General features: G+C 39.8%; 2 protein-coding genes across 3 annotated transcripts in view; both read left to right on the forward strand.

The window, feature by feature from the left end:
- Positions 1 to 4,900, forward strand: part of plxna3 (plexin A3) — a 122,365-nt gene extending 117,465 nt beyond the window's left edge. Inside the window, 1 exon segment of the mRNA XM_037772637.1 lies at positions 1 to 4,900. This exon segment is cut by the window's left edge and continues 551 nt beyond it. The gene's annotated coding sequence lies outside the window, so the exon portion shown is untranslated.
- Positions 4,901 to 27,283: 22,383 nt separating this feature from the next.
- bcap31 (B cell receptor associated protein 31) lies at positions 27,284 to 59,627 on the forward strand. Of its 2 annotated transcripts, none has more exons than XM_037772739.1 (8): positions 27,284 to 27,431; positions 30,396 to 30,495; positions 31,395 to 31,495; positions 32,583 to 32,727; positions 38,240 to 38,375; positions 45,485 to 45,611; positions 46,094 to 46,194; positions 56,872 to 59,627. In XM_037772739.1, exons 2-8 carry the CDS (start codon positions 30,404 to 30,406, stop codon positions 56,896 to 56,898), a joined length of 729 nt encoding a protein of 242 aa, XP_037628667.1. In that variant the 5' UTR covers positions 27,284 to 27,431; positions 30,396 to 30,403; the 3' UTR covers positions 56,899 to 59,627. The 2 variants fall into 2 exon arrangements, with proteins under 2 accessions (XP_037628667.1, XP_037628668.1); XM_037772740.1 differs by lacking the exon at positions 27,284 to 27,431 and adding an exon at positions 30,055 to 30,184.
- The last annotated feature ends 1,321 nt before the right edge of the window (positions 59,628 to 60,948 follow it).

Consider the following 60,948-nt stretch of genomic DNA (forward strand, 5'->3'; position numbering starts at 1 on the left):
GGAAACTAGACTACAGACTGAGTCAGGTGTCACCAAACAATGGATGTGACGTGAGGACTAATCGACCTGACTTCAGGATTCCCAGCCTGGTTGAGAACTTTCTAGACGCTAAGTTGAAGAGCAAAAGGTCAAGTCAAGTTTCCGTCAAAGCTACGGACTTCACCTGGGAAGGCTTGTTCTGGTCTAAAGGATAAGAAGAAACTAAGCTGATGGTCAAAGGGGTCATAGTAACATCGCAACAGGTTTGACCTTACCTTGAGAGTCTGGACGAATCCGGGCTAAATATCAAACGGTCAAGTCAAGGCTTACCACAGAAGTTCGAAGCCTCTTTACTGATGTCGTTATTACGGGCCTCACCTCAAATCCTTAGCCTCGTATGGAAAGATCCGGATTCACTGTAAGAAGTTCAGGTCAAGCTTTAAGGAAGGAAAACGTCAAAGTCAAACTTGTTGGCGAAGGATTTGGGAGGTTGTTTCAAGCTTTAACGAAGGAGAAGGAAGCAAACAAACTGATGACTTGACCTAACTTTGAAATCACTGCTGAGTCTCGAAAGATGTTGAAAATATCAGAAGTTTTAAAAAGGAAATAAGGACTCAATGAGCCGAGACAATTTGACTTGACCTTGGACTGTTCGGCCAAGCCTCGTCAGGATCTAGAAGTTTCTAAGTTGCTGTATAACCATTCAATGTTTTTCTCTGGACAATCACTCTGTACCACAGCACACTGAGCCCGATGCCTACCGACCGACCAGTACCTGTGTCCATGAACCCGTCCTCTCCTCCCGCTGTCTTCTTTTCCTTTCCTTCCATCCTCAACTCCTCTGAATTTCACCTCCTACTTTGCTTTCTTAATTTCGTCTCCTTCTCTATCTTTCTCTCTTCCTTCCATCCTTACTAGTTTCCTCTTTCACCCCACTTTTTATTCCTCTCCCCCTCAACCCCGCTCCCTCATTGGTCAGTCATGCTGGCCTCTGGCCATCCTATTGGCCAGGAAGACTCTTTAGTAATGTACTGCCCGACCAATCAAGACTGTGGAATTCGCCAGAATCATGAATAATTAAATTAATCCAGAATTACGTTATGAATACATTCCAGCACAGGCACACAGGCAAGGTCTGTAAATAAGCAGGTTGACTCGCTAATCTTTCGGAAGCGAAGAACTTCCGAGAGTGGACTGACCGGCATTTTTCAGGACCAGAACGACCTGGAAAATGGGGTTCTGGATTCAGCACCAGTCGGTAAACTTTGACGCTGGTTGGTGCAGATCGCTTTATTGTCGGACCCTTGCACATCCACCCACATACAGCCATGCTTTACAGCGCCATGCGTACCGTGCCCAGGGGGAAATACTGTGCAGAGCTACAAGCCCAGTGCCATGTAAAGAACCGGACCGGATCACGTCAGAACTGGACCGGACTCGGACCAAACCCGGATCAAAACAACCTGGAATGGAGTTTTAGCCGGACCGGACTCAAGAACTTTTAAGACTTGTGGCCATAATTGTAAAGAAACAAAAAAAGAAAGATAATAATAATAATGATGATAAAGTATAAAAGTTAAAAAAGAATACAAAAAGAAAGGAAAAAAAAAGAAATATTGAAATGTTAACATGTAATAAGAACTTTGTGGATTTGACAGTATGGATTTTAAGGAGCTGAACTTGTATAAAGCTGAACATTATGTTACATCAGAGTCTGGAGAAAGAGAGAGAGCTAGGAGACCGACGCCAAACCAAGTCCATCCTCACACCATCAGACCGGACTGACCGGAACAAACTGGATTTAACCGGACTGAACTGAATATCTGCTCTGTATGTCGACGGTGGAAAAACAATCTGGACTTTTTGGTATTTTCTTGCCAAACTGGATGTTTGAACAGAGTGTAGTGTATCGGATGGAGGGGTGGCCCGGAGGTTCTGGTGGCGTTTGAAGGGGTTAAATTCTTGCATGTGTAGCCTCGGATGGGCTCTTTGTTTTAATGAGCTCTTGTACATCCTAAAGAAGAATGAGGGCGCTTTCACACTGCCGGCTCAATTCTACAACCATAAACTTGAAAATATGATTCTTTTTTCTTGCACCTCGGTCCATCTGGATGGTCCACCACACCTGCGTCCAACCATGTTGACGCTGGTAAACAAATACTGTAACTCAAAGAACTGAAGTCCAGTGTTAAGCGCTCTTATTCTCCATGAGTGATTAGTTAAGTGTTGGATGAAGGACTTTCCAACATGGCAACGCTGCACCCCTCATCCCCCTTACACCTCTTTTTTCTGTGGTAGAACATTTTCACTTCGCACAATTGGATCATATTTATTTGTTCAGAGGTTCATTTTGTGTTTAAAAATTAATGTCCAACAATGATATTTGGCCATTAAAAACTAAAAAACAAACTAGTTTCTGCTCAGCAGGGCAGTTTTGAGCCCATTTACATTTCTTTAAATACATTTTATTCACCATGTTTTGAGCATTTAATTAAAATTTCAAGGCAGTAACAGTAATTTTTCTTCAAATTGAATTTATTTCACCAGAATAATCCGGAGTCGAAGTTTATGAATCCATCTCCATAGTTTACCACCAATCTGTCTGCATAGTTTACCAATCCTTCTGCATAGTTTACCACCAGTCCGTCTGCATAGTTTACCAATCTGTCTGCATAGTTTACCACCAGTCTGTCTGCATAGTTTACGAATCCGTCTGCATAGTTCACCATCAATCCGTCTGCATAGTTTACGAATCCGTCTGCATAGTTCACCACCAATCCGTCTGCATAGTTTACCACCAATCTGTCTGCATAGTTTACCACCAATCTGTCTGCGTAGTTTACCACCAATCTGTTTGCATAGTTTGCCAATCCTTGCATATTTCAACATGAATAGGTTTTTAATCTTTATGTTATGTTTATGAGCTCCTTCTCTAGAGAAGGTGTTATAAAACACCATCAGGTCTTTGTGTTGTGTGAAAATGTTCCACCACAGCTGAAGAAGCGTCTCTCTTTTGGCTCTCTGCGATGCCATAAAGCTACAAAGCACCTTTTTTTTATTTTCTTGCTGTTGTTTCACTGTCATTTGAATCTTTGGGGCCAAAAGGACCCGAGTGAGGAAGAAGAGGAGGATGAGGAGGGAGGAAGGGTCCTGATAAAAGACTGCCTTTTAGATGATTAATTATAGAACAGGGAGGGAAGCCACTACCATACCAATACCACTGTTCATCCAACCTGTGTGTGTGTGTGTGTTATCCTGCTGCTGCAGTGGAAACTCAACCGTTAAATCACTGATCGTATCTGCAGCTCAATTAAAAATCTTTTTCTTTACAGTCGCACCATTTAAATCGTCCGATCGGTATCTTCAACGCTTTTGAAATCTCAGATCAGATCTTTGCTCTCCTTTTTTTTATTATATTTTAATAAAAATCTCAGATCGCCCTTTAAACTCAAAGTCATCAGACGCTATTTAATTACGTCCTCGTCGCCATTTTGATCAGAATTTACCTCTTTTTTTTTTTGTCGGTGTGATGAAATGAGAGTTTAGAGGAGGAGAGGAGTCTCTGTCAGCATACTGAAGGATGAGGAAGAGGAGGAGAATCCCAAGAGGAAAATGTAAAGGAAGGGGAAAAAGGGGGGATGCATAGACAATATAGAGGAGGAGGAAACACCCGCTGCATGCTGAAAAGTGAGGAAGAGGAGTGGAAAAGGGGGAAGAAATGACTATTGGATAGCAGAGAGGAGAGTGTAGAGGAGGAGGAAGAAGAAAGAGTAGTGCCGAAAGGTTAAGAAGAGGAGGAAAAGCTGATCAAATGCAGAACGGAGAAATAAATGTTGGAGTAGAACACAGGAGGATCAGGATGAAAAGAGGAGGTCAGACTCTCTTTTTGCATGCTAAAGTGAGAAGAAGAAGGAGGAGGAGGAGGAGAGATGGAAGGAGACGCTGCTGGAATACTGAGAGCAGGAGAGAGGGAGAATACTGATCAGGGAGGAAAAAAGACGGAGGCAACGTCATCCATCAAACCGGTCGAGGAAGGAAAGGTCTCTGAGAGGAGGGAGGAGGAGAACAGACCTCCTCCTCTTCCTCGTTCTCCTCCTGGATGACCAACAGAAGGGAAACCATACTCAGGCATACATGACATTTATTACAGAATTACGTTTTTAATGACTTGCAGGTCAGAAAAAAAAAACATGATTCACTAAAACAAAGGTACCTGCACACTCCACATGAACATCACAACACATCCAGGTGAAGGTGAGGGTGTGAGCACACCTGTAAATATGTCTACATATAATATATATGTATCTGTATAATCAGGTCTGCTAATATGCTCACATTTATCTGATTTGTGTTCCACATAGAACAGAAGAACTGGGAACGTGATGGCAGTGTGGAGGCATTTCTTTATGTTGATGTGCAGGTTAGTTTTGGAGGATTGTCCGACTGTCGAGACAAATGTTTTCCAAAAGATATAGAAAGACAGCTGCTGTTGTGGATCAATCGTAGGACCGATTATGAAACCTCAAAACTGTGTCGCTACCAACCAAAATGTTAAGAAAACTGCCAAGTTCTAAAAAGCTAGCATTAAATGATGAGTCAGCAGTTTGTTGAAACTCCAAACACCTGTGTTTACATTTACCTGAAGAGGACTTGTCAGGTGGCAAAGTAGGAGTTAGGTAGATAGATGAAAGTTTTTGTAGTGCCATAACATTTCTGTAAACCTAAACGTCTACTAGGTGCTGCTACAACAAAACTCGGACCGTATTGAAGGCTGTTTTAGGTTGATTTATTTGTCACGTACAAGTTACATCACTTCCAAAGTTATTTAACCCAAACCGCCATCTTTTCCTAAACCTAACCAAGTAGTTTTGTGGCCTAAACTAAAATCGCTCGTGTTGCCGGACATTAGTAGGAAAACGCATGAAAAATAACTTTTCGTAAGATCATACGAACCGTTGTACGAGGATACGTTAGTTCTAGTTCTTTAGTTCTTTATTGGTGCATATAATAAAATAAAACAAAAGAGAAGAGATATACAATAACATGAATAAATGCACAGGTGGGTTGAAAAAGGAACCCACCTAACAATGAAATTAAAAACAGCTGTATTACAATTTACAAACAGACATAAATATTTTTAAAATATCTAAAAGAAAGAAAAGAATAAATGCCAGAGATTAAAGACAGGAAGGAAAAAGAAAGAATATATATGATAATGAATAAAAGACAGGACGACAATAACAAATGTTTGCACTGCTTTCATACACTGAACTCACCTCATTTACATAATACTGTACTTCGTCAGAGAAGTTGTTTAAGATCTCTTAAAAACCAGAAGATTCAAAATCTCGTTCCTGATTTAAATCTGTTTTATGTAGACAAAGTGTTCAAAGTGTTTCAACAATATTAAACATTTAGGATATTTGGTTTCTTTTGTTAAAAACGTTTCTCAAGTGAGGAATCGGTATTGTTTTGGTTTCTGTGCTGAAAACTCAGGTATCGTATCGGCACTAATACTCTTATTCGTAGTATTTCTACAGTATAACTTCACGCCATCAGTGGCAGCAGAAACTTCCTCTCTGTAACAGATGTTCTGATGCCTGAGTGACTTCTGGTTGCCTCTGATATCCAGACAATTGGAAACCTCAGTGATACAGTTTAAATCTGTCCGGGACAAATCGATGTTGGATGGTTTTCCACTGTGGTAGCAAGCAGAGTGTGTGTGTTTGTTGTCTCTACACACACACACACACACACACATTTTAAAATCATATCCATCCTCTGAACACACACACACACAGCTGGGAGGAGGTAACCGAGACTGAAGAGGCCGGTGGGAGGGCCGGGTCTAATTCCTGGAATAGCAAACAAAACAATTGGATTGATACCTCGTTTTAGATGCAGTGTCCATCCATCTGTTCACACACACAAACACACACATGGCTCAGAGTTTTTAACGTTCTCCGGCGGCGAGATATTTATTGATTATTTTTTTTCTTTTAAATTTATTTTTTACGATGAGTTCTATTTATTGTGGGAGGATGTACACGGTTTTTATGAGTTTGTACAGCGTTAAAGAGAGAAGAGCTCGATGTCATACTTTTACTGCACACATTTTAACACACAACATGAAATGATACATCCAAGTGCATGCTGGGAAACGTCCACCGACTCTGTAAAACTGTCACATCGTACCAAAGTGTCATTTTATATTAAAAAAAGGTTTAATTTTAACTGTAAATCAGTCAGTGATCAGTGGAGGGTTCTTTAATATTGATCAGATCTGGCTTTGAATATTGAAACCTTTCAATTGAGTCCACATTAAAGTCTGTAGACCAATCACAAGTGGAGCCATAATCTGAGGTTCTGGTTGGTCCGTTTCCCATCCTGCCCGTTTTCAAATCCATCCAATTGTCCGATAGCTGAGGAGACGGAACGATAGATTTGATCGATCCGAATCACCCATCGGACTCACGTCACTCCCACAGCGAACAGTCGGAGGAGTCGTTTCAGTCGGAATCTTCTGACTCTTAATCCAGACAACGTTTTCCAGGAGTTTCTAAGCAGACGGGGGAGCGAGAGGCTAATCTACTATCGCTGTAAAATTAGATTGTTCTAATCTCCCATTGGAAATAAATGGAAGTTAATTTCATCTGATTGTAGCAACCGAAATACTCTCAATGGATATTATTTTGTATTGTTGGGAATCTCCCATTTTAAACCAATGGTTCCACTGGTTTCAACCCCACAGTGGTGTGAGAGCTGATCTCCCATTTATAGGAATTATTTGGGATTGTTAGGAATCACCAGCCCAGTCGCACAGCAGTTCATGAAATAGTCACAAAATTTTATGTATTGATTCAGACACAAATTTCAAGTTTTTTTTCATGATAATCAGCACGAAAATCAAAGTATAAAGTAGTATAAAGAGCTGTTTCATGTGCACGTGTGAAACCAGAAGTCAACGTTGATTTATTTGTCACGTAACTTCCTTACTTAAGTTACGGCACTTCCAGTGTTAACTAAACCCAAACCGCGATCTTTTCCTAAACGTAACGAAGTAGTTTTGTTCCCTAAGCCTAACCAAGTCGATCTATTCCTAAACCTAACTAGGTAGTTTTATTTTGAAATGACTGTAGCGGAAATTGACACGTGTCACGTGTTGCTGAACAAAATGCATGAAAAATATGTTTTTGAAAGTCGTGCTCAGCGTCACGAGAAAAAAGAGAAATTTGTGTCTATGTACAAGAAACAATAGATTCAATTTCGTGACTATTTCACAAACTGCCTTGAGACTCGTGTTGGAATCTCCCATTTAAACCAAATGGTAGATAAGATAAATATAAACAAATTGTGCGGCTTCCATTTAAATAAGTAAGAGCTTCAGAAGCAGACTACTGGAAATCAATCAATCTCCCATTGATCTCCAACTAGCGATTAGAAAAAAACATATTATCCAAATCCATGTTACAGTAAATATATACATGGACGTATTGTTTTAATCTCCCATTGGAAATAAACGGAAGTTGAATTTATGTGATCCTCGCAATCAAAACTATTCTCTCATTGGTTGGTTATTTCATTGGGAGTTGCATAAATGAGTCAGCTTCAGACGGTCACAATGGAAATCAATCAATCACCTGTTGATTTCAGGGGAAATCAGAAGAATTCACGTTCTATCGATGGGAGGATAAACTCAAGTTAATAATCCGAGGGAGCCTCAGTAATCAGATTCAGAAGTAGCGACTCCCCCGTTTAAAAATCAATCAGTCGCACTGATCGCCCGTTGAAATCCATGGGAGTTGACTGACCCGCCCCCCTCGTTAAGCCCCTCCCACCCCTGCAGACTCCTGACAGACAAGTTAGCCGACAGCGATCCCAGCGGGCTTCATTGTACCATAGCACAGCGAAATCACTGGACTCCCCGCTGAGCTTGACGGGGAGTCGGATGTCTTTATTGTACCATAATATGATTATTATTACTATGATTAATTATATTATTATTATTATATCTGAGTCGGTGCTTCTCAGCTGCCGCGGATCCGTGATCACACCTCGTCAAATTAACTTGATCTGTTAAGCACTTTTCGACAACGTCCCGAGATTTTAAATAACGCCAAACCTCCCAAAATCTCCGCCAAGTAGTTTCCCGTTCGGGTCCTCGTTCGGGTCCCCGAGCCGCCGTTTGAGAAGCACCGCTCACACTGGATCTTGTGTCTTAGTTTCAGGATGGGATTGTTCATTCAGGGCGGCGCTTCAGGTGCTTCGGGTGTCGGATCGTGACGCGATTTTCCGTTCCGTTATTGACTCATCAAACTACTGACGTGTATATGACGACGTCATGGCGCTCAGATCCTCCCAATCTACCAATGAGGCGTCACGATCCGCCTCCCGCTGCACCTCGCGCCGCCGTTCATTCACTCTGCCTGGAAAAACCTGAAAACACACGTCGCCTTGATGCAGCGCTTTCCAGGATGTAGTCAGGGCCCATTTTTTTGATACCATTTGCCATTGCCTTGTTTTTTATTTTTTATTTTTGCTGAGTTAAAAATGTAATGATGATGATGATGACGAATCTTCTTCATGTAATAGCCTGTGTCAGTTTTTATACCATTGCCATTGCCTTCTGCTGAGTTTGTAATATTTGTGTGATTTCACTAAGTGTAATGGAAAGTTGGACTCATGTTTATTGTGTTTTTACTTTAGATTATACCTTTAAATATCACATGTAAGAGCATCAGAAACAGATTATTCTCAGCAGCAGTTTCAACAACGCTGACGCCTCATCAGCCGATTTTCTGCTTGTTTGTAAGGTGACTTTAAGTTCGGTGTCCCGCTGCGCCGCCGCCGCCAGCCATCAAGTGCTGGCAAGGGTACAGACTAATTAATGGAGAACAATGATCCAGGCTTTGCGGGGCTTATCAGCCGGCAGGCAACAAAGCGCCGTTATCACAGGTTTTCATTATCAGGAAATACACTTGATTAAAATACACCAGAGAGAAACAGACGGGTGGAGAGACCGAAAATGAGCTCATGAGAGAGAAAACAGTTTAAAGTCACTGTGATGAACTTTTAACTGGTTCTGATCCCGTCTCAGTTTAATCCTGATCCGTCTCTATAGTGACCTCCATCAGTAAACGAGACCATCAATGGAGAAGATTGGCTGTTTCTATGTTGTTATTCTTAATTTCTTACGTTACTTTGTTACGTTATTATTTCAGGCTGTTCTCATCCACCGTTCGTAGCTATACTTACGAAAAGTAACGCACTGCACCGAAATCTATTTGTTTATAATCCACATAATCGTGAACCAGGAAGTATAAAGAGCGACAAACGCTGCATAGAAAGGAGGTCAAGGTGGAAGGGTGGGTCAGAAATAACCCGTTCTCACTCATCAAATATCGCCGTTTTGTATTAGGCTGATAAAAAGTGTATCTTTGCTCACTGGTATTAACACTCAGCGATGTGATTGGCTGAAAATCAGGCAGCTGGAACTAATTTCCTTAATTATCATTTTCTAAGTGGAGGTCTGGCATCATTTCACCTGAGAGTTTCTGCTCAGCTGATCCCAGAGCAGCAGCCTGCAGGATGTATCAGTGTTTTAAACACACGACTGATGCAGTTGTTTTTCAGGTGAAGACGTCTTCAGCGTCCAGTCTGACCGACATGAACCCAAACTGAGTGCTGAGGATGAAACGACAGATTTTACAGCCGCCTATTCAAGTCTACAAGAAAGTGAGTAATACTACCCAGTCAGAGCTTCACTTCCTGAGTGATTCTGTGTTTTAAAAACACTAATAAATGTCATCAAACATACCTGCCAACCTTGAGACCTTATAAATTGGAGGATTTCTAACCAAAGTGGGGGGTCTGTAGGTCCTCCACCGGAAAAATATGAGTATCCGAGACGTTAGTTTCCTGCATTCTGGTGACTTAAAAGAGTGAAATGAATAATAAGTACACTGACAGCATTTTTTATGTTACCCTTCTGATTTTACCTCTAACTCCAGGAAAGAAACTGAATAATTCTCCCCTCTGGTGTGAACTTGGCGTGTGAATCTCTGGCATAACTATATTCATCAGTTTTTATCTATTTTTGCTCCTGCTCGAGTATTTCTTTCTCTTAGTTTCTCTCCATTTCTCTCTCCGTCTCTCACTGAAAGTCTTTCAGAACACAACGTGACAACGCCACCACTAAGCTCTGAAACCCGTTATTTCTAACGGCTTGCTCCGCACCACGACGGCTATCGCTGCATGGAGCAAAGCCTGACTTTGGGCGCTGCAGGCTGTGGCAAGCGCAGCTTAAACATGAGCTCAAAACTGTAGTATGTACTGTATACTGTATAATCGGCCTACTGCGTTTGGCAGTAGTAGGCGGTTTTTGAATACAGCCATGTTCTTACCTGTACCCGTACCTGTCAATCATGATGACAATCACGACCAATCAGCCCAGTGTTGTGGTAGGAGGTGGGCGGAGCTAAGCGCGTGGTTTGTGTCTGGGACTGGAGGCTCGTTACATGACGAGCTGCAGCAGAGAGACAACGAGCTACGTTAAAGATTAAAGATTTGATTTGATTACAGCTCAGTGTGTGTGTGTGTGTGTCTGTGTGTGTGTAAAGCCCTGACTCAGACTGTGCTGCCAGTTAACCAGCTGCCCACTCAGCATCTACAGGTGTCACACACACACACACACGCGCACACACGCACACACACACACACACACACACACACACACACACACACACACAGCCACTCTCCCAAATTAACCGTTAATCATAAACGGTAAAAAACGATGAGTACATGAGTTTCTTCGTCTCTGCTCGAAGCTTTACACCGAGACACACACACACACATCTACACACCACACACACACACCCCGGTGGTCTCAGTAATCATTCCCTTCAGTCAGCGTGTTTTTTATTCCCCTGATGTTTTGTGTCAGTCGACAGACTTTTAGATCAAAAATATTTTCTGACACATCGTGTGATTAAATGGACCTTTTTAATGCTAATTAAGAATCGGTGCAGCAACATGTTCAACTTCACCTGTTTCCTGTTTGATTCAGCAGAACTCTGGCAGTCACGTCCTCTACCTCACTCTCCATTCATCAATCACTTATTGATCAGTTAACAACGACGTGTCTCCAATCTCTGCAGCTTCTGTCTGGTTCAGTCCTCCCTGTTAATATTACTACTGAGAATATGTATGTACAGTACCGGGAAGTATCGACCCTTTTAGTGTCATGATGACATCACGTGTAAGCTGGAGGCAAACAAAGGAAAGACTGGAGGCTAACACTAGCAGTGGGCTAAAGTTACACATCTAAATGTCATCTTGCTGTGTTGTTGGGTACCAGAATTCAGATTCACAGACATTTGAGATGACAAAACTGTGATTCGAGCTCTAGTGAGCTACATATCGACGAAACGTTTCAGCGAAGGAGAGTAAATGTTGCTGATACTTAGCCTACTATTAGCAACCCTTTCTCTCCATCTCTGACAACGCTTCGCCGATATTGTACGAACTCTGTTTTTGACTGACTTTACTGAAGGATAGTTAACTATAGGCGTCCATGTGAGCAACGTCATGACAACAACGCTGACTAAGTCATAATGACGTTTGAGATATCTGTACTGTTATTTAGGATAGTCAGAACTGAATTACAGATATCTCTGTCGTTTTCACTTGTCAAATGACGTTATAGATATCTTGAATAATATTCTGACTAGTCTAATGTAATTGTGGATATCTCTAATGTAATTCTGGATAGTCAAGCTTAGCTATTAAATGTTAAATCGGCTTGTCAATAGACTGTGTGCTGAAACAAGACCAGTCACCTCAGAGAAAGAAACCCATTCCCAGTTTAAGAGTGGTCTCTCTCTCTCTCTGTGGTCTATGTGTGTGTGTTTATTAATAAATGATGGTTGTCATGGGAGATGCCCATTAACAGCACATTTTAGAGGGAGAGAAGAGAAACACAGATATGAGACAAACACAGCTGTCTGTCTTCTCTCAGGAATACTCTTATCTGTTGTGTTTCAGTTTGATAAAACTCTGATGTTTCTCTTCACTTGTTTGTACCTCCTCTGACGTTATGAAGAGAATTAACCTCCTCGGTCAGGTCATTATTTTAGTAGCACACGTCATCAGCCTCCATCATGGATGGATTATAAGACACTGGGATCAAAGGCGCAGTTTCAACTTTACGGTTGAGGAATGTGATGTGTACAACACAGAGAGGTCTAATGTATTGGGATGTGTTACAACCCTCCAAACAGGATGGCAACACGAGCAACCGTCAGTGACAAAAATAGGTTTGAATGCCTTGTTTTCTATTGGGATGAACTACTGGCCGCGAGCGGACGAAGCGCTGCACAGCGCAACGTTTTGAGCTGAACTTTTGTCAGACGCCCTGTTTCTATTCATTCCTTAAGTTGAAATGAGGAGTTATCTGATACGATACCTCCTCATTTTACTACAAACACCTAAATGAGGTGACAATCTGGCTGGAGGGAGATCACCTGAAAGTTTACTGAGGATACTGTTGGCTGTATTGTCATTTTCAGTAAATATCGCAGTCTAAAACCTGTTTTCCTGTTTAAAAAAAACACAAACGTTGAAAGATAGCACTACTCAGCCATCTTTTTAATGGTTATGTCTCTGTCTGATCTTGACCACAAAGCTGATCGGTACGTGGTTTGTTAACATGGCATAACAAAAGTGCATATTTAACGATGTGGAGACAGAGAGTGTCTGATGTTATTAGGCTATAATTAAATAAATAGACCACAAATCTATCTTGTTATCTAGTTGGTTTCTTATTCTGTCAATAAGAAGACACAACAAGGTCGATATTATTCATCATTACAATACATTATTAATTAAATCTATGTTATTATATATATATATACTCTATATATACCCCCTCTCCCATCATGCATCAGTTGTTTAGCATCTTTTAGTGACATTTTGCCGGTTAACCAACAACTGCAGCTTAACTTTAGTATTTAGTTCATACTGTAGATGAAAAAACTTCCTGCCACAGAAACCAGGAAAAGAAGACCAGTGGTGGAAGACGATGTTCTATTTGAGTAAAGGTAATAATACCACAGTGATGAAATACTCTGTTACAAGTAAAAGTTGACTAAGTTTGACTAAGTTGACTTTTAGTCAACTAAAACTACACGGTTGACTAAATGTTCTAAAAACTAAAGAGGACATTTGACACAGGAGACTAAATACAGAATAGCCGACAAACTCAACACAATAGTGGAATTAGTGTTCACATGTTCACTGACGTTGAAACATTTCAACAGTTGGCGCAGGCTGAGGACCAGTCATCCAGGGATTAGACTGTACCGAACCTTCCCTCCCTCTGAGCTGCAGTTAATGAGGCTCTCAGTGTTTGTTAGTGAGATGAAAATACCCACAATCCCTCAGGAGAAAATTAACCAACCTTCTCCAGAGATTAGACTGAATGCAGAACTGCAGAAGCTGCAAAAAAAGAAGAGTCAATCTTAATTATTATTATCGTCATTTAATGACTTTTAAATTCATATTTACATTTTTAGATTCTTATTTATATGATACAGAACGCTGACCACGTCCCAGTGGATCAGACTATTCTCTGAGCTTCTAACATGCATGCACCCCTCCAGAGATTAGACCGGACCGAGGGCTCGTTGTTCATTAATCGAGATATTTAGGTCATATTCACCATCCAGACCCAGAACACACAAGAGCTTTCCCTTTGAGATGACTGAGCCTGTTTCCAAGCGATAGACACGTCCCATTGGACTGGTTTATTCTCAGTTGGTGTCTGTAATGGGAACTGGCAACAGTAGGCATGGAGCAATGGATCAAAATAATGCCTGCTGTCCAGAGATTAAACTAGACCAAAACTCACACACGTCCCTGTGGACACTTAGAGCCACCAGTGAATAAAGGTTAGAAACAGACTAATCGCTGGAGAGTCAGGGTGCAATGAAAATGTAACACACTTATTCAAAACACCGACCCATGAATCCATATTGACCCTGGGTCTGAATATTCTGATCCAGGACTAAGATTCCAGATTTAAATACTCTAATCTAGAGTTTGTGTGCTCTAATCTGGATTTATTTCAAGGATAAAATACCCTAATCCAGAACTAATCTGAAATTGAAATAATCTAGAGTGTTTATGGTCTAATCTGGATTCTAATCTAAAATACTCAATTTAGATTAATTGCTGTTATAGTCCTATAATTCAGGACTAATCCACATCATTAATTCTACAATCTAGTACTAATAAAGTACCTAAATACTCTAATCCAGGACAAATATTTGATTAAAATACTAAAATTTAGATCTCATTACAACCCAAATACTCTAATCAAGATTAGATCAGTGAGGTGGAGCTAATGCAACTATGATTATTTAATTATTTTTAACTAATGACTGATTGTTTGGTTTAATGTGCCAAACCTCAACACATAACAAACAAATTATTAAATAATTACAATTATTTTAAAGAAAGCAGCAAATCTTCACATCATGTGAAGCTGGAACCATGAAATTGTTATAACATAAGAAATGACTCTTAATTATTTGTTAATTGGCTAATTGATTAATGGACTAATAGTTGTCAGCTGTACTTGTAGTAAACTCTAAATTTATTACAAAAACATCAGATTTTTTATAAACTCTTTACATGTTTTGTGTGTAAAAAATCTTAATTTATGAAGTAACTAAATCTGTCTGATAAATGTAGTGGAGTATAATTAGAAATACTGAAGTAAAGTACCTCAAATGTGTAACTTCAGTACAGTACTTCAGTAAAATTAATTTGCAGTAGCAACATTTCTCATCAACACTTAATCTGCAAAACAAATTAGTATCAGAAACATAATCTCAAGGAGACGGTTGTGATCAGTAAATTTCATGACAACTTTGTTCTGTAGATTTTAATATTTTTTGTGTACAAGTAGGAGATTTGACCAGTTGGTGGCGCTAGAGAAAAGGTTAAAGGTCGCCAAAACACAAACATGTATTCTTCAAGTATGACAGGTGCATGATGGGAAATTAAATTCAACCTGATGTTTGCGACGTTTCAACTCATCCCTCTTTCCTTTCTCTCTTGACATTTCTTAATTCCTCCTGCTGCTCATCGATTGGCCGAATATGAATGTAATCTGACGAATGGGAGCAGATAAAACACACACACACACACACACGCACACGCACACTCATCTGTCCTATCAGTGGACGTCCAGCAATTAGCTAATGGCTCGTTAAGGACGGCCGTCCATTAAAGCTTCTAATCAATCAATAAGCAGAACAGACGAGGATTCAATTGAATCCGCCTCAGCCCTCCTATTGATCACATGGTGCGGTCCACCACGGCACCACATGGGACAGAAATGATGACGAGGCTGAGTCAGCAGGAACACTGTGTGTGTGTGCGTGCGTGCGTGCGTGCGTGCGTGCGTGCGTGCGTGTGTGTGTGTATTACTAAAGTACTATGGTAACCAGTATATGATAAATGAAATTAAAATTAAATGTAATCTGATGGTCACAGAATTAAAGTGTAACAACTGCTATGTCATAACCATTTGGTCGTTTTTGTTATCGTGATCTTATCTCGTATTATGAGATATGAGTTTTTCTCCGACCAACACGTCCTCATAATAGAAGTGTATAAATGTATATGTATGTGTATCATTTATAAATGGTAAATTGTTGTAAAAAATAGAAATAGTTAATTAAAATTAGTTAATAGTTATTTTACTGTTGACAATCAACAAAATAATAATTAATGTTTACCAATTATTAGTAATGCTATGGTTTGTTATTTTAACAGTTTTATTGTTGCGCACATTATTACATTTTATATACATTATATATACAATTATATTTATAATATAATGCATATATAACCTCAGCACATGTTGCTAACTTGCAGTTGTGAACTTTGGTTCCACATTAAGCGCATCAGTCTACATACCGTGTATTCTGCGTGCAGCTGCATGCACCGGACCATGACCCCCGTAGCTTGACGGTTCGGCAGGAATACACAAACGGTTACAGCCGTACCTCCAACATATTCTCACTCCCAACTCGTCAAATACCGCCGCGTTGTCAGTGCCCCTCGCCATCGGAGGCCGACGCATGGGGTAACCATCTTATGTTACTTTTGGACGGACCGGGACGGCGTGTCAATATACGTTCGTTACATGCATAGTGTCCTTTCAAAATAAACATCTGTTTTCACAGGAAGTTAGGTTTAGGCAACACAACCACTTAGTTAGGGTTAGGAAACGGTCGTGGTTGACGATAGCTTCACGTGACTCACATGAGTAACGACGTACATGACAAAATAAGTAAACATTACTTTTAGTTTCACACGGGATCACGAACGCGGTCTCCTTGTTGAAAGTCTTGTTTTTGTTTGAACCAGTCAAAACCACTCACACCCGCCCTGAACGGACTCTCGTATTAATACTACGTCACTTGCTCCGACCATCGAACCCGGTTCGTCACATACTGTTGCTAAAGGGCGCCTCCGTACGTCTGTTTCCGATGCCGAGAGCGCCTGCCCAGTTCGGCGGTATTTGAGGAGTTGGGAGTGAGAACAGGTTGGTACCTCATAGTGCTGGTCTCACACACCGGTCCTCACAAACACCCAAGAACAAGAACACACAAACACAAACAAAGTGTCACCAGCCAACTCCTGAGAACCCGGCGGAACAGTTTAGTCTGCTGGTGTTTGAACGCAGCTTCATCAGCAGAAGGTTTAGCTCTCGTCTGTAGTCCAGTGGGGCCTGTTGCCATCAAATTAATGAGACTTTATGGGCAGCAGTCCCCCAGAGTTAACGCTACACACACACACACACACACACACACACACTTTCTTCAGCAAGTCATTGCTCTCATTGTGTTGTATTGTTGTATTGTTGCTGCCGGTGCCGATAAAACTACAGCTCACTGATGCGTGAAACAACATGTGACGTGATTTGATCGACGGACAAAGTGTTCATATTACTCCCGAACAAGATTTGACCTGGAGGTTTACGACAGAAAAAAGAGCCGTCACCAGATTAGAGGTACGTTCATACCTCCAGTTGTGCATTTCCATTAAAAACCAGCAGTTTGTGCATCGTTTGAGGAAGAGTGATTAAAAATGTCTTCTATCTCTCATTTCAGATAACTGAAAACATCTCCGCAGAGCGAGACAGGAGGCCTGAACAACTGGAATTTAAAGAAAAGAAGAAATCATTTTACACAATTACAGCTATTTTGAAACAAGTTTTTTTTTGTCTTGATGCCAAAATATTGGCGGACCCAGGTGAACAACATTAAAGTGAACAAAAACCTCAACTTTAACTAGTTTACTTCACACTAATGTTACTCGTTTATTTCAGCCTCATCTTTACACCAACTCTAAAGAGGTATGACATTTGTTTTGTTGTTGAAATAAAAGCAATTAAAAACACTGTCTCACTTACCTCTGGTATATTTATATCAGGTACATGGACAAACATCACAGCAGTTCCATAAAGACAATACATATATAATAAATAAATATAACATCTATGTATAACTAAAACATCAACCATTTTTTTTAAAGAAAATGACAGTAACGGACTCAGAGCATTTACTTAATGTATTTATATACTGAAAGTGTTCCCTAACCAGACAAACAACTTGTTTCAGTGTATAACAGTGATGACTCAGTACATTTACTCAAGTACTGTGCTTAAGGTATAATATGCAGCGATAAAAAAATAATATATAGGACTGAAAAATAATCCCTCTCAATCATCACCATATGACCGACTAGAAGCGCGTCTGAATCTACAGAGACCCTGCAGCCTCTCCCTGTATTCTGCTACTTCACTACGGGAGCACAAACCTAGCTTAACCGCCGCTCCCTCTCTTCATTCACTCTGTAGCTCACTCCACCATCGCTGCTCTCTCTCTCTCCTTCGCTCGCTGGTTGAGCTGAGGAGGTGTGGCCAACTTTGAATGCTGTGTGTTTACAAACAGCATGCGAACAACAGTTACATATTACACCTTCACGTACAATTTGAGGTACTTGTACTGTACTTGCAGTATAGTTTTACTGAAGTAAAAGATGTGAGTACTCTGTATGAAGAGTTTGGACTCGTGTGACTGAGATCATGATGTTTCTGAAGAGATGACATCATCGTACAGTGATACGGTTTAATGGTGAGGTCATGCAGCAGATATTACTGATGGAGGCAGACTAGAATATTCTATTACAGTGTGTGTGTGTGTGTGTGTGTGTGTGTGTGTGTGTGTGTCTCTGTGTGATTATGCTCTGTGTGGTGTGTCTCTGTGTCTGTGTGTGTGTGTGTCTGTGTGTGTCCTCTCATCATTAATACATGTCATCATTTCCACTCAGAGTGTTTCTGACCTCCAGACACTGTCTCACGTCTCTCGACAGCTTTTCATGTTAAAACGAAAACCTGCTCCGATCAATCGGACCTGAACCTGGATCCTGTTCATACCTGATCAGGTCTCTGAGAGGATCCTGGTCTCTGACACCAAAACCTTTGAGACTGAAGATGCTGAGGGATTTTTTAGTATTATTTCTAGATTAGAGTGATATTTGAGGAAAAAAAAAAAACATGAGAAAGCAGCAAGTACTTGTTATTTATTAAAGTATCACTTAAATGTGCTAAGTTTTTTTTGAGGTTTTTATATCATCCTGTATCCCCCCAGTGTTTTTTTTTATATATTTAAATCCCAACATTCACATTTTGGTCAAAGTTTGTATGTTTTAGCATCAAAATAATATTTTCCCCTTCAAGCCCTTCTAAACCTTTTCCCCACGTGACCTGACGTAGGTTTCTGCATGATGACGCTGCTACATATACATCCTTATAATCAGTGTGTTAACGTTACATACAGTAACTTAGATGGCGGTCGGCGTGCTCCCAGTTTGGAGAGGCAAACAGGAGTACCGGCAGGAAATAAAGCAATGTACCGCTGTGGACGCCACGTTAGTTCAGATCAGGGCTGTCTGACGGCGAGGTAAATCTGTGAAAATATTCTAAATATAGCGTACACTTAAACTGAAATTGATTTTTTGGGGGGGGTTTTCGCTGCTCCTGTCCACAGCAGCTTTACCTCGCCGTCAGACAGCCCTTTCTGACGGGGAACTCAAGCCGTTATATCACTCTCTTCAAAGCAACCAGACTCCATTTCGCCTCTGCGAGCTGAGTTTGTCAAAGCTTTTCCTGTAAATCAGTGGAATAATGTGAAACTATTGACAGGAATGTGTGTCATCATGTGTCCTCTAGCTGGAAAAATCATCCTTTAAATACAGTGGAGGTGATCCACAATTCAAAGTACCAACTGTAGTTCAGTGGTGACACCTTACTGAAGTAAAAGTATGTATGCAATATTTACCTCTGAGATGTAGTGGAGTATAAAGCACTATATTTACCTCTAAGATGTAGTGAAGTATAAAGTACAATATTGACCTCTGAGGTGTGGAGGAGAAGTAGAAAGAAGCAGAACATGTTGCATTAAAGTGTAAATGTTCGTTCCAGCATCCGGATGGTTTATCTTCTTAAAGTCGTACCTGTAGTGAAGCTGTAGTTTGTCCTGCGCTAGAGGAAACATCATGTTGTCATTAAAATGTAAAGGTTTGATCCTCAGAGGACTGACATCATGTTGTTGTTGTTGTTGCCGTTGATCCAAACCAGACGTGAGTCTAATCCTGTTTGGGATAAACTGCTGAGCAGCCAGTCAGTTAACCAGTGACCCTACTTCATGTATATTACATTATGGAAGATAATAATGTGAGTGAAGTCATCCATATCTGACAACAGTCATATTTCTGCTGTTGAGGTCACTAATTCATTTGCGGCCAGAGATGTAGTTTGAAATAAAGTGTTTCATCTATGGAGGACGAAACCTGCCGAAATCCAAAATAAAAGAATAAATAAATTACTCAATAAATAAATATGTGTCATTAAATGTAGTAAAATAATATTAAAAGTAAATGTAGCCATTAAGAAATTGATAAAATGTGACATAAATCAATATTCTGTTTTTATTTGTTTCTTTTTTTTGTATCTTCATGTTAATTCCGTTATTTATTTACTCTTCTGTTTAATCTTCCCTTTTATTTATTCATATATTTATTTTATTAATTTTTTAATTCAGTTATTTATTTATTTTAGCTAGCATATAATCATGCACTTTGACCACATGATGACACGTTGAGTGACAGCCCCCTCATTTGCACAATGAGGCAGAAATGCATGAAGAAATGTAAAATAAAAAGTGTAAATAAAAGAATACAGAGATAAATAAGTAAATAAGGGGTGAAATGCAAAGGAAACATCATACACAAATAAATAAATACATGCATAAATACATTAATATATATATATATATATATACATTTAAAAAGAACTATTAAAACTAACTATTAAATAAATACAAAATGAATGCAAAACCAAATAAATAAATGAATGAATGAATAAATAAATACATTTAAAAATGAATAAAAATAAATAGAAGGGAAAATTAAACAGAAGCATGCAGAAGCAAATTAAAACAGAAATATCAGTTTATGTCACATTTTATCAATAATTAATGGCTACATTTATTTTTATATTATGTTTGCTACATTTAATGACATGTATTAATTTTTATGTCATTTATTTATTTATTTATTTATTTTTATTTGGAAGGTCCTTCTCCCACATTTTTCTTTATATATTGAATTTATGTCTTATGAGGAAATATGAGGTCAGTACGTCCAGATGAGTCCCGTCTGGTTTTGGTCCCCCAGCAGCTGGAGAAGGTTCCTCAGGAGCAATCGGGGTTAAACCGCCTAGCAACAACCAAGCAGCTCTTGCATCATTTATGATTGGGTGTCAGCCGGTCACATGACTTCATCTGGTTATTGCAGACACACTCCAGATTCATCTTTATTTCACTGCAGAGAGGAATCAGTTTAAAATGCTTTTATATGACCAACTGTCTGTCTGTCTGTCCGTCTGTCTGTCTGTCCGTCTGTCTGTCTGTCTAACATAAATGTTACCCATTATTATCTGCACCATACATTTGTTGAACCTTTAAAGACAAAAAACAATTTTATTTATTATATGTGATGTTAAATATGTAAAACAAAAGTAAAATAAGTAATAATTATTATCATAATCAATTATTATTTTTTTAATGGAAGAGGTCTCCATAGCTATGTAGGACTAAATAAAATTGTATTATTATTATTATTATTAGTATTAGTATTAATAATAATAATTATTATTATTATTATTATTTATTTATTTATTTCTACTTGTTGTTGTTGTTGTTATCATTCTGCATGAATTAAGATTTATTTTTTTATTATTGGAAGAGGTTTTCTGAGCTATGTAGGGGTAAATAAACATTTTATTAATAATAATAATAATAAAAATTATTATTATTATTGACATTTTTATTTACTTACTTTATATACATATATATATGTATATATTCCTATATGAATGTAGCCAAATAAATAAATGAATAACTCATTAACTCATATACTGTAACTTTACAAAATCATAAAAAGTTTCTATTTATCAAATGAATACACAAGTTACTCACAACAAAGCTAATTTTCTCTAAAAAGCACAATGAAGAACCTCCACTGGAAATCTGATGTTTTAACCGTGAGTGAAAGTGACATCATGAAGATACAAACAGGCGACATCACTGAAATAATCCTCCGACTGCTGCAGATGTTATAATGAAAACCAGGTATCAGAAATACAGTTAAATAATGATGATTATGAAAATATCAAGACCCAACAGTTTCTTCACCTGTCACATCACTACTGTATAATAATCCTCCTTCTTCTTCTGTTAATCTGGAACATAAAGAGTTAATCTGTGACACACACACACAAACACACACACACACACACACATACACACACAGCATCTCATTCATAACTGAGACCTTCAAAGACTTCTCTTCATCTCGTAATCCTCACCACCATTAATCCCTCTGTCTTCCCTCATTTACATTTCTCATCTTTTACTTCTTCACACATTTTATTTTTCTGTTAATCTGTCTCTCATTTGATTTATTTACTTATTTATTATTTTCTTATTTTTTTTATTCAGTTATTTTACATGATATGTGACACACGATCCTTTCCTTTCCTTGTTTCCTTTCCCTTCCTTACCTTTCCTTTTCATGTTTCCTTTCCTTACCATGTTTCCTTTATTTTCCTTCCCCTTTGTTTCTTCTACTTTTACTTCCCGTCCTCCTTTCCTTTCCTTTCCTTTCCTCACCATGTTCCCTTTCTTTTCCTTCCCTTTCCTTGTTTCTTCTCCTTTCACTTCCCTTCCCTCCTTTCCTTTTCCTTCCTTTCTTTTCCTTTCCTTTCCTTGTTTCTTCTTCTTTCACTTCCCTTCTTTCCTTTCCTTTCCATTCCTTTCCTTTCCTTTCCTTTCCTTTCCTAGGATGATGGATAGGATGATGAATAGTATGTTAGTATGTGATATAGAACCCATGTTTTCTCTCCCGTCATTTCCTGTTTTTAATTTCCTTTCCCTCCCTTTCCTTGTTACCTTTCCTTGTTTTCTTTCCTTTTCCTTGTTTCCTTTCCTCTCCTCCTCTTTCCTCCTCTCTTCTCTTCTTCTTCTTCATCTTTCTCTCCTCTCCAAAGTCCATTCTTTCTTTCTCCTCATGGCTGTATTTCCCTAATCGTTTTATCCATGCACCATGACTGAAACACACACACACACGTGCACACACACACACACACACACACACACACACCAGCAGAAGGACACATTACCCCCTGCATGAACCGACTGAGCTCTGCCAGGATCAGGGGGGCTGCACAGCACTGATAACAACACACACACACACACACACACTGTAGTGGTCTCTGGTTTAATGTTGCAGCTGATCGATGCGTCTGAAATATAATTCTGTTAGAACAGACGACAGTTAAAATCCGACCATCAGATGGTGGAGACAGTAAAAAGATGGCCGACAGTTTGACTTTAAGATCCAATTGTCCCAAAAACTGCTGTGAGACAACAAGAGAGGGCGAAGCCGGAGAGCCTGAGAGGATCAGAGTCCTCCTTTACGCTTCATGGTGTCAGTAAATCAAACACACTTCAACAACACTCAGAGAGTAAAGTGCTGCTAGCGCCCCCTACAGGCTGCCGGGGTCATTACAGCCTCAATATAACAACATACTGATCATTTAGTTTAGGTTTCCGTCTCAATGACCGTACTTGCCAACCCTCCTGATTTTCCCGGGAGACTCCCCGCTTTTCATCGCCCTCTCCCCGTTTCCCCCGGGTTCAGGATTCTCCCGTATTTCTCCTGATTTATGACACATTTTAACTCTTTTTTTTTTCCTTTTCGTTATCTTAGCCGGTTTCTGGAACTGAACAGTGTATATAATCCCTACTGTTTCCACCCGGACGACAATAGAGCTACACCAACTGTCGTTTCCCGGCGGTAGAGAGAAGTCTATGCTCGGGAAACAGCGCAGTTTGAGCTCATGTTTAAAGGGACTGTTTGTAACTTCTTACACGTATAAATCAATCCGGGTCGGTGTCCCATGCGCGCTCACCTGTGGCTACGCTGTTCAGACTCAGACTCCAATACAAACATCACGGAAGCACCAAAACAACAAAGTTCTATCTAGTGAAGCCCGTCTTGCAAAACAGTGTTGGCCGCGGTCGGAGGACGCGGGGGAAACAGTAGCTTTGGTCTCCAGGGCTGGAGTCTCTGCTGTGCTCTGCTCCTCTGCTCCTCTGCCTGCCTACACCGCGCTCGTTCTCTCTCTCTCGCTCCACTCTCACGTGCATCCGCGCACACTACACACTGCAGAAGAGTTAGTAGCTCTGAGAATATCTAGTGAATGTACAGTGGACGTTTGTGCAGAAATAACTGCTGCAGCTCCTCCAGACCAACAGAGGTTTCCCATGTCTTGTGAAGTGACGGGGCTCCGCAGCGAGAAACGTTATCTTCTCCGACCAAAACTCCGGTGTCTCCCCTGTTCCCTCTGGCCGCGGTCGGGAGGCTGAAGCAGGAAAAGCCAACATTAGGATCAGCATTGATTCATGGAGAGACCTTCGTCTGGTCAGCTAACATTACTGCCAAGCAGCTGAAATATAGAGTGATATTGTGGTTTTAGGTGACGTGTGTCGCCTCACTGTGTTGAGCGATGCTCGTTCATGTCTATGTAGAGAGAGCACAAGCGCGAGCAACAGGACGCTGACTTTCGTTGACTTAACAGCCACAGGTGTCGCTGTTAACAAGCAATTTCTGATTCTTACAAACAGTCCCTTTAAGCTGCGCTCACCACAGCGTGCAGCGCCCAAAGTTGGGCTTTGCTCGCTGCAGCAAAAAGCCGTCCTGGCGAAGCGCAAGCCATTAGAAATAATGTGGTTTCAGAGCGTGGTGGTGACGTTGTCACGTTGTGTCTGAAAGGACCTTCAGTGAGTGAGAGAAGGAGCGAGAAATGGAGAGAACTAAAAGAAAGAAATACTCAAATGGGAGCAAAAAATAGATATAAACTGATGAATATTAGTTTATGCCAGAGATTCACACGCTGAGTTCACACCAGAGGGGCGAATTATTCCGTTTTCTTTCCTGGGAGTTAAAGGTAAAATCAAAAGTTTAACATAATAATGCTGTTGCCGGGTTAATAATGAAACTGGTCTCGTTAGCACCTCGCAAACACTTTCAACCGTAATTACAGAAGAAAAGGTAGAATTATGTGGTGACTCAGTAGTACACACACACTTCCTGTAGTACTACTACAGTACATTCACACACGAGCATGACCTCACTCCTCAGTGTGTGTGTGTGTGTGTGTGTGTGTGTAGCGTTCACCACGATGACTAATTCATCTCTTCATCGCCTCTTTTTAAAAAATTGCACTTTTATCCAGCTTTCTATTGGCCGCCCAGAAAATGCCATCAGCCAATCAGGTGTCTCGCTGCTTCTGTCTGACTGTGCTCCGCCCGGCGACCGGATGAAAACCTTTTAACGAGGTCTAATGTGTGATTTAGGAGGACTGGAGGGGGGAGGAAGAGGAGACATGAGGGGAGGAGAGAAGAGGAGAAGAGAGGAGAGGAGGAGAAGAGAGGAGAGGAGAGGAGAGGAGAGGAGGAGAGGAGAGGAGAGGAGGAGAGAGGAGAGGAGAGGAGAGGAGAGAGGAGAGGAGAAGGAGGAGAGAGGAGAGGAGGAGGAGGAGGAGAGAGGTGAGGAAAGGAGAGGAGGAGAGGAGAGCAGAGGAGGAGGAGAGAGGTGAGGAAAGGAGAGGAGGAGAGGAGAGCAGAGGAGGAGGAGAGAGTTTGGGTTACTTAGTGAGAGAAGAAGAAGAAGAAAACATAAACCAGACAGAGAGGGAGATAAAAAGTCTTTATGACCGTTGACGTTTTTATGAAGAAGAAAGAACACTGTGTGTGTGTGTGGTCTTTTTCTATCTTTATAGGTCTTCTGGTGTCTAGAGAGAAAAAAACAAAGTGTGTTTCTCTGTGGTGCCCACTGCAGCTCTTCACTGGTATCGCAGCGTGTATAAAGTGGGTTTATTTAAAGGAACTGTTTGTAACTTCTTACACGTATAAATCATTGCGGGTCGGTGTCTCGTGCGCGCTCGCTTGTGGCTACGCTGTTCAGACTCAGACTCCAACACAAACTACACAGAAGCACCAAAACCTCAAAGTTCTATTTAGTGAAGCCAGTCTTGCAAAACAGTGTTGGCCGCGGTCGGAGGACGGGGGGGGGAGACCGTAGCTTTGGTCTCCAGGGCCGGAGTCTCTGCTCCTCTGCCTGCCTTCACTCACAGCTTGCTCCGCTCTCACGTGCAGGCGCGCACACTCCACACTGCAGAAGAGTTAGTAGCTCTGAGAATATCTAGTGAATGTACAGTGGACGTTTGTGCAGAAATAACTGCTGCAGCTCCTCCAGACCAACAGAGGTTTCCCGTGTCTTGTGAAGTGACGATGCTCCGCAGCGAGAAACGTGATCGTCTCCGACCGGGTGCCGGTGTCTCCCCTGTTCCCTCCGGCTGCGGTCGGGAGGCTGAAGCAGGAAAAGCCAACACTAGGATCAGCATTGATTCATGGAGAGACCTTCGTCTGGTCAGCTAACATTACTGCCAAGCAGCTGAAATATAGAGTGATATTGTGGTTTTAGCTGATGTGTGTCGCCTCACTGTTTTGAGTGATGCTCGCTCACATTCAGGTAGCGCGTGCACACGGGCGAGCGCGAGCAACAGGATGCTGACTTTTGTTGACTTAATGGCCACAGGTGTCGCTGTTACAAACAATTTCTGATTCTTACAAACAGTGGCAGAGCGCTGACAAACACATCTCAGGGTCTTCATCAGCTGTTGGAGTTTGCAAAGTCGATTAAATGTCGCTGCCCTCTATACATGACCATCTGTTATCACATGATCAAAAGGTACTTATGTCCTGAGGTGAACAATCTCCATGACGACCATCATCTCTGCTGATGAAGACCCTGAGAAGTGGTAAAAATCTCTGGAAAAAGCTTTAAGTTTAATCTTTTTTGTCAGAATCGTTACTTCAGATGATTGGATCCAAGTTTACAGATCACCAACTTAAAAGAAAGGACATGATGCTCTGTACACACACACACAGACACACACACACACACACACACACACACTGCTGCTGCTATGATAAAACAGCCAATCCCCCCTCAGGGATCAATAAATCACTATCTATCTTCTTATCTGCCCGTACATACTTAATAATTTACCATGGAAACAGAACCAATCTGACCCTTAACCAGAGAGAGAGAGAGAGAGAAAGAGAGAGAGAGAGAGGACTGTTGTTTTGGTTCGTGGAAAACAGTCAGAGTGAGATGTCTTTCTTTTCTTCCTCCTCTCTGCCTCCACTCACAGTTTATTTGAAGCACAGAGATCGTTTTCTAAAGACAATGTCTCCCTCTGCTGGTCAGGAGAGGGAACTGTGTGAAGAGTTATATATATATTGTTTTATATAAATATATATATACTGTATATATATAAAGTTATATATATATAGTTGGCAAAATAAACCTGAGTCTGATTATATTAACTGTTGCATCATGAGGGAAAAATAATAATTTAAATAATAATTTTAAATATATTTATTACTAATCTAAATACTTGAATATGCATTTCCCTTATGTCTTATTATAAAATGTGTATTTATTTGTTTATTAATTCCTTATTATTCACATTAGCCCCGCCCCTCTCTTCGGTTCTATCCAATCACGTGCCAGTATCATGATGAGCTGGCGTTTAAACACCGGAAGCCGGAAGCGTTTACAACAGGAAGTTGAGGCTACTTCCGGGCTAGCTGACGAGCTAACGAGCTAACTGACTGAGCAGAGAGAGTCTGAAGCTCAACAACAAGCAGCGTGGGGTCGTTTCTCTCAGTTTGTGTCTTTCTCAGGTGAGTCTCACCTGCTGAGTAATGACTATATAGTGTTGTAGTTTATCACGGATAACTAACATGAGGCTGGTAACATCTGGTAACATCTGGTAACTAGTTTAACCTGCTGACTGTAACTTAGTTAACTGTTTAGTGTCATGTTGTTAGCAGAGACAGATACCTAACACCACATCTACCTGAGGAACTCCGACATATGGAGACATACAGTTTAATGTTAAAACTTTAATATCTGACCTAAAACAAGCCGGTGAGTAGACGGGGCCTGCAGGCTGACTGCCTTCAGAAAATACACAGGGAAGTCGAGCTAGCATGCTAAGCTAGCTAGCTCACATCCTGACAACACAACCTGAGTTCTTAATGTAATTCCAGTAAATAGACGTGAACAGGATCATTCTGGATCTGTACCGACTCATATCATTAAATAAGTTATTTTACAGCAATTATATTAAAACATTATTCAAGTGGGCTAAAGTTGATTTCACTCATTTTGTTTCTGCGACAACATTTAGTTTATTAACTATATGAGTTTGTTACCAGAGAATATCTTGAATGTAGCTTGCAGCAATAAGCCTGCCAGGTGTGTTTAATTAAATAACTTTGTTATGGATAAAAGGAGTTAATCAGACAGAAATATATTTATTTTGTTACACAGAGATTTTTTGTTATTTTTTACATTTATCCTTTGATATTGCAATATATTGTTATTAATTGTTTTTTGTTTGTTTGTTTGTTTTATTGACACAACAAACACTAATTACTTATTTATTGTTTTCTTCCATTTACATGCATGTTTTTTTAAATATCTATATATTGTAATTTGCTTAATGAATTGTGTATATGTATATATATGTTTTTGTTTTTATTTTGTTCTTTTTTTAATTTTTATTTATTATTGAATTGACGCTTTGGCAATATTGTTCACCTGACAGTCATGCCAATAAAGCAAATTGAATTGAATTGAAATTGATAGAAAACTGTGAGAAAAGAGTTAGTTAAGGTCTGTTTTTGCCCTGAACAAACAGTCAGTCAGTAAGCAGGCTGATTGTGTTTTTAAATTTGTGTTTTATTGTAAAAACAAACAGAGATATTCAGTGTGGTTCTTCACAGTAACATCAGCAGCATGTTGCAAGGCAAGGCAGCTTTATTTGTATAGCACATTTCAACAACAGGGCAATTCAAAGTGCTTTACAGAAACATTCAAGAACATTGCGACAGGCAGTGTGCATGACACAGCTGCTCTGAGCTGCCACGCCCCCTCTCTGGTCACCTGATCAGGGTTAAAGTTGACTTAGTTAAATTAAAGTTATATATACACAACAATTACAGAGAAGTTGTTGTTAGCAATGAAAATGTTAGATTTCAGGCTTCCTCCAACAACGCTCATTGAATAAGTATAAAAAGAAAATCACACAACTAAAAAAATTACAATCTGAGACATGAAATAGTGCAGAAGTTAAATTATACAGATAAAATAGAACGTATATAGATATTTGTGGTTTGCAAAACAAATAAGTTATAATGTAAACAGGAATGTTATAAATGTATATGCATAATGAGCAATTAAAATTAAAATGTAAAAAGTTAAAAAAAATATTAAAACAAATTAATTTTTAGTTTGTAAAAAGATCAACAACAAGTTTGATAATCAGTCGATCTTTTATGTAATTTTCCCAGCCAAATTGACAAATATTCTCTGGTTCCAGCTTCTGAAATGTGATGTCTTTTCTTTTTCTCTGCTAATAATCTGAATATTTCTGGGTTTTGGACCAAAAACATCAAATAGCATTCTGGGAAATTTCGGGGAAGTTTTAAGACTGGTTAATCGAGGAAATATTTAGCAGATTAAATGATCAATAATTAATAGCAGCAGCCCTAATTCAGATTTTCACAGAGACGGTAATTATTGCAATGGTGTTGTGCTGGATTCTGCAGGTGTGTGTGTTCCTAATAAACTGGTAACTGAGTGTCTTTTTATAGAAAACAGAACCAACCTCATGCAGATTGAATTTCCAGTCTGAGAGGAATTCAGCTGCTGTGTGTTTTTATTGGTTTTATCCTCAGACCAGTTTCCTGCTGTTCCCAGAAACCTAAACACATCAGCCTCTAATCGTCCTCTCGGCTCCTTCTTGATCTAATTTCAGTTGTATATCCTGAGTGAATGTCTGCTCTGCTGTTTACTGCTCAGTGTTTGTTTTCAAACCGCACAGACAAGTTTCTGAAGGCTGATGCAGTTTATATATATATTCTGTACATGAAGTGACGCTGTCAACTTTTTTGTGTATCTAACATTCACCTTTTCAAACCAAAAATAGTATTCAGGATGGCGTTTCTATTAATTATTTATAATTAAAAAAACATAAGGAGGAATAAATAAAGAATCTCCTACTGTCTCTAAACTTCGGTTTAGACCAAATCATTACACCCCGACCAAATGGGAATGTGTTAATTATTTCTGACTTTCTATCCACCTTATTCCTAGCCCCCATGATGCCTTGAGTGAATTATGGGCACAACTTCTGGTGCGTCATGTCATTGAACCGGAACCAGGCGTTTTCCATGTTAACACTACGCAAATTACTTTTCAAAAGAATCGCCGTTGTTGGTTAGCCACCATGCTTAGCCTATGGGACTAACTAGCTCACTGCTACTTCTGCAACCTCACCGGAAGTTACGCCCATAATCATTTCTACAGTAACGCCCCTGAGAATAAGGTGGATAAATTGGAAAAATGTACCCAAAGATTACATGAAAAGGTAAAAATAATTTTTGGTTGCAGCTCCAGATAAAAGCTAGTCTCAGTGTTTTAACATTCTTTAACTGTTTTAAAGGTTTTAACTTCATGTCTTCTTAAAAGGGTGACCCACGCAGTGCTGAAGACTAATAATAGTAATCATTTTCTCTGTAATCCAGGCTCTGTTGTTCCTGTCACCTGGTCTCAGGTGTGTTTGTGTGTTTGCTCTCCAGGAGTCAGGATGAGTCTGCAGTGGACGGCGGTGGCCACCTTCCTGTACGCCGAGGTCTTCTTTGTTCTGCTGCTCTGCATCCCATTCATCTCAGCTAAGAGGTCAGTACTCACCTGTCCAATGCTCACCTGAGGCCTGTACTACGAAGCAAAAAGCAGTACGCAGATCGTAAGATAATATTACAAGCATTGTTTGGTATCTGGTATCATGTAGTCTGAACCCTGAATAAATGTGGTGTTGGGGTCCATGAGAGGAGGTGTTAGCTGAGAGTCCAACAGTTCAGCTGAAGAATCTCATTGATTTAAACAGAGCAGCTTGTGTGAATGTGAGCAGATTAAAACCTCCTGATAGAAAACCGACCGGCTCTGATTAACTCAGCACACAGAACAGAGACTCCACTGATGCCAGAGCTGATGTTAGCCTGTTTTTATCACTGAAAATGTCCCACTGGAGTCAGTGAACTGATCAGAAACTCAGGGAATACTATAAAAAACTGCTATAAAAAACAATATATATTAATATTATTTTCCACTTTCACAGAGTTAAATAAATTATAGAATGGATGATGGCTGTGGGATCAAACATTTTTTAATGGGTTTTAATGATGGATATTTTAGTCCTTCAGGGTCTGAGTATATTATTATTAATATTAAAGGAGCTGAGGTTCCGCTAACAAAATAATAGAAAAAAACAACTCACACCTTGCCAAAATGTATGCCATATGTATTAACAAAGCCAAAATGATTTCCTGAACACTCACCAGTTGCTGGTCAATTACCCCGTAGAATCAGATTTATATTGATGTTTGCTGGTTTGAAGTTTGTTCTCAGATGTTTTCTAGTGTGTCTCTCTGCTGGACCACCAGGTGGAGCCAGAGCTCCAGGTTAAGAGCAGGCCTCAACTGTTGTAATCCATCTTGTACTGTGTGTATCTACTGTATTTTACTATGTATATCTATTTTCTATTGTATTATAAAGTGATTGTATGTTCTATCGTCCAGGTGGAGTAAGATCTTCAAGTCTCGGATCATCCAGACCATCGCTCTCTATGGAAACACGTCATTCATGGTGGCTATCGCCATCCTCATCTTCCTGCTCATCGGTACGTGTGTCAGTAGTTTTCTTTATCTAAGAATCAAGTTTTCTTATTGTAGTTGTATATACCTTATTATTATTATTATTATTATTATTATGTAATTTCTAAAAATAAACTAATCCCAGACTGTGAAGTTAAACTTGTTGATCATGCAGCTGGAAACTTCTTTGGCTGTGTGACATGAATAAGTGTGAAAATACTAGCAGCACGTATTGATTTGGCCAAAATGTAGCATTTAGAATGCAAACAAAAACAAAATCTCCAGTATGCCAAAAATACCCGGATGTCGTACTGATTTGGAAGAAGTCTCCAGTATGCATCGGACCCGGTCTACCTCGCCTACTGTATCCCACAATGCAAAGCGCTGGAACGATACAGGTTACTGTTGCAACAACAGCAGCAGCCAAAAACGTCTTATTTTTTACATTTTCCGTAGCTTTCTCATCACTAAATTCACTTTTGAAAAGTTCTTAGGCGAGAAATTAACTGTAGATTTAGAATATTGACAGTTTTACTATATTAGATAGTGAATCGAACATTTTTCCAACGTTGTCGGAGTTTAGAAGCTCCGCAAACTGCCGTGACACCTACCTAGCGCCTGCCGGGGTTGCTACCTCTCCAGCCAGCCAGTCACACTGTCAGACCGCTATGAGCTGGTTGGAGCTCTCTAGAGGACCGGCTCGTGGACGAGAGGCTTTTATAATCTTTGTTGACGGATGGTTTGTTAAATATCACAACACAAATGTCCTATATAAATTAACGGGAACCTGTGGTTATCTAACTTTTTGGAGTTGAAAAGCTCCACAATCGCCCGTGGGTGTAGCTTTTAGAATAAATAGTTTAAGGGGTGGTGGAGCTAAACCTGCAGTATCTTTATAAAGTAAACAAAAAAAAATCAAAAGTTGTATTTTTCGAAAGCCTAAAGCCTGGTCTAGCATACTGCTAAATAAATCACTTAAACTGTTTCCTACTACTGAGGAATGCAGTATGCATTATGTACTGCATACTGAGTTCCTCAGTAGTATGTAGTAGTCGGTTTTGAATACAGCCATACAGACTGATGCTGTTCTTCTTCGTGTGTTTTATTGTGCAGATGCGTTCCGTGAGGTGAGGAAATACAGCGTGACGGAGAAGGTGGATCTGACCAACAACCCGACGGCCATAGAACACATCCACATGAAACTGTTCAGAGCTCAGAGGAACGAGTACATCGCCGGCTTCGCCCTGCTGCTCTGCCTGTGAGAGACACAAACACACACTACAACACACACACACACACACATAACACACTCTAACACACACACAGCGACAGGCAGACTGATCTAAAAGCAGGGGAACTTTACAGTAGGATGGAAAGAATGAGCAGCTGTGTGTGTGTTATATGTGTGTGTTTCCAATCCTCCAGCCTGGTCCTGATTGGACGGCGCTCAGAGGTGTGAAGCTGTTTCTGTCCCTGATTGGCTGACCCCCTCAGACGGGGTCGAACATGAATACAATCTGATTGGTTTGGAGTTGTGTGACACGGCGTGTTGTGATTGGAGGGCAGCTTGTTGTTGGGCTGCAGGTCCATTACTATTACTCATTATTAGAACTTCTGGTAGCAGCAGAACTCCAGACTCACGTTTCCACTGGTAGCACATGATTTGGTCACACCTTTTTTTTTGGTGCAGCAAACTGTGTTGACCCAGTAACAAGTTTAGAGTAGCTTGCAATAGAGTGCTCCAGGGTTAAAGTATTTTTGTAGTCCAACAGGAAGTTAGCATCGCTTTGGTTCTCTCCACTAAAAGCCGATGGGATTGTTCCATTGGGTTAAGATTAATATTTTCTAACTAATAACCCATTAAAAAAACTAGGGCTGTCAAAATTAACACGATAATGCAAATTCCGTTATCTATGCTCTCTTCAAAGCCACCAGACTCCATTCACAAAAACAATAATTTTAGGGCTGTCTAAGTTTACGCAATAATAACGCGTTAACAACAATTTGTTTTAACGCCATTAATTTCTTTAAAGCATTAACGCAACTTGTAATTTTCATGTTGTAGCGGGCTCAGTTTAAAAGCTAGAGTGAAGATACTAGTATCCAGGGTCTGAAATAAACTTTTTTCACTTCCTGCCACTGTGATGGACAAGTATTCTATTGTCTGCCACTCAGAAATTTTATCTGCCACTTTTGAAATCTCTGCGCTAAATGAAAGAATAACATTTTAGATCTGATGTCATTCAATGTTCGATATATTTTACACAAAAAAACATTATACATGGTAAATTACAGTGTTGGAATTACACCGTGGCTTCCAGGGAGCCCCTTTTTTCGGGGCAGGGAGGGTACTGTACAGAGTACTGTGCTGAAACTGTACTGTGTTGTCATCTATAGTGGTCGTTTGCATAAAACACACAATTCAAATGATTATGATTATTTAAAATAAGGTGCATCCCTCAGGTTTAGTAACGCCATGCTGTTGAGCACTTTTGTTTCTCTCCGCCGTGTCTCCGGTACAAAACAAACTGAAACATGATACAGTGTGCTTATGCGTCATTGTGCATGCGTAACTGTGGGAAGCATCAATACAGAGGAATCAATAGTCACGGAGGCGTGAGATACCAAGGAATCTGACCGGTTCTCTATTCCATCACTAGCGTTTCCCTGATTGCTAAAGTGGCGGATTGCCTGCCAATTTTACCCGCTTTACCCGCATTGGCGGATGGCGGGTACTATTTTCAGACCTTGCTGGTATCACATGAAACTAGAAAACATAAAGAAATATTAGTCCCCCAAGGAGGCTAAATAACGCTCCAAACTTGCGTAAACTTTTGGCAATGAAAAATTGAACATGAGCTACCCGAGAGTCATCTTGAAGGGGTGTTCTTTCAGTCACAAGCTCGCTTCTCTAACCTTCAGGCCTCCACCTCATGAGCAAGTTGAGAGTCATCTGACAAACCCTGGTTCTCTTATGACTGGTCTGTGTGAATGTAATGAACCGAACCCTCCTCTGGTCGGGTCAGTGAGGGTTCAATGCTGGCTGTGTGCTGCCTGCAGGGGGCGGCGGTGGCTGCGGCGTTCAGCCTGCAGCAGCTGCTCGCTGTGAATCACCGCAGCATGTGATTCTGCAGCAGCTGCTGCTGTAACACAGAACCCAGGAGGAAGTTCTTCAGCGTTTAGACCGAGCCCTTCACAGACAGCCTGCTGTGATCTTGGACTGTGACTCAGGAGAAAATATATACGGAGCACAAGTTTGTGGAAAGGCTGAAGTGGCGGCAGCTGATCAGATTATTTCAGGCCTGGGAAGTAGCTGACGGCCTTATTGGGAAGTGAGAGGAAAACCCATAGAAATGGAATAGGAGTAGAACAAACGTTCCCATTCAAATCAACGTAGCAGGGACAGTCAGAGCTGCGGCCATTTTTATGTGTACCATTGCCATAGCGACAGTTGTAGCGGACTATAAAACTAAACCGACTTACGGCACGTCGCTGACTCACTGAAGTGATGTTTTGCAGTAACGACTAAAAAACGAACAGTGGAGATGTAACGTTACGAAGCAGAGAGCACAGGAGGAAATGAGTACAATTAACAACTTAATGTTCATTTATTTATTTAATCTTTTTTTAATCAGACAATCTCATTGAGATTAACATATATTTTCCAAGAGGGACACACACTTGTCACAGAGGAAAGCACAGTGCTATCGCCAGATGAGTGGCAACTTCGTTCGGCTCATTTTCTGTAATCAGCGCAGCATTAAAGAATGGTGAAATTAGCTAGTTAGTTTTTCACCATGCTTTAATGCTGCACTGATTACAGAAAATGACAGTGCTGGGTCTAACCGTCCCTCCACCTCACTCCCCGCTGCGCCGGAGAAGGACAAACTAACTAGTCTCTAGAGCTGCGTCCACTCTCTTCCTGGCGAGCTGCGACGACACTTTACCGTTTATTCTGACTCAATCCCACACACACCGTCCTGCTGCCCCTAATACTCACTAGAGCACCACATGTGGATTAATCCACTGCTGAAAAATAGCCCCCAACAAAGTCACTATTTCCTCCTGTTATAAAAACTACAGTGAGCAGCTGTTTGAGGAAATTACTGATGAAGCTATATATTAGTGTTTTTAAAGATGTACCTCTTCAGTAGGAACCAATGGGCTTGGAACTGACAGTATTGAGAGACGGACTAACATGGTGTTGGATTTGAGTCTGAATTTGGGATTTGATGACTGCAAAAAAACTATACATCAGACCGGTAATACGTCATCCAGAGGAGGCTCTCGTGACCACGCCCCCTTTTAGGGGGCACCAGTCCCGTGTCCCTCATAGACAGTAACAGAGTAAACAGAAGAAGTTGAAACATGTCTCCAAACTTCTACTTTAAACAAACCGCTAACAGTAATAACGCTATACTGAAGAGTTGCTGTGTAGCTGGTTGCACCAACAATAAATCCAAAAACGCTAATCATTGATTTGTTCCCCTGCCGTGTCCTAAAAAAGATCTAATAGAGGAGCTTTATGGCTCCAAGCTATAGCCCAGACCAGTATGGCGTCATCGCCGAGGTGCGGGCGGGTTAACCGAGGCTTTCACACTGACATCTGAGGCTCATTGATACGTGAATATTCACTGTCAGTGTGCTAAATGACTAAATGATGCTGGTGTCAGCGACTAGCATGGCTAGCTAACGTTAGCTTGAGTGTGAGGCTGCTGCAGTAATACAGTCATACATTAACGTTACAGCAGCATCAGAATCTGTCGTCTCCAACTAAATCTCAGCCTATAGATCAAACAGTTGGCTGTTAACACGTTGGTTATTTACAGACAACACTTAAACCTGACGGGATTCAATCAATATATGTAGAGATGTCTGTATGAGCAATATCAGCCACTGTGTTGGACAGGGGAAGACTGGAGGTGGCGATCAACCTTCATTTATTAAAGGATCGCCAACGCTCAGGTTCAGGCAAGGTCGAAAAATAATTATAAGACATTTGTATAAAACAAACATTTGTATAACAAGAGATTAATGTATACGAACTTGTCAAAATTACAATCCAAACATACGTCAGAGTGCAATGAAGTCTATGAAAGCTTCAGTTTTCTATCCCCCTAAAGGGGGCGTGGCCTTGACTTTTTGTGAAGTACCCGTATGTGCCGGTCTGATATATAGAAAAATACCTGACGTTATCCTATAATATTGCAGCGTCTTCAGAAGAGTGTGAAGAAGCTTTTAGATCTCATCTTAGTGTTGAATCTTCAGTCTGTACTGTCACAGCCGCACGCTGTCGTCCACGCCATATCGGACACAAATTATTATTCAACAGGAAAACTTTAAAGTGAAACAGCGGACTGCTCCTTAAATCAGATCCAGGCACCCCACCCTGCTGTGAGTCACCATAACATCACAGCCTGTCAACGCCCGAACGGCACGTACAACACACACACATATCTCAGTTGGGAAATGTCAGGGGTAACTCACCATGTGTGTGTGTGTGTGTTGTTACTCTATGGCTATATATGTGTGTGTGTCTGTGTAGTGGTGAATGGCTATATTGGGTGGTGTCTGATGTGTTGAGGGCTGAACGACAGATGACCTGATATAGTTTTGGCCACACCAGACACATACACACACGTGTACGTATAACAGCTGATGCAGCAGGTTGTTTCGGAGCTCAGGTGGTGTTGTGTTGTTGTTATATAATAATAATAATTATAATAATATTTATCAGTCTGGTGCAGCAGGTCCTCCAGTTGCTGGTTGGTGGCTCAAACCCTTGAACAGTTTAGATGGATTAATACGTTTGACCGATTTTATACATTTTTGTTGAATTAATCAGCCGAGAAGTGACACGAAAATGTTTTGAAAAACCATTTTTGATTTGAATTAAATGTATCGGTAAAAATATTGATTGGAGAAAGTTCCTTATTGAACTCATGTTAGAGTTCTTGTGCCGTATTCAGACCAAGAGAGAAGCAAATTTTGCCTCTCTTTACTCTGCGTGAGTTGGACCGCCGGTATCATTTGTGTTCATTCGCGCTAGACGCCTCAGACAGGAGGAGGAGCTTGTCTCCATAGATACCAACAACTTTTTTCCTCCATCAACCATGGAAGAAATAACCACTGTTGTTGCTTTGTACATGTTGTTGAAGTCCCAGAAAACGCTGTCGTGTCTGGGTTCATAACATCACCCGACGGCGAGCTGTATTCACATACAGTGCCTTTTCACTGACTATATCTAGCAAGCCACACGTCGCTACTGCGGTATGAACCCAAAATAAACAGATTGTGCTGTGATTTAATTACAATAAACGGATCAAAAGGATGCTGAAATAACAACATAATAATTCTGATTTGCAAAAAGTCTAAATTCATGCTTTAGCAGGTCTGTCTGCAAGACGACAAGCAAACAACTTTTAAATTGCTTGTTTTCTGAATAGAGTTCTGATCGATCAGTGGCAGGCTATGCAGCTGCTCCATCAACACTCAACATAAAGTCATCTAGGCATAAATACGGCAGCGACGTTGTTGTTTCTACCACAGACAGTCTGTGGTTTATACACATACATTTATACACAGAGTTTGGTCCGGTCCTCTGTACAGATATGATGTACTATCGTAGCTCTGGGAGACCACAGACGGATACAAGATTTATTTCCTCCATACCTGAGGTCACACATCCACGGGAAAAGGATTTTATGAATCGATTTGTTTTGAATCGTAAAGATTCAGTCTCCATGACCAAACGTTGTTTGTGTCTGCAGGTTGCTGCGTCGTCTTGCCACTCTGCTCTCCCAGCAGGCCACGCTCATGGCCACCAACGAAGCCGTCCAGAAGCAGGCGGAGGGCGCTGCCAACGCCGCCAAGAAATACATTGATGAAAACGAGGAGCTGCAAGAGGTGACACACACGCACGCACGCACGCACGCACGCACGCACGCACGCACGCACGCACGCACGCACACACACACACACACATTATTATTTATCAGCTTTACGGAGCTTTATAGTGAGTTTCAGCTCATTGTTTATCTGTCCGGCCACAACGTTACTGTCCTGTTCACTCTCACTGCTCTCATAGTGGTAAAAAGCCAGCGTTCACTACCTGCTCAGCCGCTAAAACAGCAGACGGAATTTCCCAATTTGGGATCAATAAAGTACATCTATCCATCCGTCCATAACGGATGCCTTTTCAAAGGTGCAACTGTCAGTGTGAGATGCTGCTGTTTCTTGAACTCACCAGTTGGGGGCAGCACTGATCCACAGCTGCTGAGATCAACCCAAAATAAACACTGGACATATTCATAGAGCAACACATAACACACACTATCTTTGTCTCATTCACAATGTAGACAAACCACACACACACACACACACACACGCACTTTCTCTTGCACACACACCCTTACACTCACACACACTGTGGTAATCTGACCTGGGTTTGTTCGGGGTGAAGAGATCATCAAGTCCTCTGCTGCTAAAAGGAGAAATTGCTTCATCTGCATGTGACACACACACACACACACACACACGCACACACAAGCACATACACACGATCTCCAGGTTAATGTTTCCACGTTGCACATTTCAGGACGTTTTGCAGCAACATTAAGACATATTATCATCGTTTAAGTCACCTTGTGTTATTTATTATTTTTGGGGGGGGTAGAGTTTTGTTGAAAGGTTTTAATTTACAACATAAACATATATAAACCATTTCCTTCTGTGGATGAAAAAATTGTTTAAAAGAATGGAAAAGGAAAAATACAGTTTAGATGCTGTATACTGTATAGATGCATGCAAATGTACTTGTAAAAAAAAGTTAATTATACACATAATAATGATGCATCAACTTAAATATATAAACAAGTAAAATAGTGATGATAATAATAATACAAATAATAATAAACCTAACCTGCAATAAAATAAAAAAATAAATAAGTAAATATATATATATATATATATATATATATATATTATTATTTTCTTAAATAATAAGAATGGATGGGATACCTAGTTTTTTAAAATAATTTTTACATTTTAATTAAATAATGTCTAATAAATAAGACCAGGAACTGTACTTCCTGTCCTCCTGAGGCAGCGTCTCATGTCTCTGCATTGCCTTGACCGTCAGGTTAATGACGTTTGTCTTGTTCAAAGAACTTAAATATTTTTAACTGCTTTGCTTTTTTTCTCAGACGTCCTTCGGTTCGTGGAAGTGCACCTCGCTGCAACTTCTCTGCTACAACTGAAGAGAATAATATCGGTCTCTGACAGATAAACTATGAAAATATAAACAATACTTTAACTTTAACACACATGAGTATCGCGATATTATCTCCAAAAAACGCTGTATCGATTTTTAATTAAACCCCTAAAACTCCTGTTCGCTATTCGATATTTCGGAGGTTGTAGCTCAGTTTTACAGCTAGAGCGAAGATATTGACATCATGTGAAACTAGAAAACCATCAGCCATGTCATGCATGAGGAGTTTAAATAACGCTCCAAACTTGCACTAAATGTTGGCAAGGAAAAACTGGCAAAGCCATTTTCGAAGGGGTCCCTTGACCTCTGACCTCAAGATATGTGAATGGAAATGGGTTCTCTGGGTACCCACGAGTCTCCCCTTTACAGACATGCCCACTTTATGATAATCGCATGCAGTTTTCTGCAAAAACCATGCCGTTTTTTTGCATGCGGTATAAATGTATTATTTTCGCCTGTTCTAAAATGGTGTATTCTTTATTCTATGACAGTTTGATGATACGTATCGTATTGTCAGATTCTTGCCCATACACTGCCCTAAACTACACCTGATTAAGGGACATTATTTCAACCTAAATGCCACGTTTATTTCTTAATATCTATTTAAGTTATTTACTGTAATATAATGTTGGTGGAAACGCTGCTTTATGAATGTTCAGATTTTGTTCAGTCAACTCTTTATGCTGTTTCTTGGAGGCTGCAGTTTGTGGTGAGGTTGGTCCTGTCTATTTATATATTTATATTTATATCAAATAAGGGCAGACTTAAGGGCAGAATACAAGTAACGCGTCTCAGTTTCCAGAAAGCTGAACATTATAACCTTGATGAAAGTCAGATTTATTGCAGTGCTGTTGTTACAATGCATCATCTGGCAACTGACTCAAGAGTAAAACCTGTGAATAAAACAGTCTTAATAACATCTTCTTCTTGTACTTTAAAGTTGAAATGAAACAACGTTTTGCAGGTTAAACCTCTAAACAACCTTAAAGATCTCTGGAGGTTCTCCCGGTTAGATTTATTACAGGGTTGTTAGTTCAAACTTTTTCACGAGCAAATTCATAATGACAGCGAATTGGCGGAGAAAGCAATGACTCTTAAGAAGGCTGGATCATCTGAACATTTCATTTAGAAAATAAAATATTTTTTCAGAATATTAAAAGCTAAAACATGGCAGCAAGCTGCAAACAACTGGTGTTAACGAAAGGTTTAAACGAATAGTAGTTAGTTAATGTAAACATGCACAGTAGGGCTGGGACAATTCACCTATCTCCTGATTCGATACTGTCACGATACTTTGGTGTTGATTTGATATGTATTGCAATTCCATTTATTGTGATTTTTGTTAACTTTTTTAACACTAGACCATGAGAAAAAGTTGAATCATACACTTCTAGGAACTTTTACTTTGGAAAATATCTAATTTTTAATCCAGTAAAAATGTTTGATTTTCAGCATGTATGTAGTCAGAGATGTCCTGAAGTCAAATATATCACGATCATTGTCAGGAATTATTTATTACTTTTTTTTAGACAACAAAACATTTCCCTCACAAATTAGTGGTGTTTTCTTTTTAATTTATAAGGGACATGTAATGTTTTATACTTCTGGTGAATATAATCCAATCAATCTTATTTCCATAAATGTATTTTGTATATACAGTTCCCTTTGTTAACACCTAATTTTGAAAACCAGACGTAGTCACACGTGTTTGCTTCCTCTAACTTCTCCAAGTCCGTCTCTAGCTCTCCCGTCAGCTCCGTTCTCTTTATACATCCATGGTCAGCTCCATCGGGGCCATTTCAATGCATTCAATATAAATGTCAGTATATGGGTGCTCTACAGTTGCAGCGTCGGCGCATTTGACCACAGAGATGAGAGTGACGGCCAGCTTGACCGCAGGTTACCGCAATATGATAACGTTTCCTGTCCATGACAGAGTTAGCATGCAGCTTTAGCCGTGATGTCTAGCTCTGCTTTTCCTGCAATGTGTGAAACCCAAAGTGTTTTTATACTTTACTGGATGTGTAGTGTTTACCACTTTGGATTTAACATGTGAGGGTGCAGGTCGTATCCACGCTGACCCTCCGCCGTTTTCTGCTTTGTCGTTTCGGCTCGCTGCGGTTTGGTTTGTTTTGGTTGACGGATACAGAACGGATATGACGTCACGTTACTCAGACTACAACAATAAAAGCGGTAACTTCCTTCTACCTCCACATAAACTCAAATGAAGCAAATATATCGATTCTGGCATTAAAAAATTGAAAAATACATAGATACGTGAACCGATTCATTTTCCCAGCCTGAATGCACAGACCCTTTTATGGTCCTTTTAATCAGGAACATACTAACAGCTGACCACACTAAGTAATGAGGATTATGTACAGCATGAACCCTGACAGAATGACGCGGTTACTTACTAAAGAGAATTTCATGCTCTTATAAATAATTCAAGTTTGTTTGAGTTTTAATTTGTGTTCATTCTCGTGATCTGAAATTCCTGCAGTAGCTGACCAGAGTAAATCAGTCTGCCACTTTTATAACAACATGTTTTCATCACAGAGTGTCTGTGTGAGTGAGATATGACTCTGATATGAATCCATCTGGAGCCTCGAAGGTCAGTTATGTGCAGCTGCAGAATACCTGCAGGAACACACAGACCCTATCCATTTTGCGTGCGTGCAGACAGTGTTACATGTTGCTGTGAAGGGCTGACCTTTTTCTCATAATTAATGTCACATTTCTATGACGTGGAACTCACAAAAGCAAAAATAAATAAAAGATAAATGCAAAAATAAATTTTAAAATAAATACAAAAAAAAGGGAAAATTAAACAAAAGAGTAAATAAATAAGGGAATTAAAACAAAGGTAAACAAATAAAAACTAAATGCAAAAATAAAAACGTAATTTTAAAGCTTAATACAAATAAATTCCCGAATAAATAAATAACACGGAAATTGAAATAGGAATTGAAATAAATAGGGGAATTAATACATAGGTAAATAAATAAATTAATGCAAAAATAAATAAGTACATTTAAAGATTAATACAAATAAATAAATAGAGAAATTTAAATAGGAATGTAAATAAATAGGGGAATTAATACAAATGTAAATAAATATAAAGTAAGTGCATAAATAAAAAAGTAAATTTAAAGATTAATAAAAATAAATAAATGAATAAAAGGGAAATTTAAATAGGAATTTAAATAACTACAGGAATGAATACAAAGGTAAATAGATACAAAAAAAAAAATAAGTAACTTAATAAAAAGAAATAAATAACAAGGAAATTCAAATAGGAATGTAAATATATAGGGGAATTAATACAAAGTTAAATAAATAAAGCAAATTAAAACTGACATCTATTTATGTCACATTTTATCAATTAATTAATGACTATATTATTTTTAATATTATTTTGGTGTATATAATGGCTTATTTATTTATTTATTTATCGAGTCATTTATTTATTAATTTTAGATTTTGGCAGGTCCGTACTACATATAAAATAAGCTGTGGTCATTGCATGAAGCTGACTGTCTGTAGCAGCAACAGATCAATGAGCTGATGATGTTTTATAGATGAGTCGTATTGAGTGGAGGACGCCTGCAGACCGCTGGGGTCGACTGTCAATAACCTCATGAGCCACATCTACCAGCCACTTAATAGACTGTAATTGTTTTTGGCTGGTGAGTGAAGCAAATCTAGCAGCCACTTGCATATTTTACCTGCATTTGGCTGGTGCTAATTTCCAACCCCGGTGGAGAACCTCCACATCTTGTTAGTTTGTTTTTAGTAGTAAACTGTTGGGTAAAGTATCTTAAAAGGTTTCCTGCGTCCTAAACGCTGCCTCTGTATAGCTTTCAGTTATATTTAAATAGTTTTAACAGGACTTGATTGACTCATGTTGAGGTGGTTGAATGGGGGGGACCTCGAGGTCTCGTGGCCTTTCTGAAGCCGAGACCTCGTGCTGCTGGATTCAGTTTGCAGAGCAGTAAAATCTGGTTTTATGGGCCGAGCCTCCTCCTCAGTTAAAGGTCTGAAGCTCAGCTCCTGTTTCACTATGTCACACTGAATCACCACGACAACACCGTGATGAACCAGCTCAGCATAGTCTGTTCACTCTCATTAAAGCTTTTATTTTGATATATTTGAGATATGGGGTACCCATAGAACCCATTTTCATTCTCATATTGAGGTCAGAGGTCAAGTGACCCCTTTGAAAGGGCCATGGCAGTTTTTTCTCGCCAAAATTTAGCTTCAACTTGAGATACGAGTAACTTGCGATCCTTCCTGTTATGTTGGTTTAGTGTGCATTTTGGATATCTGTTTGATATTTACATACTTGCACCTTTTATTGATATCTTTTATTTGCACTCTTTCCTGCTTTGTGCTGCAACTGCTGCACAACAAAACTACCCTTCAGGATTAATAAATAAAGTTCTCTCTTATTTTACAATCGGCATCAAATAAAGAAGAGAAGCTGCAGACGAACAGAAGAACACTTCATGAGCATGAGTGAATTTAAACGTCTGTTGAAGCTGGTGTCTGTTTGGTGATCAAGAGACCAGCAGGTGTTCATACCAAACGGCTCCTCACCTCTCAGTGCTGACCTCAGAGCGACAGCTGCTACTGCAGCGACAGAAAACCCTGCTCTCTGATTGGCTGGCAGGTCCATATACCATTGGAACAGTTAAACAAACACGTTATAAATCAGTCTGAAGGTTTATTCTGCTTATTTGTTTCTGTTTAAACTAAAGAGACAATAAAACTTTCAGTCTCTTCATGTTGGAACTTCCACAGTTTTCACTTCCGATTTTGTTTGTTTTTTTATTTTCTTTACCTCGTGTCGTGGTATCGGTCACTTATTAATGTGCAGCTGTAGAGGCGAGGGGAGTGTTTGGTATTTACACCTGTCTACGTCAGTGTCACTTTAACTACATTTGTTTTTTTTGGTGTCAATCCAAGTCTCTAATTTATGGCTATGATGGTTTAATGATACATTTTCATAAAAAAAGTCAGATAATCGGTCCTTATAACCGTGATTGTATTATTATTATTTACTATTTTATTTTGTATTTTACTTTTTATGGTGAATATTAAATTGTGATAATGACACCAACAGATGTGTTCTCATTAGGGCTGTCAGTCGATTTAAAATATCTAATCACGATTAATCACACATTTTTTAAAAGATTTGTCAAGTATTTAATACTCTTATCAACATGGGAGTGGGCAAATATGCTGCTTTATGCAAATGTATATGTATATTTATTATTGGAAATCAATTAACAACACAAAACAATGAGAGGCAGCAGCGCTCGTCTCATGTCATGTTACGTCAGTGGATTGATTGTCCTAACCTTCACAGGTCTTTAGAAAAGTTCCTTGAAAAGTAGTTCATGGTCTAAAATGTTCAGGAACTTCTTGGTGGAAACGCGACTAATTAAAATCTTGTTGGGGAATGAAGGGATTCTGTTCACTGCAACACCAGAGGGCTTTTAATTTGACATGGATACAGGAAGTATCCAATAAAATATGACCAAATATACAGTGAGTGAATTAACTGTGTTGTTTACGGCGGCACTGTTGGATCAAATAGAAATAATCAACATGACTGTTTCATCATTTTACACACTAAAAGTTTAAATAAAATAAAAATGTTTCTGTGTGTTTGAACAAACATGAGTTCATAAAGATGGAGATTTTATTAACACACTGTTTTTTTCCCCTCTCTCATTAGAAACTCCGTAATGCTGGCATCGAGATCCCGGAGGTCGGGAAGAAAATAACAGGACCACAGGAGGAGAACAAGAATCTGAAAGAGGAGGTGAAGACCCTGAAGGCGGAGCTGGACAACACCAAGAAAGGTAAAGGAGGAGATGGTAGAGAGGAGGAAGTAAAAAGATAACAAAAGAGATGAGGAGGAGGTGAAATAGAAGGAAAGGAGTAAGGTTGAGATTGAGCATGATGTGTTGTTTCAGGTGAACTGTTGTCTCACTTGTTTGTTTGTCAGATGTGGAAGAAATACAAGTACCAAAAACTCACGACTCCTATTGAAACACTGTCCTTCTTAAAGTATCGGTACTAATAAAACGGGGTAATGTACCGTTTTTAACTGCAGGGTGTCACGATACCTTTCTAGTATAGGCATACCGTGCAACACTTGTCTGTTACAAGTAAAGTCCTGTCAGTCGAGGTAGAGCTCCTTTTAACAACAGTATAAACTGTTTGGTAGTTTCCATCTATAACCGTGTGTATCCTATAAACTGTTCATATGTTTGACGTGATAAATTATGAATTAGTAAAGTAACTAAATTATTATTTCCACCGCTGTGTTTATGTTGTGCAGCTCTGCAGAAGTCAGACAGTGACGTTCGTGCGATGAAGAAACAGTCCGAGAATCTGACGGTGGAGTACGACAGACTGCTGGAGGAACACAGCAAACTGCTGGTAACACACACACACACACACACACACACACACACACACACACACACACACACACACACACACACACACACACACACACATGCACACACACATGCACACATTAAAACTGGATTTTAAGTGTAAAAAAGACAGTTTTTATTTTACAGTATACACATCAGCATAAAAAAAGATTTCCTCAATGTAAAGCAATGTATATGCATGATCTTGGTCTCTATGGATAGATAAAACCTCAGAGAATTCCTCGCTAGTGTGAGTAACATTGTGACTGTGCCTGAGTAAATCGTGATGAACCAAAGGGAAAACTTACATTTATATCCTGGCCTAAAATGTTTTCTAGATTAGACAGTAGATAACACCATTATAGCAATGATGCCATGCACAGAGATGCCACTGAATTCATTCAGCAACTCCTTGACTACAACTGTGCCAAAGCAGATATAAATAACACAAAGCACATAGATTCTACAAAGGTTTTAGTAAGATAGGACCAGGCGGACTCTCCATTTGGCCACTTGGATACCCAAAGTGTGCCAAATGGGTTTATTACCTCTTGAAAGGGAATCTGGCTCTAAAATACTACTGATATCCACTACAGGAGGCTATGTGCACACAATGGAGCCTTTGACCATGACATTTACCCTGTGCATCTTCACATTTTACCATTGTGCACAGTATAAAATCAATAAAAAAACAATTAAATTGTATAATTTTGAGTCCAAATGGAGTAGTTTTATTATTATAATGAAATATGATCAAGTAAAACTGAGATAATAACAAATAAGATCAATAACAATGTAAATAAGATAACAAAAAGAATCCAAAATCAAGTATGTACATTCAATATAAAAAAGGTCAAAAATATTATTAAGTAAAAAATGCAATTTCTCGTGTGTTGATTTTGTAACTAAAATATTGAAACAAAAATTGTTGTTGACAAAATACACATGGAATATTGTTTTAGTAGTGTTACGGCCTCGTCTGTTAGAAACCACCACAGCATTTTATGAAGTTTTTAAAAGCAGTGTTTTAACACACAGCTCAGCAGAACCCGGTACCGGGTCCGTCGGGTAAAAGACGTTAAAACAGAATATAAATCTGTGTTCATCACTCACTCCTGATGAAGTTAAAGGGACTTTTTTGTGGCTGTTGATCTCATTTTCCAGCAGTAATTCTCGGCTGTTGATTCGTTCTCCACGTTCACTCGCCAGGAATTAATTTACTCTTTGGCAGAAAAACGTGTCACCTGAGCCCTCAGAAACTCCCGTGAGTTAAGCCACTCGCTATTAATGGGCTTGAAGATGCTAATTAGCGTAGCAACAGGATAACACCGAATATCTGATGTCCTTAAATATGGGACGCTATTTCAGACGAAATTTCCAGAAAGAAATGTCATCTTATATTTGGGTTAATACGGTATTTATAGAGTGCTGTGTGACTGTTTCTGATCAATGAGCAGCAGCTGGTCCACCTTAAATCTGCCTGACAGGACACATATAGCACGCGGGAACACAGTGAACCTAGTTATGTAACGTGACATGTTTTGGATCAGTTTTATGTTGGATCAGGTTCCAGGTTCCAAACATATCTGGATTCTCCTAAATCTACCTTTGCTCTGTTTTTATAATGGAGAGCTAAAAGTTCAGGTACTTTTCTGCTTTATTCGTCATTTTCTCCAGTTTAAAATGACAAACGTCTCCAGATTAGCTTTCACAAACCCATACGAGGGCTGTCAATGGATTAAAAAATTGAATCACGATTATTCTCAAATTAATCGCACATTTTGTATCTGTTAAATGTACCTTAAAGGGAGATTTGTCAAGTATTTAATACTCTTATCAACATGGGAGTGGGTAAATATGCTGCTTTGTGCAAATGTATGTATATAATTATTATTGGAAAACAATTAACAACACAAAACAATGACAAATATTGTCCAGAAACCCTCACAGGTACTGCATTTAGCATACAAAACATACTCAAATTATAACATGGCAAACTGCAGCCCAACAGGCAACAACAGCTGTCAGTGTGTCAGTGTGCTGACTTGACTATGACTTGCCTCAAACTGCATGTGATTATCATAAAGTGGGCATGTCTGTAAAGGGGAGACTCGTAGATACCCATAGAACCCATTCACATATCTGGAGGTCAGAGGTCAAGGGCCCCTTTTGAAAATGGCCATGAAAGTTTTTCCTTGACCTCATTTTCACGTGTTATTTTGAAGACGGTAAACTTGTGTTAAACTCTAGAGGGCGCTGTTCAGAGGGATCATGAGATAATTTCTGCTCCGTCTGAGCACGGGGCTGTAACGAGTGCGAGCTCGACCCTCCCTACGCGCTCGCAACTGCACAACACCCGCTCACTCGTCAAGTCAAATTTTGAGATTTTGGAGTCTCCGCCCCTTTGATCGGGCACTTGTAATACTGACCACGACCTTTGATTGGCTGTTTGGTTTGATCACTGACAGTCAAAGAACAACTATTTTTATTGGGCCAACATGTTTTGATTTTGGCTCTACTAGATGGCGGCTCCACCAGGTATCCAGGATTTAATGCCCTGGGGCCTCATGTATAAAAGACTGCGCAGCTTTCACTCTGGAAGATGGCGTACTCACAAAATTGGAAAAGTACGTACGCACAGAAATTTTCACATGTATAAAACCGTGCGTACGCCTGTTCCTGCGCACCTTTCCTTTATACATCCCAATTGACGTGAAATTGAGCGCAGCTGCACGTAGCCACTTGGTCCGCCTTGTCTCCTCCCATTAATAACTATGCAAATGACTATAAACACTGCGCCATGCTGTCACTTATTGTCCAAATAACAACGGCAAATCATGCTGGAAAAGGAACGAAAAAGAAGAATTTCACAGAGTGTGAAATTGAAATGTTTGTTACTGAGATGGAAGCTAGAAAACATATTTTATTTGATGGTCTTTCATCAGGAACCAGTAACAAACGCAACGTCTCCACAGCAGCTGACCGTGCGCTCCCGAAGGCTTCCGAAGGCGCACGGTCAGCTGCGCCCCGTGCCTCGACTGCTGAGGGGCGCCGGTCTGGCCGCATCCTCACTAAATATATACTACAAGCTGTGCTGGAGTCACAGAGAGAGATTGTCAATACAATGAAGGACATATATACATATATATATATATATATATGTCCTTCATTGTCAATACAATGAAGGATATATATATATATACACATATATATATCCTTCATTGTATAGACAATCTCTCTGTGACTCCAGCACAGCTTGTAGTATATATTTAGTGAGGATGCGGCCAGACACAGAGGACACAGGCTCACCACGCTGGTTTGCCACATTGTGCAGCACGCGATTTTGTTTATGGCACGGTGGTTAAGGCATGCCATCTCTGGGAAATTAGTTTAAATGTGTTTTTGTTGTGCCTTTGTGATGTTAAACATTATGCGCAAACTAGTTAAGAAATATGTGGGGTTTTTTTTTGATCCCACATCATAAAAAAAGCTCAGTAAGTTGAGTGGAAAGATTATTTTTACACATTTAGCGAGTTTCAGTACTTTGTAGTTTGACACTGCCAGATGACAGAGTTTGGAGGACGGCCCGCACATTCTCACGACTGGTCTAGAGTTTGCGGCACGGTCGGCACATTCTCATGTCACGTTGGTTTTTATACATCCCGGCGTGAGCGTGAAACACAGCGTACGCAACATTTTAGTACGTGCGCACCGTTTATACATGAGGCCCCTGGTCCTTCAGAACAAACTACAGCTTCATGATTTTGTCTCCCTGGTAGAGCTCAAAGCTCTGATAGCAAACTGTGTAACTGAACAGTGTAATTGTTATTCCTCAACTGGATTTTGTATTATGTATCTTTTTCCCTTTGTTTATGGAGGACAGAACCAGCCAAATAAATAAATGATTAAATGACTCGATAAATAAATAAATATGTTGAGTGACAGCCCCCTCATTTACATAATGAGCCAGAAATGTATAAAGAAAAAGAACACAGAAATAGATCAGTTTGGGGAAATAAGTGGTGAAATTCAAAGGGAAAATCGTGTAGAAATTATATTTAAAAAAATATATAAAATAAATGCAAAAATAAATAAATAAAAAATAAATGAATGGATAAATAAATGTTGAGTGACAGCCACCTATTTGCATAATGAGGGGAGAAATGCATTAAGAAAAGAACACAGAAATAAATAGGTTTGAGGAAATAAATAAGGGGTGAAATGCAAAGGGAAAATCGTGCAGAAATGAATAAATAAATGCATAAATATATACATTTAAAAAGAAATATAAAATGCATAAATAAATAAATATATAAAAAATAAATAAATATATAAAAAATAAATACATATTTAAAAATAAATAAATGCAAAATAAATGAATAAATACATGTAAAAATAAATAAATACATTTAAAAATTAATAAAAATAAATATGTAAATAAATAAAAGTGAATATTAAACAGAAGAGTAAAAAAAATAAGGGAATCGATACAAAGATGGAAAAATAAAGAAGCAAAAAAAAACTAGAAAGAAATGTCAATTTGTCTCATTTTATCAATTAATTAATGGCTACATTTATTTTTAGGGCCCGAGCACGAAAGTGCCAGGACCCCAACGGTGTCCTGGCACGAAGTGCGAGGAAACCTATTGTTTTTCTACAGATTATTATTATTATTTTTCTGCTGCAAAAACGCGTTTTTGAGGCCTTTCCCATCCCCAAAAACTCACCAAAATTGGAACGTGCGTCGGGAGGTGCGAAAATTGCAATGTTCTGTAGTGTTTCGGAACGGGCGTCGCCAGCGGACTCCATAGCGCCCCCTAATGCGTTGAAACCTTAACTTTGTTAAAGTTCATCCGATATTCATGAAATTTGGTATGCATATCCCACTAATTATTTGAAACGTATTACTAATTGGTTTTTTTTAGCTCCGCCCAACCGGAAGTCGGCCATATTGAATTTTGTGTTTTTCATGTCATTTACATACTTTTACGAACTCCTCCTAGAGACTTCATCGGATTCGCATCAAAACTACTGTGATGATAAATTGCGAAGGGATTTTTGATCGCTCGCACGGTGATGTCATACGTCATGTGCGAAGACGCCATTTTGTCACTTTTTAGGTATGGAACTTTGCGATACTCCTCCTAGAGGATTCAAGCGATCCATCTCAAAGTTGGGCAGCAGAATCTCAACACCTTCACGATGCTAAATTGCGAAGCTTTTGTGTTTTCGTGAAACGGCGTTCTTGTGGCGGCGCGGCGAATTCTGATGTTTCGCCATGACACAGGAGGCTGTTGTAACTTGACTTTACATAGTCCGATCTGCCCCAAATTTCACAAGCTGGATAATAGTCCAGGCCTGAAGACATATATGTGCCATTATGAGTGAAAGTCATAGCGCCCCCTACAGGAAACAGGAAATTGTTGTAAATTGACTATACATTGTCCAATCTTCCCCAAACTTGACATGTTTTATAAGGGTCCCAGCCTGAAGACATATACGTGGTATTATGCGTGATAGTCATAGCGCCCTCTACAGGAAAGAGGAAGTTGTTGTAAATTGACTATACATTGTCCAATCTTCCCCAAATTTGACATGTTTTATTAGAGTCAGACTTTCACCGGAATGCACGACAGCGGGTATCCCGACGTGTGCGTTCCCCAGACGTGCCCGCGGGGGCGAGGGCCCGTTCATCGCTGCTTGCAGCTTTAATTCGGGCCCGAGCACGAAAGTGCCAGGACCCCAACGGTGTCCTGGCACGAAAGTGCAAGGAAACCTATTGTTTTTCTAAGGATTATTATTTTTCCGCGCGGAGATTGCCTTTTTGGGACCTTAGCCATCCCCAAAAACTCACCAAAAGTGGAATATGCGTCAGAACTGGTGGGAAATTCAATGTTCTGGAGTGATTGGGCTCGGGTGTCACCAAGGGGCGAGATAGCGCCCCCTAATGTAGGCAGTTTTTCAGAGAAAGTTTCTTCGATCTTCACGAAATTCATGTATGTCATAACTCACGCCCTCATACCTGGATTAAATATTTTTGAGATTTTTTCGGCCAACAGGAAGTCAGCCATGTTGGACTTCCTGCGTTTTTTTAAATTTACGAACACATGTTTGAGGACTTTAGGATGCACAAAAAATTGTGAAACTTTACACACACATCCAAACTAGTATTTACTTTATTTTAGTTGTGAAATTTTGCTTGGGCGTGGCATGTTGGCTCTCTAGCGCCTCCTTATGTATTTTATCCTTTGAACATGCCTTTGACGCCCTTGGGATACTCGAAAACTCATGAAAGTTGTCAAAAAGATGAACACCTGTGAACTTTACGTGAACGTACAGTTTTTGGGTTCAGCGTGTTTAGTGGGCTCTATAGCGCCCCCTAATGCGTGGAAGGCCGTAGTTTGGTCAAAGTTTATCCTATATTCATAAAATTTGGTAGGTACATCCTGCTCATTATTGCTAACATATTCGTCATCGGGTTTCATTAGCTCCGCCCACCCGGAAGTCGGCCATATCGGAATATGTGCGTTTTTCATGTATTTTATGCATACTTTTACGAACTCCTCCTAGAGAGTTTATCAGATCTGCGTCAAATTTGAGTGGTATAACCCTCAAACTACTGTGATGCTAAATTGCGAAGTAATTTTTGATCACTCGAACTGTGATATCATACGTGATGTGCGAAGACGCCATTTTGTCACTTTTTAGGTATGGAACTTTGCGATACTCCTCCTAGAGGATACAAGCGATCCATCTCAAAGTTGGGTAGCAGAATCTCAACACCTTCATGATACTAAATTGCGAAGCTTTTGTGTTTTCGTGAAACGGCGTTCTTGTGGCGGCGCGGCGAATTTTGATGTTTCGCCATGACACAGGATGCTGTTGTAACTTGACTTTACATAGTCCGATCTGCCCCAAATTTCACAAGCTGGATAAGAGTCCCGGCCTGAAGACATATATATGCCATTATGTGTGAAAGTCATAGCGCCCCCTACAGGAAACAGGACGTTGTTGTAAATTGACTATACATTGTCCAATCTTCCCCAAATTTGACATGTTTTAAAAGAGTCTTGGCCTGAAAACATGTACGTGCCTGGACCCCCATGGCCCGCCCCTAACGCCGACACTGCTGACCAGACGAAGGTCTCCCATGAATCAATGCTGATTCTAGTGTTGGCTTTTCCTGCCTCAGCCTCCCGCCCGCGGCCGGAGGGAACAGGGGATCTCAGAGTTTTGGTCGGAGACGATAACGTTTCTCTCTGCGGAGCCCCGTCACTTCACAAGACACGGAAAACCTCTGTTGGTCTGGAGGAGCTGCAGCAGTTATTTCTGCACAAACGTCCACTGTACATTCACTAAATATTGTCAGAGCTAAACTAACTCTTCTGCAGTGTGTAGTGTGCGTGCATGCATGTGAGAGTGGAGCGAAAGAGTGAGAACAAGCGCGGTGTGTGAGTGAGGGCAGGCAAAGCAGGCAGAGGAGCAAAGGAGCAGAGACTCCGGTCCTGGAGACCAAAGCTACGGTCTCTGACCGCAGCCAACACTGTTTAACAGACGGGCTTCACTATATAGAACTTTGTGGTTTTGGTGCTTCCGTGTAGTTTCTGTTGGAGTCTTGTCTGAACAGCGTAGCCACACGTGAGCGCGCATGAGACACCGACCCGCAATGATTTACACGTGTAAGAAGTTACAAACAGTCCCTTTAACTTTTATTAATGATACTATTAAAGTCAGAGAGAGACGGAGAGTCTGTCTGTCAGCAACAAACACGTTTTACATTATTTATCGTCATTTCCATTCAGTCACATGTGAGGCTGATAATTCCTGAACGTCGGGTTTGATATGAGTTATATCATTTACATTTTCCCTGAAACATTCAGCCTAATAATTTGGTCTCCAGGACCATAGTCTCTGCTGTACTCTGCTCCTCTGAACTGCCTGCCTTCACTCAGCTGTATATTGTACTTATTATTCACATATACTTATAGGCAGGGTCTGAAATTAGCAACCGCCACCCGCCAAATGCAGGTAAATTGTTGGCAGGTAAAATTGGCAGGCCATCCGCCATTTTGGCAGACAGTAAAAAATGTTAGGGGAGGGAATAGAGAACAGACTCCTTATTGTCTGATTCCTTGGTATCTCAAGCCTCCGTAACTACTGATTCCTCTGTATTGATGCCCTTCCACAGTAACGCGTGCACAATGACGCATAAGCACATTGTATCATGTTGCTGTTTGTTTTGGACCGGAGACACTGCCTGAGGGATGCACCCTGTTTTTTCCTTGATAATGCAACGCTGTGAACAACAAACCTGTTGGCCAGGAGGAGAGTTAGTAATGTTACCTGTTAGCAGCCGGTGGGCAGCACAGTCCTGCTTGGTTAAATAACAGATCTACTAATGTTAATGGAGGTGCCATTAGGCACATTAGGCATTAGGCAGTTGTTATTATTATGTGGCGTTCAAACTCAAGCTCAGGAAAAATGACTATTGGTAAATTACGTTATCGTCTTGTTCAAATGTAACCTCGTAAAATTATGTTTTTGGCGAGAAACTTGAATAAATCCAGTTGTTTGAAGGAGATGTTTTCACAGCAATATAAAATAGATAATAGAGAGGGAATTACAGTATGACCTGTTCAACATCCGAACACTAGCTCTCAACAGCTTGCCAAGATTTTTCTAATCAAAGCAAATATTTAAATAATCATAATCATTTGAATTGTGTGTTTTTATGCAAACAACCCCTATAGATGACAATAACAAAGTACAGTACAGTACTGTGTACAGTACCCTCCCTGCCCTGAAAAATAGGGCTCCCCGGAAGCCACGGTGTAATTCGAATATTGTAATTTACCATGCATATAATGTTTTTTGTGTAAAATATATTGAACATTGAATGACATCAGATCTAAGATGTTATTATACCCCCGTAAGTAGTTGGGGATATATAGCGTTCCACGTGCCCTTCCGTCCGTCCGCCCGTTCACCTGTCACATTTTCGTGTCCGGAGCAAAACTATTTAATTTAGGAACTTCAAATTTGGTATGATGGTTGACAGTGTGGTCTAGTTGTGCCTTTTGGGGGTTAGAAGTCCACGGTGCCCAAACCTTTTTTGAGTTTTTCCAAAATGGCAAAACCTTTGGTGTTACTTTAGTAGGGATCAAGCAGTGAGCGGGGGTATCTGAGCCATACTCACTTTTGCCTTGTTCCTTCATTTGGCGCAGAGATTTCAAAAGTGGCAGATAACATTTCTGAGTGGCAGACAAAAAAAAAGGTACTTGTTTGCCACAGTGGCAGGCAATGAAAAAAATTCATTTCAGAACCTGTTCATAGGTCATGGCTGCTGGAGTCGGACTACTTGATGTCTTTTGCACAAATAATTGCACAGTTCACTGTACACAGAAGTACACAGAAGCTATAATCTAAAATATTAACGTGACGCTTAAGAGGAAACAACGTCTCATTTCTATTAAAACATGTGACTTCCTGTAAATTTAGTGAAGGCTGTTTCAAACTGCAAACCGTAGCTTTTAGTCACCGCCCTGCTGCTGCTGCCACCTGATCTCATCTACAGTTTGATTGTAATCTGAGTTCACATCAGTGAAAAATGTGTCTGAACAGGTCTGACGGCTTGGATCAACTTGACTGAGGTTTATTTTTAACTGTTAAGACTCAAGAGTACGACAGAGTATTAGGGCCACAATGAGGAAACAAATAAATCTTAGATTTTTAGAATAAAGTCATACGTTTACGAGAAAAAAGTCGTAATATTACGAGAAAAAAGTCATAAGTTTAGGTTAAAAAGTCATATGAGAAAAAAAGTTGTAATATTATGAGATTAAAGTTAAAAGATTAGAGATATTTAGGTAGCTGGTTTTGCCACACCTGATGTGTTTAGTTTATGCTTCACATAGACAAGGTCTTGCATGCAAACTAACCATCTTTTCTAACCCACTGCATTATCTGACACACATTAAGATCAAATACATAAACTTGAATTAGTTTTAAATATAAACATACACATTCTCAATCCCCACATCACACCCCCCTTTGTCCTTTCTGAGCACATTTGCTCCAAAAAAACAAAGAGGCAAGGAAATAACGTCTAACTTGTGCGTGCAGTGTCCGATGGTCACTGAAATGTACGGGTGTGTCGACCGGCGTCTCGCCAGTACCCCTGACGTGCGGGAAGGTGTGAGGGCCCGTTCATCGCTGCTTGCAGCTTTAATTAATATTATTTTTGCTTCATTTAAGGACTTATTTATTTATTCATTTATTTTTTATTTTGGCAGGTTCCGTTCTCCATACTTGTCTGTCTGTAACATCTACTATTTTTAATTGTCCTTGTCTGCTTTTGGCCTTTATTTTATAATTTTTATAACACTGTGATGGCGTGCTATCAGGTCTCCCTCGAAAAAGACATTTCAATCTCAAGAGACTTCCTGGTTAAATAGAATAAAATAAGAACATGTCGGAGTGAGTCTGACAGTCAGAGATCGGTGGCTGCTCCTCACTTTTTCCTCCCACATCTTTTTGAGGATCACGCCATGAAAAAAACTAGTCAGAGACCTGCGGGAGACTGAAACTGACCAATCACAGAGCCCCCTGGATGTAATGAACCTCGCCGCCTGCAGGAGGCACTCACACGTGTTTTAACTGCCCTGTTCTCTGTCTGCAGGCAACCAGCGACAAGAAATCAGACTGAGGATGAAAACGGTTTCCAGCTTCTCTCATCGTCATCTTCATCATCGTCACCAGCGATGTGATGTCGCTTCCTTTTTTGGGTTAGCTGACGTCGGCGGGCTGTGATTTGGTTATTATAAGTGGTTTAAAAAAATATATCTGATTGTCGGAGCTTAAAAAAAAAAGATTGTCGGTTGTCTGTGAAACTTTTTTTCCAACTACGAGGTTTTTTTGTTTTCTGTTTATTTTGAGTTGATTTACTGAGAAACATCAAATCTGATCTGATCATTCCCTGCTTCCTGCCGCTGCAGAGCAAAACAGACTCAACTTTAATCATGTTTTATTCCAAAATCTGAGGTCCAATGTTTTTTAAGACACCTGCTCTCCTGTGTTGTCAACTAGAATCTAAATATTGCACATTGTGTATTAAAATCAGGAGTGTAAAGTGTCCAGGAATCACCCAGTGAATATCATTGAGAACCTGCAGTATGGAAGTCACTTCGTATGAGCCAAACTTAACATCAGTATCTCCTCATATCTGTGGTTTCTTTACTTTGAAAATGTTCCCACAAGCCTTTTTAGCACCAGTGAACTTTAACATCCTGCGGTTGTTAACACCGATTGAACAGCTACAGACAAAATACAACATGCAGTAAAATAAAAGACTAAATATGGACCACACTTTTGTTTTGCTCGTACAAAGTGATCCGTCTGTAGTCGATCTGTCTTTGTCGTGATAAACACGGGTGGTTTCAAGAATTTCTTTTTGTTATCGGCTTGTTTTTTGGTTTCATTAGTTAACGGTTTATTTTTTTTGTGTTGAAGGTTTAATGTCTTGTTTTGTGTCTTTGAGATGGAGATCTTCTCTGGAGGTGTTTGGCTTTCTGAGTCCAGTCTGCTTTAAACCATCAAACCATCTTTACATTGAATATCTCCGTCTGGAAGCCTCTCCATTCACAGATATTGTTGTTGTTTGGATGGAAACGCATGTGTGATATTTGTTCGATAGAAGTCGAGAGTGTAAAGTTTAAACAGGCACGCAGCTGTGACAGATTAAAACACGAGTTAACGGACAAAATGCACAACATCATATCTGCTGTCATTATGTTTAGCTGAGCTGATCAGGAGTCGGAGTTCAACACTTTGACCAAAGATTTGGTACAAAAAAGAAATTGTTAGCACATGATCTTTTGAATTTTTCTGTTCACATGATAATTATTCACTCATCATATCTGTTATTGTTGGATGGTGTATTAGGGCTATTGTACGGGGGAAAAAATGATTTACAGAGTCGGGGGGAGGGGGTAATATTCAGAGGAAAAACTCAGAATTAAATTCATAAATTTACAAGAAATAATTCAAATCGGTATGTTGTTTTCTTCTAAATAGGCCCAATTCCGATTTTTTTTTTTTCTCGTAAATTTGTGACTGTATAACCTCAGACAATATTACATTTTTTCTCGTAAATTTGAGTATTTCTCGTTAATTCAAGACTTTATAATCTTGGACAATATAAAAAAATGTTGGTATCGTAAATCTTTTTTTTTTCCCGTAAATTTACAATTTCATAATTTCAGATAATATACATTTTTTTCTCGTAAATTTGAGTACTTTCTCATAAATGTATAACATTATAATCTCAGACAATATAACATTTTTTTGTAGCGTAAATTTGTGTTTTTTTTTTTTCTCTACAATCTTATACGCTGTCGTAGTTATTGTCTTATTTGTGAACAAAAACAAACTTATTTCCTCCACTGATGTTAATCAGTCAGCTCAGCCTCATACTCCGAGACACCGAAAGGTCACAGTGGGAATTTAGTTTTTCTAAATTACTTTTGCATTACTTCCTGATACGAGATGCTGGATTACCATCCAGGCAGAGTAGCCAAGAGCCCCAAAGGGCCCCAGTTTCCATGTGTGCCACTAAAACTGTCGGGGCCTTCAGGTTGCTGATGCCGTCTGTGATGTAGTTGATATCAGGTTTACATAGTCCATATTCCCTCGTATATTAATAGGGCCCACAGCACACACAATACAGCACCTTTTTCCTTCCCTCTAATCTCTGGAGGAAGGACAAACTACATCCAAAGATCATCTTTTTTCTGCTTCAGAGGAAATGCAAGAATTCAGAAACAAAAATTCCCACTGCAACCGTTCGGAGGATCTGTAATCGGTTTGACTTTTTAATCTTATCCAGATTTCGAACTTCCAGAAATCCCTATAAACAGTTTGTCACGGCTGTGCTACGGCTAATGTAGGGTTGAGTCCACGCAGTTCTCACTCCATGTCTGTTTCTTTCACTTTTATGTTTACGTATAATTTCGACGCGCACATTATAGCATGACACAACTTTTTGCTGTACTTTGTTTTTTTTCTCGTGATACATCTTTAAGAAACGTTCGGTGTGATGACGCTCAGACAGATTCACCTTTACTGCTTTATAAAGAAACATAAATATATATAGCTAAAATGAATGAGACATGGCTGCAGGCTGATTCAGTGAAGCTTCTGTGGTTATTCAGCAGCATTCAGACCAAACCTCAGGCTAATATTCCTGTTTTTAAACATGTTTGTGAGGACAGTGTTCGTTTGTTTTTTCTTGTTTCTTTTTCACGTGTAATTTTTGAAGATGGTTAACTTGTGTTAAACTCTAGAGGACGCTGTTCAGAGGGATCATTTCTGAGGTGAACTGTATCTGGACTCATCAGTCATGAATGAAGTGCTGAAATAAACCACCAAAGGAGCTTCTACTGAGTCTACAGGTATCTTCTTTCTGTCTGTTTTCTGTCACCTGGTGTTGAATGTACACTGACAAAAAAAACACGAGCGTACAAAAACAACTAGAATGTGTTCAAGATAATCTATGGAAGTCAAAGGGTGCCATTCTCTGATGATAACGAGGTATTTTGTGGGCGGAGCGTTAAGTGGAGGCAAAATAATTCTCTGAACACGTTAGTTAACGCTGGCTAGTTGGAGGCCAACGGCAGCGCCGTAAAGATAAATTGAGGACGTATAAATCTTTGGATGCCTAAAGTTAACTATCCGTCAGTAAAGTCAGTTGCTAATAGTTTAGCCTTCTGCTAACCGCAGCCAACGGCTCACGGCTGCGGTTATCAGAAGGCTTCTGATAAACTAATAAAGTTAACTAAGTTAATAATTTATATTATCATGATAACTGGGCAAACTTGATGAACTGATGAGGAAGGTCATGTGATATGATCAAAAGCTCCAGACTAAGGTAAGACCTCGAGGTAAGATTGTTTTGTCATTTTGTTAAGATAATTTAATCAGTTAAATTGTTTTTATTATCTGTTCTCACACGGCTGAACTTTGTGTTTCAGAGTTGGTTCATCTAAAGTAATACAGCGATATGATTCAGTCTGCCAGTGATGGAACATAACTAAGTACATTTACCCAACTATTGTACTAAAGTACACATTTGAGGTACTTGTACTTTGCTTTACTCCGCTACATTTATTTAACAGCTTCAGTTACTTTACAAATTAAGATTTTTACACACAAAACATGAGTTTATAAAATCTGATGTTTTGTTCTAAATTAAACAACTGAAAGCATTAATCCATTAGTCCATTAATCAATTAGTCCGTTAATCAATTAATCCATTAATCAATTAGTGGATTGACTGAAAATGTGAAACTATTTTGATGGTTGAAGTCATATTTTATATAAAACCATTTGGTTCCAGATTTAATAATGTTAATGTATTAATGATGTTAATAATGTTAATGTCTTACCTTGTGTGGTATTAGTACTTGAACAACAGTAAAGGATCTGTGTACTTTGTCCTGCTGTGTGCAGGACTGTCCCCCGGTCGGTCCGTCTCCTGTCTAAACATAGCGTCCCACCTTCAACTCCTCTCTTATTAAGGCAGCTGTCGGTCTAAACGGCCACTTGGCATTAGAAACCGGTTTGAGCCGCTTCGCCGAGCCTCACCACCGTCTCACCAGATCAGCTTTCACTGCCGACCGGAGCGCCTCCAATCCAAAAAAACGTCTCGGTATTTCTGTCTCCTGCTTCCTGGAAATTCAGACTGGTTTAAAGACGTTCA

This window comes from Sebastes umbrosus, chromosome 6 (genome assembly GCF_015220745.1).
Source record: "Sebastes umbrosus isolate fSebUmb1 chromosome 6, fSebUmb1.pri, whole genome shotgun sequence".
Taxonomy (NCBI): domain Eukaryota; kingdom Metazoa; phylum Chordata; class Actinopteri; order Perciformes; family Sebastidae; genus Sebastes; species Sebastes umbrosus.

Bases quoted from the DNA above. Each gene is read 5' to 3' on its own strand.
- bcap31 (XM_037772739.1), top strand. From the start codon at position 30,404: ATGAGTCTGCAGTGGACGGCGGTGGCCACCTTCCTGTACGCCGAGGTC. The intron at 30,496-31,394 runs GTCAGTACTCAC...TCTATCGTCCAG, and splicing joins CCATTCATCTCAGCTAAGAG to GTGGAGTAAGATCTTCAAGT. The intron at 38,376-45,484 runs GTGACACACACG...CTCTCTCATTAG, and splicing joins AAAACGAGGAGCTGCAAGAG to AAACTCCGTAATGCTGGCAT.